We start from the raw sequence: 72,089 nt of genomic DNA, 5'->3' as shown, positions 1-72,089 counted from the left end.
AAAACACAAGATGCATGCAAGAACACTATGAATGTCAAGATGAACACCAAGAACACTTTGAAGATCATGATGAACATCAAGAACATATTTTTGAAAAATTTTTGATGCAAAGAAAACATGCAAGACACCAAACTTAGAATTCTTTAATGCATGGACTCTAACAAACAAAAAATGCATATGAAAAACAACAAACAACACAAAACAAGAAAACATCAAGATCAAACAAGAGGACTTATCAAGAACAACTTGAAGATCATGAAGAACACTATGAATGCATGGAATTTTTGAAAAATGCAAGAAAAATTTTTAAAGCATGCAATTGACACCAAACTTAAAAGTTGACTCAAGACTCAAATAAGAAACACAAAGTATTTTTTGATTTTTATGATTTTCTAATTTTTTTAGATTTTTATTAATTTTTTTTCAAAAATAAAGTTTAGAAAAACGAAAAATAAAAGAAAAATTTTGAAAAAGATTTTTGAAAGGAAAATTACCTAATCTGAGCAACAAGATGAGCCGTCAGTTGTCCATACTCGAACAATCCCCGGCAACGGCGCCAAAAACTTGGTGGACGAAATTGTCATTCCTTTGTTATTGTATTTTGTAAAATTCATTGCTTTTTCAACTATGTGTGGACACAACTCCGTTCAACTTAACCAGCAAGTGTACTGGGTCATCCAAGTAATACCTTCGTGAGTAAGGGTCGATCCCACAGAGATTGTTGGTATGAAGCAAGCTATGGTCACCTTGTAAAACTCAGTTAGGCAGATTAAATTTGGTTTATGGATTCTCGAATAATTAATAATAAATAGAAAATAAAAAGGGATAGAAATACTTATGTAAATCAATAGTGGGAATTTCAGATAGGCGTGTCGAGAAGCTGGAATCCTTTCGAATCTCTACTTTCTTATTGCTTTCATCCAATCCTTCTTACTCCTTTCCATGGCAAGCTGTATGTAGGGCATCACCATCATCAATGGCTACTTTTAATCCTCTCGGGAAAATGGTCCTATGCGCTGTCACTGCACGGCTAATCGTCTGGAGGCATCACCCTTGATGATGGCTACATCCCATCCTCTCAGTGAAAATGGTCCAAATGCTCTGTCACAGCACGACTAATCATCTGTCGGTTCTCAATCAGGTTGGAATAGAATCCATTGATCCTTTTGCGTCTGTCACTAACGCCCAGCCTTCAGGAGTTTGAAGCTCGTCACAGTCATTCAATACCGGAATCCTACTCGGAATACCACAGACAAGGTTAGACTTTCCGGATTCCCGGGATCCTACTCGGAATACCACAGACAAGGTTAGACTTTCCAGATCCCCATGAATGCCGCCATCTATCTAGCTTATACCACGAAGATTCTATTTGGGAATCTAAGAGATATGCGCCCGGCCTAAGGTAGAACGGAAGTGGTTGTCAGTCACGCACGTTCATAGGTGAGAATGATGATGAGTGTCACGGATCATCACATTCATCAAAGTGTTGTGCAACGTATATCTTGGAATAAGAATAAAAGAGAATTGAATAGAAAGTAATAATAATTGTATTGAAACTTGAGGTACAGCAGAGCTCCACACCCTTAATCTATGGTGTGCAGAAACTCCACCGTTGAAAACACATAAGTGAAGGGTTCAGGCATGGCCGAATGGCCAGCCCCCTAAAACGTGCTCAATGGCCTCCTAAGATGAAGAATAAAACAAAATTGAGATCAAAGATGAAACGTGGTCAAAAGACTACTAATACATTAGTAAAAAGTCTTATTTATACTAAACTAGCTACTAGGGTTTACATGAGTAAGTAATTGATGCATAAATCCACTTTCGGGGCCCGCTTGGTGTATGCTTGGGCTGAGCTTGATCTATCCACGAGCTGAGGCTTTTCTTGGAGTTGAACTCCAAGTTATAACATGTTTTGGGCGTTCAACTCCGGATCATGACGTGTTTCTGGCGTTTAACCCCAGACAACAGCATGTACTTGGCGTTCAGTGCCAATTTACGTCGTCAATTTCCAAATAAAGTATAGACTATTATATATTGCTGAAAGCTCTGGATGTCTAATTTCTAACGCCTTTGAGAGCGCGCCATTTGGAGTTCTTTAGCTCCAGAAAATCCATTTTGAGTGCAGGGAGGTCAAATTCCAACAACATCAGCAGTCCTTTTGTCAGCCTTTTTCAGAGTTTTGCTCAAGTCCCTCAATTTCAGCCAGAAATTACCTGAAATCACAGAAAAACACACAAACTCATAGTAAAGTCCAGAAATGTGAATTTAACATAAAAACTAATGAAAACATCCCTAAAAGTAGCTTGAACTTACTAAAAACTACCTAAAAACAATGCCAAAAAGCGTATAAATTATCCGCTCATCAACATACATCACATAATAAGGAAGGGAAAGTAAAACCATGCAATTAATGTGAATAAGTAGGTGAAGGATTGTATAAATCACTCAAATTAAGCACAAAAGAACTCATGAAATATGGGTTTATCAACCTCCTTCTGCACCACTTCCTTCATGGCTGGATTCAGCCGCCTTTGTGGTTGAACCACTGGCTTGGCGTCACCTTTCAATAGAATCTTGTGCATGCATCTGGCTGGGCTAATGCCTTTAAGATCACTGATGGACTACCCAAGAGCTTTCTTGTGTGTCCTTAGCACTTGAATTAGTGCTTCCTCTTCATGTGGCTCTAAGGTAGAGCTTATGATTACAGGAAAGGTATCACCTTCTCCCAGAAATGCATATTTCAGGGATGGTGGTAATTGTTTGAGCTCGGGTTTAGGAGGTTTTTCCTCTTCCTGAGGGATTTTCAGAGGTTCTATCATGCTCTCTGATTCCTCCAGATCAGGCTAAACATCTTTAAAGATATTCTCTAGCTCTGATTCGAGACTCTCAGTCATATTAACCTCTTTTACCAGAGAGTCAATAATATCAACACTCATGCAGTCATTTGGGGAATCTGGATGCTGCATAGCTTTGACAACATTCAACTTGAACTCCTCCTCATTGACTCTCAAGGTTACTTCCCCTTTTTGGACATCAATAAGAGTTTGGCCAGTTGCTAGGAAAGGTCTTCCTAGAATGAGAGTTGCACTCTTGTGCTCCTCCATTTCCAGTACCACAAAGTCAGTAGGAAAGGCAAATGGCCCAACCTTGACAATCGTGTCTTCAATCACGCCTGATGGGTATTTAATGGAGCCATCAGCAAGTTGGAGACATATCCGGGTTGGTTTGACTTCTTCAGTCAAACCAAGCTTTGTGATAATAGATGCAGGTATTAGGTTGATACTTGCCCCAAGATCACATAGAGCTTGCTTGGTACAAGTACCCTCTAATGTGCATGGTATCATAAAGCTTCCGGGATCTTTAAGCTTCTCAGGTAAGCTTTTCAGAATGACTGCACTGCATTCTTCAGTGAGGTAAACTTTTTCAGTTTCCCTCCAATCCTTCCTATGACTTAAGATCTCTTTCATGAACTTATCATAAGAGGGTATTTGCTCAAGTGCCTCTGCAAACAGAATCTTTATTTCAAGAGTCTTGAGATAGTCTGCAAAGCAGGCAAATTGCTTATCCTGTTCCGCTTGGCGGAGTTTCTGAGGATAAGGCATTTTGGCTTTGTATTCGTCAACCTTAGTTGCTACAGGTTTATTGCCTACAGATGTAGGTTGAGAAGCCTTTTTAGAAGGGTTATTATCAGCACTTGTATGTGTCTGATCCCCCACTGGCATTTGAATGTCAGGGGTGAAAGCTGGAGTGGCGTTAGACACCATCTCCTTGCCTGTTTCTGGCGTCTGAACGCCAGAACTATGCTTCCTTTGGGCGTTCAACGCTGATTCATTGCTTGTTTCTAGCGTTGAACGCCATCACTGAGCATGGTCTGGGTGTTCAGCGCCAGCTTTCCACCCCTTTTCTGGCGTTTGAGCGCCAGAGTTATTCCTCTCTGGGCTCTGACTGTCCTCAGATGGATTTTGGGTGGTTAGCTCATTTCTTGGCTTCCTGCTACCTTGAAGTGAGGTATTTAATGTTTTCCCACTTCTTAATTGAACTTCTTGGCATTCTTCTATTATTTGTTTTGATAACTGCTGTTCTATTTGCTTCAACTGTGCTTCCATATTCATATTAGCCATTCTTGTTTCTTGTAGTATCTCCTTGACTTCGGCTAACTATTTTGTTAGAAAATCTAATTGCTGATTGAATTCAGCAGCTTGATCTGCAGGACTGAGTTCAGCAGTTACTGTTTTAGCCTCTTCGTTGATGGAAGATTCACTACTTAGGTACAGATGCTGATTTCTGGCAACTGTATCGATAAGCTCTTGAGCTTCTTCTATTGTCTTTCTCATGTTTATAGATCCACCAGCTGAGTGGTCTAGAGAAATCTGAGCTCTTTCTGTAAGCCCATAGTAGAAGATGTCTAACTGCACCCACTCTGAAAACATTTCAGAGGGGCATTTTCTTAGCATCTCTCTGTATCTCTCCCAGGCATCATAAAGGGATTCATTATCTCCTTGTTTGAAGCCTTGGATGCTTAGCCTTAGCTGTGTCATCCATTTTGGAGGAAAATAGTGATTCAGGAATTTTTCTGACAGCTGTTTCCATGTCTTTATGCTGTCCTTAGGTTAGTTATTTAACCACCTCTTAGCTTGGTCTTTTACAGCAAATGAAAATAGTAATAATCTGTAGACATCCTGATCTACTTCCTTATTATGTACTGTGTCAGCAATTTGTAAAAATTGTGCTAGAAACTCTGTAGGTTCTTCCTGTGGAGGACCGGAATACTGGCAACTTTGCTGTACCATGATAATGAGCTGAGGATTCAACTCAAAACTACTAACTCCAATGGAGGGTATACATATACTACTCCCATATGAAGCAGTAGTGGGGTTAGCATATGGCCCCAGAGTCCTTCTGGACTGTTCATTTCCACTTAGTTCCATGATGGAGCAAGGGAGATGATATGGATGTTGATATTGTTTATTTTATTAAATATACAAATTTATTTTCGATATAGTAAAATAAAGTAAAATAAGATAAAATAAAAACAAAATAAAAATAAAAATAAAAATTTTAAAATATTTTGTGAAGATTTTCGAAAAAATTGAAGAGAGAGAGAAAATGGTTAGGATATTTTCGAAAATTTGAGAAAAGATAAGATAGATGATATGATTTGTAAAAGATAAATATGATAGGAAAAAGATATAATTAAAAATTGAAAAGATATAAAAGATATTTGAAAAAGATAAATTTGTTTTGAAAAAGATATTGTGAAGATTTGAAAAAAAATATTTATGAGTTGAAAAGATTTTAAGAAGGAAAAGATATGGATTTGTTTTGAAAAAGATATACATTTTTTTTTAAATCTTAAAAGGATAAGATTTGAAAAATTTTGAAATTGAAATCTGAATTTTTATAAAAAAATTCTAAAATATGGCTTAAAAATAGTTAGAAAAGATATTTTTTTGAATTTTGAATTTTATGATGAAAGAGAAAAACACACAAAAGACACAAGACTTAGAATTTTTTTAGATCTAATGCTCCTTGTTTTCGAAAATTTTGGAGGGAAAACACCAAGGAACACCAAACTTAAAAATTTTAAGATCAAAACACAAAGAAGACTCAAGAACACTTTGAAGACTCACAAGAACACCAAGAATAATAGAAAGAACACCAAACTTAAAATTTTTATAAAACCACAATGAAATTTTCGAAAATTAAAGAGAGATTAACAAGAAAACACCAAACTTAAAGTTTGGTACAAGATTTAATCAAAGAAAAATTATTTTTGAAAAAGGTTTTAAAAAGGAAGATACCCAATTGCCAAGAACATAAGCCAACGCTCTAGCCAACTGATTTACAAATGTATCGTGTTTTAATATTGTATATAAAAAGATTTATTTTTGAAAACTAATAATTTGAAATTGCACCATAAAAACACAAAAAATACACAAAACAAAACAAACCAAAGATCAAACAAGAAAAATTGACAAGAACAATTTGAAGATCAAGGAAGAACAAGAACATGCAATTCGAAAAATTAAGAGACAAAGAAAAACATGCAATTGACACCAAACTTAGAACAAGACACTAAACTCACGAAAAAAATTAAAAAGTGATAAAGAAAAATAATATTTTTGAAAAATTTTTGAAAAGGGAATAAATGCCTCAGAATTTAATGACTCTATAGCAACAAAAATAAATTATTCCTAATCTAAGGAACAAAATAAACCTTTAGTTGTTCAAACTCGAACAATCCCCGGCAACGGCGCCAAAAACTTGGTGCACAAAATCTTTATCCCAATATCAAAATCAAGATTTCTTATGATTTTGTACCACTAACCAGCAAGTGCACTGGGTCGTCCAAGTAATACCTTAGTGAGTAAAGGTCGATCCCTTGGAGATTGTTGGTTTGAAGCAAGCTATGTTTATTTTATTATTCTTAGTCAGGATATCAATTATAATTATTAGTTTGAATTATTAGAAAAATAAAAGAGCGTGAAATAATTACTTGTTGTGCAGTAATGGAAAATATGTTGGAGTTTTGGAGATGCTTTGTCTTTCTCATTTAAGCTTTCCTCTTGTATTCCTCTTCCCACACGCAAGGCTCCTTCCATGGCAAGCTATATGTAGGGTGTCACCGTTGTCAATGGCTACTTCCCATCCTCTCAGTGAAAATGGTCCAAATGCTCTGTCACAGCACGGCTAATCAGCTGTTGGTCCTCGATCATGTCGGAATAGAATCCATTGATTCTTTTGCGCTTGTCATCACGCCCAACACTCGCGAGTTTGAAGCTCGTCACAGTCATCCAATCCCAGAATCCTACTCGGAATACCACAGACAAGGTTTAGACTTTCCGGATTCTCATGAATGCCGCCATCAATTCCAGCTTATACCACGAAGATTCTGATTAAGGAATCTAAGAGGTACTCATTCAATATGATGTAGAATGGAGGTGGTTGTCAGGCACACGTTCATGGATTGAGGAAGGTGATGAGTGTCACGGATCATCACCTTCTTCATAGTTAAGCGCGAATGAACATCTTAGATAAGAACAAGCGTGTTTGAATGGAAAACAGAAGTAATTGCATTAATTCATCGAGACGCTGCAGAGCTCCTCACCCCCAACAATGGAGTTTAGAGACTCATGCCGTCAAAGAGTATAAAATTCAGATCTAAAAATGTCATGAGGTGCCAAATAAGTCTCCAAAAGTTGTTTAAATACTAAACTAGTAACCTAGGTTTACAGAAAATGAGTAAACTAATATAATTGGTGAAAAAATCCATTTCTGGGGCCCACTTGGTGTGTGCTGGGGCTGAGACTTAAGCCTCTCACGCTTGGGCTGTTTCTGGAGTTGAACGCCAGGTTGTAACGTGTTTTGGGCGTTGAACTCCAACTTGTAACCTGTTTCTGGCGCTGGACGCCAAACTGCAACATGGAACTGGCATTGAACGTCAGTTTACGTCATCTATCTTTGCGCAAAGTATTAACTATTATATATTGCTGGAAAGCCCTGGATGTCTACTTTCCAACCCAATTGAGATCGTGTCAATTGGATTCCTGTTGCTCCAAAAAATCTATTCTGAGTACAGGGAGGTCAGGATCCAACAACATCAGCAGTCCTTTTTCAGCCTAACTCAGATTTTTGCTCAGCTCCCTCAATTTCAGCCAGAAAATACCTGAAATCATAAAAAAACACACAAACTCATAGTAAAGTCCAGAAATATTATTTTTTCCTAAAAACTAATAATATTCTACTAAAAACTAATTAAAACATACTAAAATCTACATGAAATTACCCCCCAAAAAGCGTATAAAATATCCACTCATCAAGGTCGGTGTAGTTGACGCACATCCTACATTTGCCATTCTATTTTTTGACCAACACCACGTTTGCCAGCCAGGCCGGATACTTGACTTCTCTGATAAAGCCTGACTCTAGCAGGGCTTGCACTTGCTCTTTGAGCACTTGAGCATGTTCAGATCCTAGCTTTTGTCTTTTTTGTTGGACAGGTCGGGATCCTAGATGAACAACCAATTTATGTGACATGAGTTCGGGATCTATCCCAGACTTGTTGGAAGCTTTCCAGGCAAAGAGATCGGAATTTTCTTGTAGGAGCTGTGTCAGCTTCTGCTTCAGTTCTTCCGTTAAATTGGCCCGTATGTTGGAATTCTTTCTGACCTCTTGCCCAATCTGTACCTCTTCGGTTTTTCCTCCAGGCTGTGGTCGTAACTCTTCCTTAACTCAGACACCCACGAGCTCAATGGTATTGAGTTCCTTGCCTTTACCTCTTAGGTTCAGGCTTTCATTGTAACACATTCTCGCCAGCTTTTGGTCTCCTTCGATGGTGGCAATCCCTTCGATGTTGGGAACTTCATACAGAGGTGAGGTGTAGAAACCACTGCTCCCAGCCAATTTAGGGTTGTTTTTCCTATCAGGGCATTACAGGAAGAAGCTACATCGACAACAATAAGTTGATGCTTAATGTTTTGGATTTTATCCCCTTTCCAAAAGTTGTGTGTAGGGAAATGAAACCCAACGGCTTAATGGGAGTGTCCCCTAATCTGAAGAGGGTGTCGGGGTAGGCTCCTAGCTCTTTATCATCCAATCCTAACTTATCAAATGCTGGTTTAAACAAGAGGTCAGCCGAGCTTCCTTGATCCACCAGAGTTCTATATAGATGAGCGTTGGCAAGAATCATGGTGATTACTACTGGGTCGTCATGTCCAGGCACAATGTCTTGTCTATCCCCCTTGGTGAATGAGATAATTGGGAGGTCGGGCCCTTCATTCCCGACTAGGTAGACTTCCTTCAAATGTCTTTTTTGAGATGATTTGGTCAACCCTCCTCCAGAAAACCTTCCCGATATCATATGAATGTGTTGCTCGGGGGTCTGTGGGGGCGGACTTCTTCGTCCGTGACCTTCGTCATCTCTTTTTCTTTTCCCATGATTGTTTGACCTTTCCATGAGATATCTACCTAGCCGACCTTCCTTGGCCATCTTTTCTATCACATTTTTTAGGTCGTAACAATCGTTAGTAGAATGCCCACACAACTTGTGATACTCACAGTATTCATTACGACTTCCCCCTTTTTGTTCTTGATGGGTCGCAGGGGAGGATGCTTTTAGTGTGGCAAATTTTCCTCTATACGTCTTCAAGGGAAACTCGTAGAGGAGTGTAAGAGTGATATCTTCTACGCCTTTCAAATCCGACTTCTTCCTTTTTCTTGGGCTCCTTCTGTTTTTCTTTTGATTGGTGGGGGTGCCCTATCTGCCAACTCAGTTCTTGTAACCTGGCATTTTTCTCCATATTGATGTACTTCTCAGCTCATTCTTACACATCACTTAAAGATGTCGGGTGTCTTTTGGAGATGGACTGGGAGAAGGGTCCTTCTCGGAGTCCATTGACTAGGCCCATTATCACTGCTTCAGTGGGTAAGTCCTAGATTTTCAAGCACGCTTTATTGAACCTTTCCATGTAGTCTCTCAGGGGTTCTCCGACCTCCTGTTTTACTCCTAGTAGGCTAGGTGCATGCTTAACTTTGTCTTTCTGGATTGAGAAGCACATGAGAGGTCGTCAAAGCTGGTGATTGACCTGGGGGGAAGGCTATCAAACCACTTCATGGCTACCTTAGTCAAGGTCGTCAGAAAGGCCTTGCAGTGAGTAGCATCCGATGTATCGGCTAAGTACATCCGACATTTAAAGTTACTGAGGTGATGCTTCGGGCCAGTCGTTCTGTCGTACAGATCCATGTCAGGGCTTTTAAAGTTTCTGGAAACTTTAGCCCTCATGATATGCTCAATGAACAGGTCTCCTTCTTCCAATGGGGTATCTTCTCGATCTCTGCGGGAATCCTTATTTCAGAGATTGGATTCCAGTCTTGAGAGCTTTTCTTTGAACTCTCTTCATTGCTCGATCTCTCTCCTTAGGCTTCATTCTGCTTCACGCTATTGTTCCAACTCCTGTTCTAATTGCTCAAGTTGACCTTCGTGACCATGCAATAATCCCACTAGGTCAGCAGAGTGAGGCTATCCATCTTTTCCAGACTGATGAACTTCAAAGGAGATCCTTTTTAATACCTGGGTATTGGAGGGACCTTTGCCATGCTGTCCCTCCATTCCTTGTAGGGATATTATTGCTCTATCTTTGTTGACCGCGTCCTGGTGCTGTCCATCTTTATGCTGGTCGTCTGCCATCCTACCTTGATCTTTCAGGTTCCCCGAAAATGGCGCCAATGTTCCGGGACTGACCTAGAGCCGGATGGTGGTTGGGCTTGTTTTTGAGGCCCAAGTGCTAAAAGAAGGTGGTCTCCGACATCGTTTATGTCTGGGAGCCGCCGTCCAAGTTGTGTATGTGAAAGAATGGGGGGATTATCTGCAAAAACACTCCAATGACTAAGTTAGCGAGGGGGTAAGCAGGTTTAGAATATTGGAACTTAATTTTACATGAGTGCTTCAGTCTATTTATAGGTGATGGACCAATAACCACTGTTAAAGTAGTTCCACTTCTGATGGTGGATAACCGTCCCTTTATCTTAGGGATGTTGGGATCTCTCTTCTAGAAGTGGGTGAGAGATTTAAGGAGGCAGTTACTTATTTGAATAAGTGTCACTCGCCATCTCATGTGGAGTTTGACCTTTTTGAAGAGGTCGGATGGATCATATATTTTGTTTGAAATATCTCATTGTAATAAAAAACATTTAAAAGTTCTAATAGATTTTAAACTCAAAGTATCATAAAATTTAATTTAATTTCTTTTAGGAGAATAATTTTCCTTAAATAAAATAATAAATCATGAATAACTCATTATTTAATTTTTCAAAAACTCGGGGTGTTATTGAAGAACGGAAGATTGACGGTTTAGAAGTTATAGTAAACTCTCGTTGTAAGTATAGTTACTAAACCAAGCAATCAACCTTTCTTACAAACATTTTGGTTGTCACAAGTAACAAACCCCTAAATAAATTGATAACCGAAGTATTTAAACCTCGGGTTGTCTTCTCAAGGAGTTGCAGGGAGGTGTGTTCTTATTATTGGTTATGAGTTTTGTAAATTGGGGTTTTGAGAATGAGGAACAAGTATGATAAATGACAAATAAAATAAATAAATGACTATAAAATAAACTCTTGGCAAGGTATGAGAAATTGGAAGTCCTATCCTAGTTATCCTTATCAATGATGATGAAAATTGAATCTTAATCCCACTTAGTTAACCTCTACTGGTGCGAAGGAAGGTCAAGTGGCTAATTAGTTTGATCTTCAAATCCTAGTTAATTCCTAGAAAAAGATTGGGATTATAGAAGTTCAAGCTAATTAGCAAAGATAGCGATTATCGATCACGTTGAGTTTGATAACTCAAGAGTTACTGATTTCTTAACCAAAGCCAGGAATGTAGAAAGCTAAGTTTAAATCATAAATTCTGGAATACCTCAGATAACATTCATTTAAAACAGTAAAATCTAACATGGAAAAGTTCATAAGCCAATTGGGTAACATAAATCAAATACAAATAAAAGTATTAAAGTATCTCAAAGTAGAAGAGAAGTCAAAATAAAGGAATATTGAACCTGATTTGAAGATGAGATAAATCCTAATTTCTAAAAATCCTAATCCTAAATCCTAAGAGAGAGGAGGGAGCCTCTCTCTCTAAAACTACATCAAAAACCTAAAATTGTAAGTAATGAAAGCATGTTGAGTCTCTGCATGTTCCCTGACTTTAATCTGTGTTTCTGAGCCAAAAACTGGGTTGAAATGCAGCCCAGAATCTCTGCCAGTGACTTTTGTAATTCTGCAGATCGCGTATGTCACGCGTTCGCGTCGTCCACGCGATCGCGTCACTCAGCGTTTTTTGAATCACGCGTGCGCGTCGTCCACGCATTTGCATCGTTCGTGCAGCTTCCAATCCGCGCTGTCGCGTTAGGCACGCGATCGCGTCACTCCGATTTCTTCCATTTTGCGCGGTCGCGTGAGCCATGCGACCGCGTGACTTCTCGCTGGTCATCTCCTCAATTCCTTGTGTTCTTTCCATTTTTGCACGCTTCCTCTTTATTCTCTGAGCCATTCCTGCCCTATGAAGCCTGAAACACTTAACACACAAATCAAGGCATCGAATGGTAATAAAAGAGGATTAAGATTAGCTAAATTAAGACCAAAGAAGCATGTTTTCAATCATAGAACTAAACTAGGAAGGAATTGTAAAATCATGCAAATCCAATGAATAAATGGGTGAAAAGCTTGATAAAACCACTCAATTAAATACAATATAAACCATAAAATAGTGGTTTATCAACCTCCCCACACTTAAACATTAGCATGTCCTCATGCTAAACTCAAGGAGACCAAATAAATAAGTAGGGAAAAGCAGGACTCATGTAATGTAACCTATGAATGTGAATGCAACTACATGCTAAAATGACTCTACCTACTTGGTGAAAAAGTAAATAAATCCTTCAAGAATAGATATGAACTGGATTTCACTAATTAAAATCACAAAATACAATACAAATAACTTGCAAGAAGAAGATAGCTCATGAAAGCAGGGAACATAGAATTAAGCACTGAACCCTTACTGGTAGTGTACATCACTCTAGCTCTCAAGTGTCTAGGGTCAATTCTCTCAATTCTCTACTAATCTTGCTTTCTATAGCTTGCTCTTCATCTAACAATCAACAAAAATTTAATGCACCAATACACAAATCAAGAGGTCTTTTAAGGGTTGTAATGGGGTTAGGGTCAAGGTAGGATTGTATTTGGCCAAGTGGACTAAAATCTGAATCCTTAATTAACATAAACTTTTCCCACCTAACTTAAGACAATCCATATAATCACAATACAAGATCTAACTTCCCATTAACTGTGTTTTCCACATATTCATGCATCCTAAATTTGAATTCAGTACATATGCATTGATACCAACACTTACTTTGGGGCATTTTGTCCCCTTTTATTATTTGCTTTTTTTTCTTTTCTTTTTCACTTTTTCTTTCTTTTTATTTTTCTCTTCTTTTTTTATGATTTTTTTTATTTTTCTCAATGCATATGATTAAAGTATTGAATGCAATAATATGTGCTCAACTATTATTTTGCACATTTTCACTAAAATATACAACACACAATTACTCAAACCAAATATTTTCAAATCCAACTTCCCCACACTTAAATCATGAGCACGTTTACTAGTCTAAGCTAATCAAGGATTCAAATTAAGGACATTATTGTTTTCCGCTTAGAGTTTGTAATGAGCTAAAGTAAAGAATAAATGGGTAAAATAGGCTCAAATTGGTTTGCAAAGCATAATGGAAGGGTAAGGCCATATGGGTATGTAAGCTTAGTGAAACAAGGCCTCAATCATATAAGTGTATGCATACATCAAATAATGGAAATATAGAATTAAGCAAGACAAAGATTACAATTTTAGAGAGAATAACACACAAAAATAAAATATATTGGTTGATAAAATGCAACCAATCAAATAGGCTCAAAATCTCACTGGTTTTGTGTGTTCGAGCTCTAAACTATGTTCCAAAACATTATTTCTTCATACAAGTTTTTCAAAAAGTTTTGTTCAAATTAGTGAAATATTATAAAAGGAAAAAGAAAATATTACTTCAACCAAGTGGTAAAATATGCACAAAATCAAGAAAATATGCAATCAAATATGCAAATGCAACAGTGAAAAAATAAAAATTGGTGTTAAAAAGGGATTAACTTACCCGTGGAGATCGGTATCGACCTCCCCACACTTAAAGATTGCACCGTCCTTGGTGCCTGCAAAGATGTGCAGGTGGCGAAGGTTGTGGTTCCTCAGCCAGTGCTCGTTGTAGAGTCTTTCTCTTTACTCTTCCAGGCGGCCAACCTGAAAAAGGGAGAAGAGAAAGGGACATGAAGTCAAAGGTATAGAACAAGGGAGAGGGCAGTACGAGTAATAATCATGCCAAAATAAAGAAGAATGTCATTAGCACATGGTCGCGACTCCATGAAATTAGGACAACAATGGAAGCAGGGCATGATAAATTAAGGCAATTGAATGCAAGATATTTATTGGCATGCTGGCAAAGGCATGAGTAGCGTAAATCAAGCATTAAAAGCCTTAATGTATTATTAGTCATGAGAAACTAACAATAACGTTTGTATTGACAATTATATTTAATTAATAAAATAGTAAAGGGGATTTGTGAAAAGCAAGCATTGAATAGTAGAATAGAATAATGTAGAAAAGTGCATGATGCCATACGGGCTTTTTCACAAACACATAGCATGCATGGTAAATAAGGTATAGAAAGTATTCAGTTGAACATGCAAGCAACCTTTTAAAAAAAATTATATAATTGTCAAACAATTCTTTGAATAATCCACAAGTGAAATAAGTAAATTTCTAACACCAATGAAAATAATGCAATGAATGAAAATATGCAAATAAATTAAATGAAAGTGAAGAGGGATGAGAAGAAGAAAGTAAGAAAAGGGAGAAGAAAGAAGAAAAGAAATAAAAAGGGAAGAAAAGAATTAGATATAGGGAAGAAAAGATAAGATATTTGGCTACTCTGGATAAGTTGTGCAGCGCAAGGGACGCGGACGCGTGGGGGACGCGGTCTTGCGCTTAAATTAATCGACGCAGTCGCGTCGGTCACGCGGACGCGGGACGCATTTTGTGCTACTGGCGCGAGGGCAGCCTCGCATTTGCACAACTCTCTATTCAAAATTCATTATTGCCAAATTCCAGGGTGACGCGGTCGCGTGGTTGACGCGATCGCGTGGTTGACGCGATCGCGTGAGTGGTCATTATAGGGATCTGACGCGGATGCGTCAGCCTTGCATCCGCGTGGTAAGGCTTGTGCTTCTAGCATGAGTCCAGCCACGATCCAGCTCAACTTTCGGCCATACACCCTTTTTACGTCGATTTACAGGGCACGCGTTCACGTGGGTGACGCGGACGCGTGGGAGGCATTTTTCCCACATGACGCGGCCGCGTGGTTGACGCGGACGCGTGGTCCTGTTTGTGCCAAAGGCACGCCTCCAGCCACGCTCTTGCGTGACTCTTTGTTCAATTCTTTTTTCTTCAAAACGCACTAGTGACGCGGACGCGTCAGCGACGCTGTCGCGTCGCGTGCGTGCTATTTTATATATATATATATTTTATGCAGTATGTAGAATGCAAAATGCAATGAATGTCATGCAAAAATTGCAGGTTCAATAAAAATTCAAAAACAGACTAAAATCAAAACTAAAAAGAGAATGATCATACCATGGTGGGTTGTCTCCCACCTAGCACTTTTAGTTAAAGTCCTTAAGTTGGACATTTGATGAGCTTCCTGTCATGGTGGCTTATGCTTGTACTGATCCAGAAATCTCCACTAACGTTTGGAATTCCAACAGCCTCCGGGGTCTCAAACTAGGCGCAGAAAGCCTTCAAGCAAGCTAAAGCAAGTGACAAGGCCCCAAGAGTGTTGATTTCTAGATTGAATTCCGGGGTCCCAAACCTTGCTTTTGCACCCGTCTTCTTGTTGATCATTATGATTCCATCCGGGTAGCAAGCAATCTGAATTCTCACTAAAGCGGCCAAACAACTTGCTAAGCCCATTCAGTTGAGCTCTATACCAACCTTTGCGTTTAAACTTTGAGCTTCCAACCATAATGAACTTTGCAGGACAATTCTTACCACTGATCATCTTCCTCTTTCTCTTAATGCCACAAAGAGCTCTAAGTTGACCATCCATCTCCAGTAGCCCATATTCAAGTGGAATTAGAAAGCTAAGGGATATGAATTTTACCCACTTGAATGTTGTGAAGGATGATGGCAACTTAGGGGGAGGTGTTTAGAATGAACGTGGAAGCTCCACTCCCTTGTGCTCTCCTCTGACAACTTCCACCTCTTTGCAATCTTCTTCAATATCAACCTCTTTCTCTTGGTGGATTTCTTCCAATTCAATCTCTTCTTCATTGTTCACCAAGGGCATGGGAGGTTGTGCTTCTTCTTCTTTAATCTCCATGTCAAGTCCAATGGGAGAGGATTCAAATGTTGATAAGAATTCATTAATGATTGAATCCATCTCTTGATCATCCCCTTCAATGTCTTCAACCATGATATGCCTTGGAGGTTGTACACCCTCCTCAACTTCAACATCAAACACCTTGGAAGGAGGCTCTATGAATGGATTTTCCAATAGAGGTTCAGCATCTCCTAAATCTTCGACCACTTCTTCTTCTTCAATAATTCCAGCTTCCTCCACTTGTTCCAGTACAAAGTCATGATCCTTACTGTCCACTGGAGTTTCTAGTATCTCCTTCATGCTACGTTCTTCATTAGATTCTCCACATGAAGCCATGGGGGTTCCTTGAGTGTCCAAACGTCTGGAAGGTAATTGATTTATTGCTTGCTCCAATTGATGAAGGGTTGCAAGAAATTGATCTGCTGATTTCTTGAGGCGAGCCTGTGATTCTTGGGTCGATCCAAAAATTGGCAATAGTGGTTTTTGGGAGTAATTGGGGTGGAATTGGGGTTGTTCTACATATGGTTCATATGGTTCATAGGGTGGTTGGTATGGTGGATATGGGTTAGGGTCATATGGAGGTGAGTGGCAGAAAGGGGCTTGTGAGTGTGGTGGTTCAAAGCTATGTTGAGGAGGTGGTTCATTGGCATATGATGGGGCTTGTTGGTAACTACAAGGGGGTCCACCATATCTATCATTTTGGTATGTGGTGCACGAAATTGTGATCATCAATGGCGCCATCAACATGGTACGCTCAATTGAAATCTCAACTCTTTATCACAACTTCGCACAACTAACCAGCAAGTGCACTGGGTCGTCCAAGTAATAAACCTTACGCGAGTAAGGGTCAATCCCACGGAGATTGTTGGTATGAAGCAAGCTATGGTCATCTTGTAAATCTCAGTCAGGCAGATTCAAATGGTTATGGGTGATTTATGAATAAAGCATAAAACAAGGATAGAGATACTTATGTAATTCATTGGTGAGAACTTCAGATAAGCGTATGGAGATGCTTTGTCCCTTTCGTCTCTCTGCTTTCCTACTGTCTTCATCCAATCCTTCTTACTCCTTTCCATGGCAAGCTGTATGTTGGGCATCACCGTTGTCAGTGGCTACAATCCCGTCCTCTCAGTGAAAATGTTCAACGCACCCTGTCACGGCACGGCTAATCATCTGTCGGTTCTCAATCAGGTTGGAATAGAATCCAGTGATTCTTTTGCGTCTGTCACTAACGCCCAGCCTTCAGGAGTTTGAAGCTCGTCACAGTCATTCAATCATTGAATCCTACTCAGAATACCACAGACAAGGTTTAGATCTTCCGGATTCTCTTGAATGCCGCCATCAATTCTAGCTTATACCACGAAGATTCCGATTAAGGAATCCAAGAGATATCCACTCAAGCCTTGTTTGCTTGTAGAACGGGAGTGGTTGTCAGGCACGCGTTCATAAGTGAGAATACTGATGAACGTCACATAATCATCACATTCATCAAGTTCTTGAGTGCGAATGAATATCTTGGAATAAGAACAAGCTGAATTGAATAGAAGAACAATAGTAATTGCATTAATACTCGAGGTACAGCAGAGCTCCACACCTTAATCTATGGTGTGTAGAAACTCCACCGTTAAAAATACATAAGAACAAGGTCTAGGCATGGCCGAATGGCCAGCCTCCCAAAGAGTGTTCAATCATAAAAACATGATCAAAAGATGATCTAGAGATCTAAAGTGATCAAAAGATACCAAATACAATAGCAAAAGGTCCTATTTGTAGAGAACTAGTAGCCTAGGGTTTACAGAAATGAGTAAATGACATAAAAATCCACTTCCGGGCCCACTTGGTGTGTGCTTGGGCTGAGCATTGAAGCTTTCATGTGTAGAGACTTTTCTTGGAGTTAAACGCCAGCTTTTGTGCCAGTTTGGGCGTTTAACTCCCATTCTTGTGCCAGTTCCGGCGTTTAACGCGGGGCAGTTTTGAGCTGATTTGGAACGCCAATTTGGGCCATCAAATCTCGGGAAAAGTATGGACTATTATACATTGCTGGAAAGCCCAGGATATCTACTTTCCAACGCCGTTGAGAGAGCGCCAATTTGGCTTTTGTAGCTCAAGAAAATCCACTTCGAGTGCAGAGAGGTCAGAATCCAACAGCATCTGCAGTCCTTTTCAGCCTCTGAATCAGATTTTTGCTCAGGTCCCTCAATTTCAGCCAGAAAATACCTGAAATCATAGAAAAACACACAAACTCATAGTAAAGTCCAGAAAAGTGAATTTTAACTAAAAACTAATAAAAATATACTAAAAACTAACTAAAACATACTAAAAACATACTAAAAACAATGCCAAAAAGCGTATAAATTATCCGCTCATCACAACACCAAACTTAAATTGTTGCTTGTCTCCAAGCAACTGAAAATCAAATAAGATAAAGAGAAGAGAATATGCAATGAATTCCAAAAACATCTATGAAGATCAGTATTAATTAGATGAGCGGGGCTTTTAGCTTTTTGCCTCTGAATAGTTTTGGCATCTCACTCTATCCTTTGAAATTCAAAATGATTGGCTTCTATAGGAACTCAGAATCCAGATAGTGTTATTGATTCTCCTAGTTAAGTATGATGATTCTTGAACACAGCTACTTTATGAGTCTTGGCCGTGGCCCAAAGCACTTTGTCTTTCAGTATTACCACCGGATACATACATGCCACAGACACATAATTGGGTGAACCTTTTCAGATTGTGACTCAGCTTTGCTAGAGTCCCCAATTAGAGGTGTCCAGGGTTCTTAAGCACACTCTTTTTGTCTTGGATCACAACTTTATTATTTTTTTTCTTTTTATTTTCCTTTTTCTTTTTTTTTCGTTTTTCTCTCTTTTTTCTTTTTTTTTGTATTCACTGCTTTTTCTTGCTTCAAGAATCATTTTTATGATTTTTTAGATCCTCAGTAACATGTCTCCTTTTTCATCATTCTTTCAAGAGCCAACATTCATGAACCACAAATTCAAAAGACATATGCACTGTTCAAGCATACAGTCAGAAAACAAAAGTATTGCCACCACATCAAAATAATTAATCTGTTATAAAATTTAAAATTCATGCAATTCTTCTCTTTTTCAATTAAGAACATTTTTCATTTAAGAAAGGTGATGGATTCATATGACATTCATAACTTTAAGGCATAGACACTAAGACACTAATGATCATAAGACACAAACATAGATAAACATAAAGCATAATTTTTGAAAAACAGGAAAATAAAGAACAAGGAGATTAAAGAACGGGTCCACCTTAGTGATGGCGGCTTGTTCTTCCTCTTGAAGATCTTATGGAGTACTTGAGCTCCTCAATGTCTCTTCCTTGCCTTTGTTGCTCCTCTCTCATGATTCTTTGATCTTCTCTGATTTCATGGAGGAGGATGGAATGTTCTTGGTGCTCCACCCTTAGTTGTCCCATGTTGGAACTCAATTCTCCTAGGGAGGTGTTGATTTGCTCCCAATAATTTTGTGGAGGAAAGTGCATCCCTTGAGGTATCTCAGGGATTTCATGATGAGTGGGATCTCTTGTTTGCTCCATCCTTTTCTTAGTGATGGGCTTGTCCTCATCAATGGGGATGTCTCCCTCTATGTCAATTCCAACTGAATAATAGAGGTGACAAATGAGATGAGGAAAGGCTAACCTTGCCAAGGTAGAGGACTTGTCCGCCACCTTATAAAGTTCTTGGGCTATAACCTCATGAACTTCTAGTTCCTCTCTAATCATGATGCTATGAATCATGATGGCCCGGTCTATAGTAACTTCGGACTAGTTGCTAGTGGGAATGATTGAGCGTTGGATAAACTCCAACCATCCCCTAGCCACGGGCTTGAGGTCATGCCTTCTTAGTTGAACCGGCTTCCCTCTTGAATCTCTCTTCCATTGAGCGCCCTCTTCACAAATGTCTATGAGGACTTGGTCCAACCTTTAATCAAAGTTGACCCTTCTAGTGTAAGGGTATTCATCTCCTTGCATCATGGGCAAGTTGAATGCCAACCTTACATTTTCCGGACTAAAATCTAAGCATTTCCCCCGAACCATTGTAAGCCAATTCTTTGGGTTCGGGTTCACACTTTGATCATGGCTCTTGGTGATCCATGCATTGGCATAGAACTCTTGAACCATTAAAAGTCCGACTTGTTGAATGGGGTTGGTAAGAACTTCCCAACCTCTTCTTTGAATCTCATGTCGGATCTCCAGATATTCACTCTTTTTGAGTTTGAAAGGGACCTTGGGGATCACCTTCTTCAAGGCCACAACTTCATAGAAGTGGTCTTGATGCACCCTTGAGATGAATCTCTCCATCTCCCATGACTCGGAGGTGAAAGCTTTTGCCTTCCCTTTCCTCTTTCTAGAGGTTTCTCCGGCCTTGGATGCCATAAATGGTTATGGAAAAACAAAAAGCAATACTTTTACCACACCAAACTTAAAATGTTTGCTCGTCCTCGAGCAAAAGAAGAAAGAAGAGAGTAGAAGAAGAAGAAATAGAGGAGATGGAGGTGGCTTTATGGTTCGGCCAAAGGGGGAGAAGTAGTGTTTAGGGTGTGTGAAAATGAAGGAGTGAAGATGTGTTTATATAGGGGTGGAGAGAGGGGTAGGGTTCGGCTATAGGAGGGTGGGTTTGGGAGGGAAAGTGGTTTGAATTTGAATGGTGAGGTAGGTGGGGTTTTATGAAGGATAGATGTGAGTGGTGAAGAGAAAGATGGGATTTGATAGGTGAAGGGTTTTTAGGGAAGAGGTGTTGAGGTGATTGGTGAATGGGTGAAGAAGAGAGAGAGTGGTGGGGTTGGTGGGGATCCTGTGGGGTCCACAGATCCTGAGGTGTCAAGAAAAAGTCATCCCTGCACCAAGTGGCAAGCAAAAATGCTCTCTATGCCAATTCTGGGATTAAACGCCGGGCTGGTGCCCATTTCTGGCGTTTAACGCCAACTTCTTGCCCTTTCCTGGCGTTTAACGCCAGTCTGGTGCCCCTTTCTGGCGTTAAACGCCCAGAATGGTGCCAGACTGGGCGTTAAACGCCCATTTACTACCCTTACTGGCGTTTAAATGCCAACAAGGTCTTCCTCCAGGGTGTGCTGTTTTTCTTTCTGTTTTTCATTCTGTTTTTACTTTTTCAATTGATTTTGTGACTTCTCATGATCATCAACCTACAGAAAACATGAAATAACAAAGGAAAATAGATTAAATATAACATTGGGTTGCCTCCCAACAAGCGCTTCTTTAATGTCAGTAGCTTGACAGAGGGCTCTCATGGAGCCTCACAGATACTCAGAGCAATGTTGGAACCTCCCAACACCAAACTTAGAGTTTGAATGTGGGGGTTCAACACCAAACTTAGAATTTGGTTGTGGCCTCCCAACACCAAACTTAGAGTTTGACTGTGGGGGCTCTGTTTGGCTCTGTTTTGAGAGAAGCTCTTCATGCTTCCTCTCCATTGTGACAGAGGGATATCCTTGAGCCTTAAACATAAAGGATTCTTCATTCACTTGAATGATCAATTCTCCTCTGTCCACATCAATCACAGCCTTTGCTGTGGCTAAGAAGGGTCTGCCAAGGATGATGGATTCATCCATGCACGTCCCAGTCTCTAGGACTATGAAATCAGCAGGGATGTAATGGTCTTCAATCTTTACGAGAACATCCTCTACAAGTCCATAAGCTTGTTTTCTTGAATTATCTGCCATCTCTAGTGAGATTCTTGCAGCTTGTACCTCAAAGATCCCTAGCTTCTCCATTACAGAGAGAGGCATGAGGTTTATGCTTGACCCTAGGTCACACAGAGCCTTCTTAAAGGTCATGGTGCCTATGGTACAAGGTATTGAGAACTTCCCAGGGTCCTGTCTCTTTTGAGGTAATTTCTGCCCAGTCAAGTCATCCAGTTCTTTGGTGAGCAAAGGGGGTTCATCCTCCCAAGTCTCATTACCAAATAACTTGTCATTTAGCTTCATGATTGCTCCATGGTATTTATCAACTTGCTCTTCAGTGACATCTTCATCCTCTTCAGAGGAAGAAGACTCATCAGAGCTCATGAAAGGCAGAAGTAAATCCAATGGAATCTCTATGGTCTCATTATGAGCCTCAGATTCCCATGGTTCCTCATTAGGGAACTCATTGGAGGCCAGTGGACGTCTATTGAGGTCCTCCTCAGTGGCGATCACTGCCTCTTCCTCCTCTCCAAGTTCGGCCATGTGGGTCATGTTAATGGCCTTGCATTCTCCTTTTGGATTCTCTTCTGTATTGCTTGGAAGAGTACTAGGAGGGAGTTCAGTAATTTTCTTGCTCAGCTGTCCCACTTGTGCCTCCAAGTTTCTAATGGAGGACCTTGTTTCAGTCATGAAACTTTGAGTGGTTTTAATTAGATCAGAGACCATGGTTGCTAAGTCAGAGTGACTCTACTTAGAATTCTCTGTCTGTTGCTGAAAAGATGATGGAAAAGGCTTGCCATTGCTAAACCTGTTTCTTCCACCATTATTGTTGTTGAAACCTTGTTGAGGTCTCTGTTGATCCCTCCATGAGATATTTGGATGATTTCTCCATGAAGGATTATAGGTGTTTCCATAGGGTTCTCCCATGTAATTCACCTCTTCCATTGAAGGGTTCTCAGGATCATAAGCTTCTTCTTCAGATGAAGCGTCCTTAGTACTGCCTGGTGCAGCTTGCATTCCAGACAGACTTTAAGAAATCAAATTGACTTGCTGAGTCAATATTTTGTTTTGAGCCAATATGGAATTCAGAGTATCAATCTCAAGAACTCCTTTCTTCTGATTCGTCCCATTGTTCACAGGATTCCTTTCAGAAGTGTACATGAATTGGTTATTTGCAACCATTTCAATTAGTTCTTGAGCTTCTGCAGGCGTCTTCTTCAGATGAAGAGATCCTCCAGCAGAGCTATCCAATGACATCTTGGACAGTTCAGACAGACCATCATAGAAGATACCTATGATGCTCCATTCAGAAAGCATGTCAGAAGGACACTTTCTGATCAATTGTTTGTATCTTTCCCAAGCTTCATAGAGGGATTCACCTTCCTTCTGTCTGAAGGTTTGGACTTCCACTCTAAGCTTACTCAAATTTTGAGGTGGAAAGAACTTTGCCAAGAAGGCATTGACTAGCTTTTCCCAAGAGTTCAGACTTTCTTTAGGTTGTGAATCCAACCAAATCCTAGCTCTGTCTCTCACAGCAAAAGGGAATAGCATAAGTCTGTAGACCTCAGGGTCAACCCCATTAGTCTTGACAGTGTCACAGATTTGCAAAAATTCAGCTAAAAACTGATGAGGATCTTCCAATGGAAGTCCATGGAACTTGCAATTCTGTTGCATTAGAGAAACTAATTGAGGCTTAAGCTCAAAGTTGTTTGCTCCAATGGCAGGGATAGAGATGCTTCTCCCATAGAAGTTGGGAGTAGGTGCAGTAAATTCACCCAGCACCTTCCTTGTATTGTTGGCATTGTTGTTGTTTTCGGCTGCCATGGGTTCTTCTTCTTTGAAGATTTCTGTTAGGTCCTCTACAGAGAGTTGTGCCTTAGCTTCTTTTAGCTTTCGCTTCAAGGTCCTTTCAGGTTCACGGTCAGCCTCAACAAGAATGCTTTTGTCTTTGCTCCTGCTCATATGAAAGAGAAGAGAACAAGAAAATATGGAATCCTCTATGTCACAGTATAGAGATTCCTTGAGGTGTCAGAGGAAAAGAAAAATAGAAGGAAGAAGTAGAAGAATTCGAACTTATCAAGAGGGATGGAGTTCGAATTGTTCATTGAGGAATAGTGTTAGTCCATAAATAGAAGGATGTGAGAAGAGGGGAAGAAATTTTCGAAAATTAAGTAAAAGATTTTAAAAACATTTTGAAAACTACTAATTGATTTTCGAAAACTAAGAGTGGAAAAGAAATCAAGTGATTTTTGAAAAAGATTTTGAAATTAGAAATCAAAAAGGTATGATTGAAAACTATTTTGAAAAAGATATGATTAAGAAGATATGATTGAAAAGTTATGGTTTTAAAAAGATGTGATTGAGAAGATATGATTTGAAAAACAATTTAAAAAGAGTTGATTTTAAAAATTAATGACTTGGCTAACAAGAAAAGATATGATTCAAACATTAAACCTTTCTCAACAGAAAAGGCAACATACTTGAAATGTTGAATCAAATCATTAATTGATAGCAAGTATTTTTGAAAATGGAAAGAAATTGATTTTGAAAACATATGATTGAAAAGATATGATTTGAAAAAGATTTGATTTTGAAAATTTTTGAAAACTTGAAAAAAAAATTTTAATTAAAAACAGAATCTTCCCTCTTGTGCCATCCTGGCGTTAAACGCCCAGAATGGTATCCATTCTGGCGTTTAACGCCCAAAGCACTACCCTTTTGGGCGTTAAATGCCCAACCAGGCACCCTGGCTGGCGTTTAAACGCCAGTTTGCCTTCTTCACTGGGCATTTTGGATGCCCAGTTTTTTCTGTGTAATTCCTCTGCTGTATGTTCTGAATCTTCAATTCTCTGTATTATTGACTTGAAAAGACATAAAAAACAAAAAAAAAATTTGGATTTTTTAATAATCAAAATGTAACTAAAATCAAATAATGCATGCACGACACCAAACTTAGAAGTTTGTATACTATTGACACTAACAAATGAGAATGCATATGAGAAACAACAAAACACTCAAGTCAAGAGAATTCAAAGATCAGAGCAAGGAAATCATCAAGAACATCTTGAAGATCACTTAAGACACATGAATGAATGCAAGAAGAACAGAAACATGCAATTGACACAAAACTTAAAATGAGACACTAGACTCAACAAGAAACATGAAATATTTTTGGTTTTTATGATTTTGTAATTTTTTTTGGATTTTTTTTTCGAAAATTAAGTGGAAAAGAAAATAAGGATATCAAAATTCTTAATGAGAATTCCAGGAATGATGCAATGTTAGTCTAAAGCTTCAGTCTAAAGAAATTAGACATGGCTAGCCAAGCTTCAGTAGGACATTGCATTCAAGAGCTAAATTGAAGAGAATCAATCAGCTTTGGTGATGATAAGAACATCTCCTTGAAACACTAGAATTCATTCTTAAGAACTCTGAAGATAAATACCTAATCTAAGCAACAAGATGAACCGTTAGTTGTCCAAACTCAACAATCCCCGGCAACGGCGCCAAAAACTTGGTGCACGAAATTGTGATCATCAATGGTGCCATCAACATGGTACGCTCAATTGCAATCTTAACTCTTTATCACAACTTTGCACAACTAACCAGCAAGTGCACTGGGTTGTCCAAGTAATAAACCTGATGCGAGTAAGGGTCGATCCCACGGAGATTGTTGGTATGAAGCAAGCTATGGTCATCTTGTAAATCTCAGTCAGGCAGATTCAAATGGTTATGGGTGATTTATGAATAAAGCATAAAACAAGGATAGAGATACTTATGTAATTCATTGGTGAGAACTTCAGATAAGCGTATGGAGATGCTTTATCCCTTCCGTCTCTCTGCTTTCCTACTGTCTTCATCCAATCCTTCTTACTCCTTTCCATGGCAAGCTGTATGTTGGGCATCACTGTTGTCAGTGGCTGCAATCCCGTCCTCTCAGTGAAAATGTTCAACGCACCCTGTCACGGCACGACTAATCATCTGTCGGTTCTCAATCAGGTTGGAATAGAATCCAGTGATTCTTTTGCGTCTGTCACTAACGCCCAGCCTTCAGGAGTTTGAAGCTCGTCACAGTCATTCAATTATTGAATCCTACTCAGAATACCACAGCAAGGTTTAGATCTTCCAGATTCTCTTGAATGCCGCCATCAATTCTAGCTTATACCACGAGGATTCCGATTAAGGAATCCAAGAGATATCCACTCAAGCCTTGTTTGCTTGTAGAACGGGAGTGGTTGTCAGGCACGCGTTCATAAGTGAGAATACTGATGAACGTCACATAATCATCACATTCATCAAGTTCTTGAGTGCAATGAATATCTTGGAATAAAAACAAGCTGAATTGAATAGAAGAACAATAGTAATTGCATCAATACTCGAGGTACAGCAGAGCTCCACACCTTAATCTATGGTGTGTAGAAACTCCACCGTTAAAAATACATAAGAACAAGGTCTAGGCATGGCCGAATGGCCAACTTCCCAAAGAGGGTTCAATCATAAAAACATGATCAAAAGATGATCTAGAGATCTAAAGTGATCAAAAGATATCAAATACAATAGCAAAAGGTCCTATTTGTAGAGAACTAGTAGCCTAGGGTTTATAGAAATGAGTAAATGACATAAAAATCCACTTCCGGGCCCACTTGGTGTGTGCTTGGGCTGAGCATTGAAGCTTTCATGTGTAGAGACTTTTCTTGGAGTTAAACGCCAGCTTTTGTGCCAGTTTGGGCGTTTGACTCCCATTCTTGTGCCAGTTTTGGCGTTTAACGCCGGGCAGTTTTGAGCTGATTTGGAACGCCGGTTTAGGCCATCAAATCTCGGGAAAAGTATAGACTATTATACATTGCTGGAAAGCCAGGATGTCTACTTTCCAACGCCGTTCAAAATGCGCCAATTGGGCTTCTGTAACTCCAGAAAATCCACTTCGTGTGCAGGGAGGTCAGAATCCAACAGCATCTGCAGTCCTTTTCAGCCTCTGAATCAGATTTTTGCTCAGGTCCCTCAATTTCAGCCAGAAAATACCTGAAATCACAGAAAAACACACAAACTCATAGTAAAGTCCAGAAAAGTGAATTTTAACTAATAACTAATAAAAATATACTAAAAACTAACTAAAACATACTAAAAATATACTAAAAGCAATGCCAAAAAGCGTATAAATTATCCGCTCATCAGTATGCATTGTAGAATGGTCTTCGTCTATGATATCTTGGTGGGTGTTGTTGCCTAAAGGGTTAATCAGATCCTCTTGGCTCTATCCATCTTTACAATAACCAATAATAATGCACACGTTTGCAATTCCCCGACAACGGCGCCATTTTGAAGAACGGAAGATTGACGGTTTAGAAGTTATAGTAAACTCTCATTGTAAGTATAGTTACTAAACCAAGCAATCAACCTTTCTTACAAACATTTTGGTTGTAAAGGTTGGACCAAGTCCTCATGGACATATATGTGGAAGGAGCTCAATGGAAAAGAGACTCAAGAGGCAATCTGGTTCAACTGAGAAGACCAGACCTTAAGCCTGTGGCTAGAGGATGGTTGGAGTTCATCCAACGCTCCATCATTCCTACTAGCAACAATTTGAAGTGATTGTGGATCGGGCCATCATGATCCATAGTATCATGATTGGGGAGGAAGTGAAAGTTCATGAGATCATACCTCTAGAACTCTACAAGGTGGTTGACAAGTCATCCACCTTGGCAAGGTTAGCCTTTCCTCATCTCATTTGTCACTATATAATTTGGCTGGGATTGACATAGAATGAGACATTCTCATTGAAGAGGACAAGCCCATCACTAAGAAAAGGATGGAGCAAACAAGAGAGCCCACTCATGGACCTCAACAAGCACATGAGGAAATTTCTCATGAAATCCCTGAGATGCCTCAAGGGATATGATGAGCGGATAATTTATACGCTTTTTGGCATTGTTTTTAGGTAGTTTTTAGTAGGATCTAGCTACTTTTTGGGATGTTTTTATTAGTTTTTATGCAAAATTCATATTTCTAGACTTTACTATGAGTTTGTGTGTTTTTCTGTAATTTCAGGTATTTTCTGGCTGAAATTGAGGGACCTGAGCAAAAATCTGATTCAGAGACTGACAATGGAATGCTGATGCTGTTGGATTCTGACCTTCATGCACTCGAAGTCGATTTTCTGGAGCTACAGAACTCCAAATAGCGCGCTCTTAATTGCGTTAGAAATTAGACATCCATAGCTTTCCAGCAATATATAATAGTCCATAATTTTCTCGAGTTTCGACGACGCAAACTGGCGTTCAAACGCCCCTTCTCTGCCCTATTCTGAAGTCAAAACGCCAGAACTGGCATAAAAGCTAGAGTTAAACGCCCAAACTGGCACCAAAGCTGGTATTTAACTCTAAGAGAAGTCTCTACACGTGTAAAGCTCAATGCTCAGCCCAAGCACACACCAAGTGGGCCCGGAAGTGGATTTCTGCATCATTCACCTATTCATGTAAACCCTAGTAGCTAGTTTCATTATAAATAGAACCTCTTACTATTGTATTTTCATCTTTTGATCATCTTTTGATCTCTTGCTCATGTTTTGGGGAGGCTGGCCTCATGGCCATGTCTGGACCTTGTTCTTATGTATTTTCAACGGTGGAGTTTCTACACACCATAAATTAAGGGTGTGAAGCTCTGTTGTTCCTCGAGAATTAATGCAATTACTACTATTTTCTATTCAATTCAGCTTATTCTTGTTCTAATATATTCGTTACACTTCAACATGATGAATGTGATGATCCATGACACTCATCATTATTCTCACCTATGAACATGTGACTGATAACCACTTCCGTTCTACCTTAGATCGAGCGTGTATCTCTTAGCCTCCATTCCGAAAGATCAGAGTCTTCGTGGTATAAGCTAGAATTATTGGCGGCCATTCCTGAGATCCGGAAAGTCTAAACCTTGTTTGTGGTATTTCGAGTAGGATCTGGAAAGGAATGACTATGACAAGCTTCAAACCTGCGAGTGTTGGGCGTAGTGACAGAGGCAAAAGGATCACTAGATTCTATTCCAACATGATCGAGAACCGACAGATGATTAGCCGTGCAGTGACAGCGCATTTGGACCATTTTTACTGAGGACGGGAGGTAGCCATTGACGCCGGTGAAACCCGAACATACAGCTTGCCATGGAAAGGAGTATGAAGGATTGGATGAAGGCAGTAGGAAAACAGAGATTTAAAAGGAACAAAGCATCTCCATATACTTATCTGAAATTCTCACCAATGAATTACATATGTATCTCTATCTTTACTTTCTGTTTATTTATCTTTTAATTATGAAAACTCTATAAACCATTTGAATCCGCCTGACTGAGATTTACAAGGTGACCATAGCTTGCTTCAAGCCGACAATCTCCGTGGGATCGACCCTTACTCACGTAAGGTATTACTTGGACGACCCAGTGCACTTGCTGGTTAGTTGTGCGAAGTTGTGAAAAAAAGTGAGATTACAATTGTGCTACCAAGTTGTTGGCACCATCGTTGATGATCACAATTTCGTGCACCAAGTTTTTGACGCCGTTGCCGGGGGTTGTTCGATTTTGGACAACTGACGGTTCATCTTGTTGCTCAGATTAGGTAATTTTCTTCTTATTTTCTTTTCAAAAAAAGTTTTCAAAAATATTTCAAAATCTTTTCTTCTTTTTCGTTCTTTTCAAAATGATTTTCGAAAAATCCAAAAAATTTTCATAAAAGCATAAAAACTCAAAAATATTTCATGGTTCTTGTTTGAATCTAGTGCCAAATTTTATGTTTGGTGTTAATTGCATGATTTTAATTATCTTGCAATTTTTGAAACACATGCATTGTGTTCTTGATGATCTTCAAATAGTTATTGATGAATTACCTTGTTTGATCTTCATGATTTATTGATTTGCACTGCATGATGTTCTACATATGCATTCATGCATTCATATGGCCCAAACATGACAAAGTTCTAAGTTTGGTGTTGGTGCACGAAAATTACACTCAAACTATGTAATTCCGCACAACTAACCAGCAAGTGCACTGGGTCGTCCAAGTAATACCTTACGTGAGTAAGGGTCGATCCCACAGAGATTGCCGGCTTGAAGCAAGCTATGGTTATCTTATTATTCTTAGTCAGGATACCAATAGGGTTCTTTAGTTTCAATTTTAAAAAGTGAAAGAGCATGAAATGAATGTGTGTTACGCAGTAATGGAGAGTATGTTGGAGTTTTGGAGATGCTTTGTCTTCTGAATCTCTGCTTTCCTACTGTCAGCTTCTTCACGTGGATCACCATTGTCAATGGCTACCATCAGTCCTCTCAGTGAAAATGGTCCATGTGCGATGTCACCACACGGCTAATCATCTGTCGATTCTCACTCATGCTGGAATAGGATCCCTTGATCCTTATGAGTCTGTCACTATGCCCAACCTTTGTGAGTTTGAAGCTCGTCACAGTCATTCAATCCCTGAATCCTACTCGGAATACCACAGACAAGGTTTAGACTTTCTGGAATCTCGAGAATGCTGCCAATGGATTCTAGCTTATACCACGAAGATTCTGATTGAGGAAACCAAGAGATACTCATTCAATCTAATGTAGAACGGAGGTGGTTGTCAGGCACACGTTCATAGATTGCGAATGGTGATGAGTGTCACGGATCATCACATTCATCATATTGAAGTGTGAATGAATATCTTAGATGATAGAAACAAGCGTGTTTGAATAGAAAACATAAATAATTGCATTAATTCATCGAGACACTGCAGAGCTCCTCACCCCCAACAATGGAGTTTAGAGACTCATGCCGTCAAAAAGTACAAAGTTCAGATCTAAAATGTCATGAGGTACAAAATAAGTCTCTAAAAGTTGTTTAAATACTAAACTAGTAACCTAGGTTTACAGAAAATGAGTAAACTAAGATAGATAGTGCAGAAATCCACTTTTGGGGCCCACTTGGTATGTGCTAGGGCTGAGACTAGAGCATTTCACGTGCCTGGGCTGTTTCTGGAGTTAAACATCAGGTTGTGACCTATTTTGGGCGTTTAACTCCAACTGGTAACCTCTTTCTGGCGTTTAATGCTAGAATGGAACATAGAACTGGGGTTAAACGCTAGTTTACGTCATTTTTCTTCGAGCAAAGTATGGACTATTATATATTGCTGGAAAGCCCTAAATGTCTACTTTCCAACCCAATTGAGAGCGCGCCAATGGGACTCTTGTAGCTCCAAAAAATTCATTCCGAGTGCTGGGAGGTCAGAATCCAACAGCATCAGCAGTCCTTTTTCAACCTGAATCAGATTTATGCTCATCTCCCTCAATTTCAGCCAGAAAATACCTGAAATCACAGAAAAACACACAAAATCATATTAAAGTCCAGAAATATGAATTTTGCCAAAAAAATAATACAAATATACTAAAAACTAACTAAAATATACTAAAAACTATATGAAATTACCCCCAAAAAGCGTATAAAATATCCGCTTATCACAACACAAACTTAAACTGTTGCTTGTCCCCAAGCAAATAGATACATAAAATAGGATAAAAAGAAATCAAGAAGCAATAATATCTCAGAGTTTTAAGTGAAGCTCTGATTCTAATTAGATGAGCGGGACTAGTAGCTTTTTGCTTCTGAACAGTTTTGGCATCTCACTTTATCCTTTGAAATTCAGAATGATTGGCATCCATAGGAACTCAGAATTCAAATAGTATTATTGATTCTCCTAGTTTAGTATGTTAATTCTTGAACACAGCTATTTTATGAGTCTTGGCCGTGGCCCTAAGCACTTTGTTTTCCAGTATTTCCACCGGATACATAAATGCCACAGACATATAACTGGGTGAACCTTTTCAGATTGTGACTTAGCTTTGCTAAAGTCTCCAATTAGAGGTGTCCAGAGTTCTTAAGCACACTCTTTTACTTTGGATCACGACTTTAACCACTCAGTCTTAAGCTTTTAACTTGGACCTGCATGCCACAAGCACGTGGTTAGGGACAGCTTGATTTAGTCGCTTAGGCCTGGATTTATTTTCTTGGGCCCTTCTATCCATTGATGCTCAAAACCTTGGATCCTTTTTACCCTTGCCTTTTGGTTTAAAGGGCTATTGGCCTTTTCTACTACTCCTTCTCTTTTTTTTTCAGTGCTTTTTCTTGTTTCAAGAATCAATTTCATGATTTTTCAGATCATCAATAACATTTCTCTTGTTCATCATTCTTTCAAGAGCCAACAATTTTAACATTCATAAAATTCAATATAAAAAAATATGCACTGTTCAGGCATTCATTCAGAATACAAAAAGTATTGCCACCACATATAAATAATTAGAATTTTCCTTATTAAAAACTCGAAAAAATTATTACCTCCTTATTCTAAAAATCTGCTATTTTATTCATGTTTGATGATGATGAGAAAAATAAATTATAGCTTAATTGGAGATAAAATCAAAATAGAGATACTAATTACTACTACCCATATATAACTTCTAAAGTAAATTCCTAATAAGAACAATTATCACAGAGTTAAGGCTAAGATTTCGACTCAACAACCTTTATTTTGGGAGGTGGATGCTCTTTTAATCTGTGTGGTGCTTGGCCCTTCAAGAGATAGCTTCTGACGCTTCAGTTCCTTAAGCTCATGCCTTTGCTCTTCTTGTTCCCCAAGCATTTTGCAAAACATGCTACTTTGATTTTGCTGTTCTTCCTTTAGTTGGTCCATAGTTTCTTGCAACTTGGTGACAGATGCTTCAAGATGCTCCCAGTATTCAATTTGAGGGATTTCTGGGAGGAACTCCTGTGCTTTCCTCTTGATGGGGTCGTCTTGCACTTGTTGTCCTTCCATTGACTTTTTGGTGATTGGTTGCTCAACTGAGATATACTCATTTACTCCTATCTTCACCCCAGCATCTTTACACAGCATAGAGATTAGGCTTGGATAAGCCAATTTGGCATCTTTGAAGTTCTTATTTGCAATTGTGTAAAGTTCACAAGAGATCAGCTGATGAACTTCCACTTCTTTTCCCAGCATAATGCAATGGATCATTACTGCTCTTTTTATGGTGACTTCAGAGCGGTTGCTAGTGGGCAGTATAGAATGCCCAATGAAGTCCAGCCAGGCTCTGGCGACTGGTTTGAGATCTCCTATCTTGAGTTGATTTGGGACACCCTTTGTGTTGGTTGTCCACTTGGTTCGAGGAAGGCATATGTCCTCTAGAATTTCGTTCAAGCCCTTATTTGTTCTCATCATTCTCCTATTAAAAGAGTCTGGGTCATCTTTCAGCTGAGGTAGCTTGAAGATCTCCCTGATTTTATCAGGGTGGAGGTGAACAATCTTCCCTCTGACCAAAGTCCGATAGTCATAGAAGGTGGCTCCAGCTATTCTCTGCCTGTCTGTTTGCCACAGATTATAGTAGAATTCCTGAACCATGTTTCTTCCCACCTTTGTTTCAAGATTAGCTAGGATTTCCCAGCTCCTATTTCAAATTTTCTCTTGGATCTCCGGATATTCGTCTTCTTTTAGATCGAATTTAACTTTCGGGATCACTGACCTTAGACCCATTATTTTGTAGTAATGGTCTGAATGTTCTTTGGTTAAGAACTTCCCTTGATTCCAAAGTAGTTTTGGAATATTCTCTTTCCTGCCTCTTGGAGTGGTTTGTTTTCCCTTAGGAGCCATGATCTTAGTGGGTATTGGTTTAGTGATCAGGGATAAACATACCAAACTTAGAGGTTTTCTTGTCCTCAAGCAAAAGAAAGGAAAGGAGAGGGATGGATGGAGAGCCAAGTTCGAATTATGGAGGAAAGGAGGGAGCTGAACGTGGATTTAAAGAGAGGGGGTGGGTTTTCAAAAATTTTGAAGAAAATATGATAGAAGATATGATTTGTAAAAGATAAGTATGATAGGAGAAAGATGCAATTTAAAATTGAAAAGATATAAGAGATATTTGAAAAAGATAAATATGAATTTTGAAAAGAAGATATGATGAGTTTAAAAAGATTTGAGAAGAATTTAAAAAGATTTGAAAAGAATTCAAAAAGATAATTGAGTTTTGAAAAAGATTTGAAAAGAAGTTGAAGAGGATTTAAAAAAAAAGATTTGTGTTTAGAATTAAGATACATTTGATATATTTGAAAAAGGATTTGAAAAATTAGGATTTGTAATATGTTTATGCAAGAAATTATGGATGGAAACATGAAAATTTGAAAAAAATCAAGTTGGGAACAAAAACTTCCTCCCTTCCACAATCCTGGCATTAAATGCCCAACTGCTGCATGTTTTGGGCGTTTAACGCCCAGTTGGTGCTTGGTTTGGGCGTTTAACGCCCAGCTGTTGCTTCTAACTGGCGTTAAACGCCATAAGCTCCTTTATCACTGGGCGTTTTTCTGAACGCCCAGGACGCTGTAAATCTGGCGTTAAACACCCAGAAGCTGCTTCTTTCTGGCGTTTAACGCCCAGATGGCTATCTCTACTGGCGTTAAACGCCCAGTAGATGCTTCTTTTGGGCATTTAACGCCCAAAACAGCTCTTACTGGCGTTTTCGCACCAGTGAGCTTCTTTTTGCTGTTTTTATCCTCTGAATCCTTCTGTAAATCTGTGAACTCATGCAATTGATACTTTACCTTGAAGAAAATTAATATGAACCTATAAATTTATTAATTATTTAACAAATAAGTTTTTTAATGGCTGGGTTGCCTCCCAGCAAGCGCTTCTTTATTGTCTTTAGCTGGACTATTACTGAGCTTTAATCAAGTCTCAGTTTTGAGCATTCTTGCTCAAAATTGCTTTCAAGATAATGTCTGACTCTCTGTCCATTAACAATGATTTTTTTGTTAGAGTCATTATCCTGAAGCTCTACATATCCATATGGTGACACACCTGTAATCACATATGGACCTCTCCACCGGGATTTCAATTTCCCGGGGAATAATCTGAGCCTAGAATTAAACAGTAGAACTTTCTGCCCCGGCTTAAAGACTCTGGATGATAGCTTTTTGTCATGCCATCTTTTTGCTTTCTCTTTGTAAATTTTTGCATTTTCAAAAGCGTTGAGTCTGAATTCCTCTAGCTCATTTAACTGGAGCAATCATTTTTCTCCAGTTAACTTGGCATCAAGGTTTAGGAATCTGGTTACCCAATAGGCCTTATGTTCCAGTTCCACTGGCAAGTGACAGGCTTTTCCATACACAAGCTGGTATGGAGAGGTCCCTATAGGAGTCTTGAATGCTGTCCTGTATGCCCACAGAGCATCATCCACGCTTCTTGTCCAATCCCTTCTACGGTTAATCACAGTCCGTTCCAGGATTCTTTTAAGTTCTCTATTAGAGACTTCAGCTTGCCCATTTGTCTGTGGATGATATGGAGTTGCTACCCTGTGGCTAACTCCATATCGAACCATAGCAGAGTAAAGTTGTTTATTGCAGAAATGAGCGCCCCCATCAGTGATTAGTACTCTAGGGACACCAAATTTGCTGAAGATATATTTCTGGAAGAATTTCAGCACTGTCTTAGTATCATTAGTGGGTGTTACAATAGCTTCCACCCATTTGGATACATAATCCACTGCTACCAGAATATAAGTGTTTGAGTATGATGGTGGGAAAGGCCCAATGAAGTCAACACCTCAGACATCAAACAACTCAATCTCCAAGATCCCTTGTTGAGGCATGGCATAACTATGAGGCAGATTGCCAGATCTTTGGCAACTGTCACAATTAAGTACAAACTCTCGGGAGTCTTTATGGAGAGTAGGCCAGTAGAAGCCACATTTTAGGACTCTTGTGGCTGCTCGCTCACTTCCAAAATGTCTTCCATACTGTGATCCATGGCAATGCCAGAGGATCTTCTGTGCTTCATCTTTAGGCACACATCGACGGATTACTCTGTCTGCACATCTCTTGAAGAGATATGGTTCATCCCAAAGATAGTACTTTGCATCCGAAATTAATTTCTTTGATTGCTGCCTACTATATTCTTTGGGTATGAATCTTACAGCATTGTAGTTTGCAATGTCTTCAAACCATGGTACTTCCTGGATGACAAAGAGTTGCTCATCCAAAAAATTTTCAGAGATCTCAGTAAGAGGGAGGGACGCCCCTTCTACTGGTTCTATTCGGGACAGGTGATCTGCTACTGGATTCTCTGTCCTTTTTCTGTCTCTTATTTCTATATCAAACTCTTGCAGAAGCAACACCCATCTTATGAGTCGGGGTTTTGAATCCTGCTTTGTGAGTAGATATTTAAGAGCAGCATGGTCAGTGTACACAATCACTTTTGATCCTACTAAATCGGATCTGAACTCGTCAATGGCATAAACCACTACAAGCAATTCCTTTTCTGTGGTTGTGTAGTTCTTCTGCGCATCATTTAGAACACGGCTGGCATAATACTGAAAAGTCATCCATGAAGACTTCCAGAAATATTTCCACCATATCAGAGAAAATAGAGAGCATGCACCTTTGAAAGGTTTCAGGTGCATTGCACAGACCAAATGGCATCCTTCTGTATGCAAATACTCCGGATGGACATGTGAATGATATTTTCTCTTGATCCTGGGGATCTACTACAATTTGATTATAACCTGAATATCCATCCAGGAAGCAGTAGTATTCATGACCTGCTAGTCTTTCTAGCATCTGGTCTATAAATGGTAAAGGAAAATGATCCTTTCTGGTAGCTGTATTGAGCCTTCTGTAATCAATACACATACGCCACCCTGTAACTGTTCTTTTAGGAACCAGTTGATTTTTTTCATTATGAACCACTGTCATGCCACCCTTCTTAGGGACGACTTGGATAGGGCTTACCCAGGGGCTATCAAAAATAGGATAAATAATCCCAGCCTCTAGTAATTTAGTGACCTCCTTCTGCTCCACCTCCTTCATGGCTGGATTCAGCCGCCTTTGTGGTTGAACCACTGGCTTAGTGTCATCCTCCAATAGGATTTTGTGCATTCATCTGGCTGGGCTAATGCCCTTAACATCACTAATGGACCACGCAAGAGCTGTCTTGTGTATCCTCAGTACTTGAATTAGTGCTTCCTCTTCCTGTGGCTCTAAGGTAGGGCTTATGATTACAGGAAAGGTGTCACCTTCTCCCAGAAATGCATATTTCAGGGATGGTGGTAATAGTTTGAGCTCGGGTTTAGGAGGTTTCTCCTCTTCCTGAGGGATTTTCAGAGGTTCTATTATTCTCTCTGGTTCCTCCAGATCAGGCTGAACATCTTTAAAGATATCCTCTAGCTCTGATTTGAGACTCTCAGTCATATTGACCTCTTCAACCAGAGAGTCAATAATATCAATGCTCATGCAGTCGTTTAGGGTGTCTAGATGCTGCATAGCTTTGACAACATTCAACTTAAACTCGTCCTCATTGACTCTCAGGGTTAATTCCCCTTTTTGGATGTCAATAAGGGTTCGTCCAGTTGCTAGGAAAGGTCTTCCTAGAATGAGAGTTGCACTCTTGTGCTCCTCCATTTCCAGCACCGCAAAGTCAGTGGGAAAGGCAAATGGCCCAACCTTGACAATCATGTCTTCAATCACGCCTGGTGGGTATTTAATGGAGCCATCAGCAAGTTGGAGACATATCCGGGTTGGTTTGACTTCTTCAGTCAAACCAAGCTTTCTGATAGTAGATGCAGGTATTAGGTTGATACTTGCTGCAAGATCACAGAGAGCTTTCTTGGTACAAGTACCCTCTAATGTGCATGGTATCATGAAGCTTCCGGGATCTTTAAGCTTCTCTGGTAAGCTTTTCAGAATGACTGCACTGCATTCTTCAGTGAGGTAAACTTTTTCAGTTTCTCTCCAATCCTTCTTATGACTTAAGATCTCTTTCATGAACTTAGCATAAGAGGGTATTTGCTCAAGTGCCTCTGCAAATGGAATCTTTATTTCAAGAGTCCTGAGGTAGTCTACAAAGCGGGCAAATTGCTTATCCTATTCCGCTTGGCGGAGTTTCTGAGGATAAGGCATTTTGGCTTTGTATTCCTCAACCTTAGTTGCTGCAGGTTTATTTTCCACAGATGTGGTTGAAGAAGCCTTTTTAGAGGGATTGCTATCAGCACTTGTATGTGTCTGATCCCTTACTGGAGTTTGAATGCCAGGGTTGGAAGCTGGAGTGGCGTTAGACGCCAACTCCTTACTTGTTTCTAGCATCTGAACGCCAGAACTAAGCTTCCTTTGGGCGTTCAACACCAATTCCTTACTTGTTTCTGGCGTTTGAACGCCAGAACTGAGCATGGGTTGGGCGTTTAACGCCAGCTCTTCACCCTTTTCTGGCGTTTGAACGCAAGAATTATTCCTCTCTGGGCTCTTACTATCCTCAGAGGGATTTTGGGTAGCAGTTTGTTCATTTCTTGGCTTCCTGCTGCCTTGAAGTGAGGTATTTAATGTTTTCCCACTTCTTAATTGAACTGCTTGGCACTCTTCTGTTATTTGTTTTGACAACTACTGTTCTGTTTGCTTCAACTGCACTTCCATATTCATATTAGCCATTCTTGTGTCTTGTAGTATTTCCTTGAATTCGGCTAGCTGTTTTGTTAGAAAATCTAATTGCTGATTGAATTCAGTAACTTGTTCTGCAGGACTAAGATCAGCCGTTACTGTTTTAACCTCTTCTTTCATGGAAGACTCACTACTTAGGTACAGATGCTGATTTCTGGCAACTGTATCAATGAGCTCTTGAGCTTCTTCAATTGTCTTTCTCATGTGTATAGATCCACCAGCTGAGTGGTCCAAAGATATCTGAGCTTTCTCTGTAAGCCCATAATAGAAGATGTCTAACTGCACCCACTCTGAAAATATTTCAGAGGGGCATTTTCTTAACATCTCTCTGTATCTCTCCCAGGCATCATAAAGAGATTCATTATCTCCTTGTTTAAATCCTTGGATGTTCAGCCTTAGCTGTGTCATCCGTTTCGGAGGGAAATATTGATTCAGGAATTTTTCTGACAGCTGTTTCTATGTCCTTATGCTAGCCTTGGGTTGGTTATTTAACCACCTCTTAGCTTGGTCTTTTACAGCAAATGGAAACAGTAATAATCTGTAGATATCCTGATCTACTTCCTTATCATGTATTGTGTCAGCAATTTGTAAAAACTGTGCCAGAAACTCTGTAGGTTCTTCCTGTGGAAGACCGGAATATTGGCAACTTTGCTGCACCATGATAATGAGCTGAGGATTCAACTAAAAAAACTGACTCCGATGGAGGGTATACAGATACTACTCCCATATGAAGCAGTAATGGGGTTAGCATATGACCCCAAAGTCCTTCTGGACTGTTCATTTCCAGTTAGGTCCATGATGGAGAAAGGGAGATGACGTGGATTTATTTTATTTATTTTATTATATTTAAAAAAATATTTCGAAATAATAAAGTAAAATAAAATAAAAACTATAATAAAAAAGAGATTTGAAAATATTTTATGAGGATTTTTGAAAAAGTGAGGAGAGAGAAAGTGGTTAGGATATTTTTGAAAAAGATATCATTTTTAAAAATCTTAAAAGGATAAGATTTGAAAAATTTTGAAATTGAAATCTTAATTTTTTTAAAAAAAATTCGAAATAATTGCTTAAAAATAGTTAGAAAAGAAAATATATTTTTTTTAATTTTATGATGAAAGAGAAAAACACACAAAAGACACAGGACTTAAAATTTTTAGATCTAATGCTCCGTGTTTTCGAAAATTTTGGAGGGAAAACACCAAGGAACACCAAACTTAAAAATTTCAAGATCAAAACACAAGGAAGACTCAAGAACACTTTGAAGACTCACAAGAACAACAAGAACACCAAACTTAAAATTCTTAGAAAACCAAAATAAAATTTTCGAAAACTAAAGAAAAATTAACAAGAGAACACCAAACTTAAAGTTTGGCACAAGATTTAATCAAAGAGAAATTATTTTTTTGAAAAAGTTTTAAAAGGAAGATACCCAATTGCCTAGAACACAAGCCAACGCTCTGGCCAACTGAGCTATAAATTTAACGTGTTTTAATAAGGTATTTAACAAATAAAAAAAATTTGAAAACTAGAAATTGGAAAATGCACAAGAAAAACAAGAAAAGACACAAAACAAGACAAACCAAAGATCAAACAAGAAAAATTGACAAGAACAATTTGAAGATCAAGGAAGAACAAAGAACATGCAATTCAAAAATTGTAAGACAAAGATAAGCATGCAATTGACACCAAACTTAAAACATGACACTAAACTCACAGAAAACTAAAAATTAATAAAGAAAAATAATATTTTTGAAAAATTTTTGAAAAGAAAATAAAAGAATCTGACCCAAAAGACAAAATTTCCTAATCTAAGCAACAAGATTCACCGTCAGTTGTTCAAACTCAAACGATCCCCGGCAACGGCGACAAAAACTTGGTGCACAAAAATTACACTCACATTATGTAATTCTGCACAACTAACCAGCAAGTGCACTGGGTCATCCAAGTAATACCTTACGTGAGTAAAGGTCGATCCCACGGAGAATGCCGGCTTGAAGCAAGCTATGGTTCTCTTATTATTCTTAGTCAAGATACCAATAGGGGTTCTTTAGTTTCAATTGTAAAAGGTGAAAGAGCATGAAATGAGTATGTGTTACGCAGTAATGGAGAGTATGTTGGAGTTTTGGAGATGCTTTGTCTTCTTAATCTCTGCTTTCCTACTGTCAGCTTCTTCACGCACGCAAAGTTCCTTCTATGGCAAGCTGTGTATTGGTGGATCACTGTTGTCAATGGCTACCATCTGTCCTCTCAGTGAAAATGGTCCAGGTGCGCTGTCACCGCACGACTAATCATCTCTCAGTTCTCACTCATGCTCGAATAGGATCCTTGATCCTTTTGCGTCTGTCACTACGCCCGACCTTTGTGAGTTTGAAGCTCGTCACAGTCATTCAATCCTTGAATCCTACTCGGAATACCACAGACAAGGTTTAGACTTTTCGAATTCTCAAGAATGCTGCCAATGGATTCTAGCTTATACCACGAAGATTCTGATTGAGGAATCCAAGAGATACTCATTCAATCTAATATAGAACGGAGGTGGTTGTCAGTCACGCATTCATAGATTGAGAATGGTGATTAGTGTCACGGATCATCACATTCATCATATTGAAGTGCGAATGAATATCTTAATAGAAACAAGCATGTTTGAATAGAAAACAAAAATAGTTGCATTAATTCATCGAGACGCTGCAGAGCTCCTCACCCCCAACAATGGAGTTTAGAGACTCATGCCGTCAAAAAGTACAAAGTTCAGATCTAAAATGTCATGAGGTACAAAATAAGTCTCTAAAAGTTGTTTAAATACTAAATTAGTAACTTAGGTTTACAGAAGATGAGTAAACTGAGATAGATAGTGCATGAATTCACTTCTGGGGCCCACTTGGTATGTGCTGGGGCTGAGACTTGAGCTTTTCATGTGCTTGGGCTGTTTTGGGAGTTAAACGTCAGGTTGTGACTTGTTTTGGGCGTTTAACTCCAACTGGTAACCTGTTTCTAGCGTTTAACGCCAGAATGGAACATAGAACTGGCGTTAAACGCCAGTTTACATCGTTTATCTTCAAGCAAAGTATGAACTATTATATATTGCTGGAAAGCCCTGGATGTCTACTTTCCAACCCAATTAAGACCGCGCCAATTTGAGTCCTGCAGCTCCAAAAACTCCATTCCGACTGCAGGGAGATCAGAATCCAACAACATCAGCAGTCCTTTTTCAGCCTGAACCAGATTTATGCTCAGCTCCCTCAATTTCAGTCAGAAAATATTTGAAGTCACAGAAAAATATACAAACTCATAGTAAAGTCCAGAAATATGAATTTTGCCTAAAAACTAATACAAATATACTAAAAAGTAACTAAAACATACTAAAAACTATATGAAATTACCCCCAAAAAGCGTATAAAATATACGCTCATCAGGTGTCCTCCATGTTTTCTTTCATTAAGAAAACTGAGTTCTTGATGTTCATATTGATCTTCGAGATTGTTCCTGGTGTTCATCTTGACATTCATAATGTTCTTGCATATATCTTGTGTTTTGATCCAAGAATCATATGTTTTGACTCATTTTGTTGTTTTTCAAAATTGAAAATATATCTTCTTGAATAAAGGATATAGCAAAATGAAGATCCAAGAACATAAAGCAGAGGATTTACAGAGAAAAAGCTGGGCGTTCAAAACGCCTAGTGAAGAAGGAAAACTGGCGTCTAAACGCCAGCCAGGGTACCTGGTTGGGCGTTTAAACACCCAATAAGGAAGGAAAATTGGCGTTTAAACGCCAGCCAGGGTACCTGGCTAGGCGTTTAAACGCCCAAACCATGCAGCAATTGGGCGTACATGCAGCTCCTGGGCGTTTAACGCCAGGATGACACAAGGAGAGGAATTTTGTTTTCAAATCAAATCTTTTTCAAATCAAATATTTTCAATCATATCTTTTTTAAAATCATATCTTTTCAAACATATCTTTTTCAAAAAAAAAAAATCAAATCTTTTTAATTTCCTTTTCAAATATTTTTCAAAATAAATTTCAATCATATCTTTTTGAAATCATATCTTTTTCAAAATCAATTTCAAAATCTTTTCTAACTTCTTATCTTCTCAAAATTGATTTTCAAATCTTTTTCAACTAACTAATCGACTTTTGATTTGTTTTACTATTTCTTATCTTTTTCAAAACTACAACCAATTTTTCAAAAATTCATTTTAAATTTTATTCTTTTAATTTTCAAAAATTTCCCCCTCTTACCTTTTTCTATTTGAATACTAACATTCCTCATCCATTGTCAATTTGGACACCATATCTCTTGTATGTTCGAATTCTTACCTCCTTCTTCTATTCTTTTTTTTCCTTTGGCATCTCAAGGAATCTCTATACTGTGACATAGAGGATTCCATATTTTCTTTGTTTTCTTCTCTTTCATATGAGCAGGAACAAAGATAAAGGCATACTTGTTGAAGCTGATCCTGAACCTGAAAGGACTCTGAAGAGGAAGCTAAGAGCAGCTAAAGCACAAAACTCTGAAGAGGACCTCACTGAAATTTTTGAAAAGGAAGCAGCAAAAGAAACAATTATGGCTGAACCAAATAGCAATGCAAGGAAGATGCTTGGTGATTTTACTACACCAACTTCCAACTTATATGGAAGAAGCATCTCAATCCCTGCCATAAGAGTAAACAATTTTGAGCTAAAGCCTCAATTACTTTCTCTACTGCAACAGATCTACAAGTTTCATGGACTTCCATCAGAAGACCCTTATCAGTTCTTAACTGAGTTCCTGCAGATCTGTGACACTGTTAAGACCAATGGAGTTGATCTTGAGGTCTACAAGTTTATGCTTTTCCCTTTTGCTGTAGTGATAGAACTAGAACATGGTTAGACTCACAACCTAGAGATAGCCTGGACTCTTGGGATAAGCTGGTCACGGCTTTCTTAGCCAAGTTCTTTCCTCCTCAAAAGCTGAGCAAGCTTAGAGTGGATGTTCAGACCTTCAGACAAAAAGATGGTGAGTCCCTCTATGAAGCTTGGGAAAGATACAAGCAATTGACCAAAAAGTGTCCTTCCGACATGCTTTCAGAATGGACCATATTTGATATATTCTATGATGGTCTGTCTGAATTTTCCAAGATGTCATTGGACCATTCTGCAGGTGGATCCATTCACCTAAAGAAAATGCCTGCAGAAGCTCAGGAACTTATTGAAATGGTTACAAATAACCAGTTCATGTATACCTCTGATAGGAATCCTGTGAGTAATGGGACGCCTCAAAAGAGAGGAGTTCTTGAAATTGACGTTCTGAATGCCATACTGGCTCAGAATAAAATATTGACCCAACAAGTCAATATGATCTTTCAGAGTCTGAATGGATTGCAAAATTCATCCAACAGTGCCAAAGAAGCATCTTTTGAAGAAGAAGCTTATGATCCTGAGAACCCTGCAATGGTAGAGGTGAATTACATGGGTGAAGCCTTTGGCAACACCTATAATCCTTCATGGAAAAATCATCCAAATTTTTCATGGAAGGATCAACAGAAGCAAGGCTTCAACAATAACAATGGTGGACGAAACAGGTTTAGCAATAGCAAATCTTTCCCATCAGCATCTCAGCAACAGATAGAGCATTTTGAGCAGAATCCTTCTAGCTTAGCAAACATAGTCTCTGATCTATCTAAGGCCACTCTTAGTTTCATGACTGAAACAAGATCCTCCATTAGAAATTTGGAGGCACAAGTGGGACAGCTGAGTAAAAGGTTCATGAAACTCCTCCTAGCACTCTCCCAAGCAATACAGAAGAGAATCCCAAAGGAGAGTGCAAGGCCATTGATGTAATCAAAATGGCCAAACCTGGGAAGGAGGAGGAGGACGTGAATCCTAATGAGGAAGACCTCAGGGAACATCCAATGGTCAGTAAGGAATACCCTAATGAAGAATCAAAGGAATCTGAGGCTCATACAGAGACCATAGAGATTTCCTTGGACCTCCTTTTACCATTCATGAGCTTTGATGATTATTCATGTTCTGAAGAAGATGAAGACATTGTTGAAGGGCAAGTTGCCCGATATTTAGGAGCAATCATGAAGCTGAATGCCAAGCTGTTTGGTAATGAGACTTGGGAGGATGAATCTCCCTTGCTCACCAATGAACTGAATACATTGGTTCAGCAAAATTTATCTCAAAAGAAACAGGATCCTGGTAAATTCTTAACACCTTGTACCATAGGCACCATGACCATTGAGAAAGCTCTGTATGACCTGGGGTCAGGGATAAACATGATGCCACTCTCTGTAATGGAGAAACTAGGAATTTTTGAGGTACAAGCTGCTAAATTCTCAATAGAGATGGCAGATAAGTCTATGAAAAAGGCTTATGGACTAGTAGAGGACGTGCTAGTGAAGGTTGAAGGCCTTTACTTCCCTGCTGATTTCATATTCCTAGACACTAGGAGGGATGAGGATGAATCCATCATCCTTGGAAGACCATTCCTAGCCACAGCAAGAGCTATGATTGATGTTGACAGAGGAGAGTTGATCATTCATGTGAATGAAGAATGCCTTGTAGTAAAGACTCAAGGTTCTCCATCTGTAACCAAGGAGAGTAAGCATGAAGAGCTTCTCCCAATACAGAGTCAAATAGAGCCCCCACATTCAAACTTTAAGTTTGGTGTTGGGAGGCCACAGCCAAACTCTAAGTTTGGTGTTGAGAGATCTCAACCATACTCTGATCATCTGTGAGACTCGATGAGAGCTCACTGTCAAGCTATTGACATTAAAGAAGCGCTTATTGGGAGGCAACCCAATTGTATTTTAATTTTATCCATATTATTTTGTTTTCTTTTAGGTTGATGATCATGTGAAGTCACAAAGACAATTACAAAAATCAAGAAAAAAATCAAAAACAGCATTGAAAATAGCACACCCTGGATAAATGCCAGTAAGGGTAGCAAAATGGGCGTTTATACGCCCAATCTGGCACCTTTCTGGGCATTTAAATGCCAGAACAGGGGACCAGACTAGCGTTTAAATGCCAGAACAGGGCAACAAACTGGCGTCTAGACGTCAGAACAGGAAGGAAAGCTGGCGTTTAAAAGCCAGAACAGGGTAGCAGACTGGCGTTTAAACGCCAGAATTGCACTCTAAGGCATGTTGAACGCCCAATTGGAGCAGGGAAGAGAATTCCTTGACCCCTCAGGATCTGTGGACCCCATGGGATCCCCACCAACCTTAACTCACTCTCTCTCCTCTTCACACCTTTCTACAACACTCTTCCCCAAATACCCTTCACCAATCACTTCCTTAACTTTCCCCCCTCACTCCTTCATTTTCACACATCATACACCACCTTCTTCTACCCTTGGCCGAACCCTATACAACCTCCATCTCCTCCATTTTCTTCTTCTACATCTTTCTTTCTTCTTTTGCTCGGGGATGAGGAAATATTTTAAGTTTGGTGTGGTAAAAGCATTGCTTTTTGTTTTTCCATAACCATTTATGACACCTAAGGCCGGAGAAACCTCTAGAAAGAGAAAAGGGAAGGCAATTGTTTCAACCTCCGAGTCATGGGAGATGGAGAGATTCATCTCAAGGGTCCATAGCTCAGTAATAGAGCATTTGACTGCATAACAAGAGAGCCCACTCATGGACCTCAACAAAAGTATGAGGAATTCCCTCATCAAGAAATCCCTGAGATGCCTCAAGGGATACATTTTTCTCCACACAACTATTGGGAGAAACTAAGGATAGGAGCACCAAAAGCATTAATGATGGAGCAACAACGGCAAGAAAGAGACATAGAGGAGCTCAAGAGCACCATTGGTTCAAGAAGAGGAAGACATCACCCTCACTAAGGTGGACTCATTCCTTAATCTCCTTGTGTATTTATTTTTCTGTTTTCAATTTTTAGGCTGTATGTTCTATCTATGTTTGTGTCTTTACTACATGATCATTAGTGTCTAGTGTCTATGTCTTAAAGCTATGAATAACTCCATAAATCCTTCACCTCTCTTAAATGAAAAATGTGCTTAATTACAAAAGAACAAGAAGTACGTGGATTTCAAATTTTATCTTGAAACTAGTTTAATTATTTTGATGTGGTGGCAATACTTTTTGTTCTTTGAATGAATGCTTGAACAGTGCATATTTTTTATCTTGTTGTTTATGAATGTTAAAGTTGTTGGCTCTTGAAAGAATGATGAACAAAGAGAAATGTTATTGATAATCTGAAAAATCATGAAATTGATTCTTAAAGCAAGAAAAAGTAGTGAATAAGAAAGCTTACGGAAAAAAAAAGAAAAAAATTAACAAAAAAATGGCAAAAAAAAGCAAAGAGAAAAGAAAAAGAAAAAGAAAAGCAAGCAGAAAAAGCCAATAGCCCTTTAAACCAAAAAGCAAGGGTAAAAAGGATCCAAGACTTTGAGCATCAGTGGATAGGAGGGCCCAAGGAAATAAATTCCAGGCCTAAGCGGCTAAATCAAGCTGTCCCTAACCATGTGCTTGTGGCATGCAGGTCCAAGTGAAAAACTTGAGACTGAGTGGTTAAAGTCGTGATCCAAAGCAAAAGAGTGTGCTTAAGAACTCTGGACACCTCTAACTGGGGACTTTAGCAAAGCTGAGTCACAATCTGAAAAGGTTCACCCAGTTATGTGTCTATAGCATTTATGTATCCGGTGGTAATACTGGAAAACAAAGTGCTTAGGGCCACGGCCAAGACTCATAAAGTAGCTGTGTTCAAGAATCAACATACTAAACTAGGAGAATCAATAACACTATCTAAAATTATGAGTTCCTATAGATGCCAATCATTCTGAATTTCAAAGGATAAAGTGAGATGCCAAAACTGTTCAGAAGCAAAAAGCTACTAGCCCCGCTCATCAAATTGGGACTAAGTTTCATTGATATTGTGAGATTCATTGTATATTCTCTTCTTTTTATCCTATTTTGTTTTTAGTTGCTTGGGGACAAGCAACAATTTAAGATTGGTGTTGTGATGAGCGGATAATTTATACGCTTTTTGGCATTGTTTTTATATAGTTTTTAGTATGATTTAGTTGCCTTTTAGTATATTTTTATTAGCTTTTAAGCACAATTCACATTTCTGGACTTACTATGAGTTTGTGTATTTTTCTGTGATTTCGGGTATTTTCTGGCTGAAATTGAGGGACCTGAGCAAAAATCTGATTCAGAGGCTGAAAAAGGACTACTAATGCTGTTGGATTCTGACCTCCCTGCACTCGAAATGGATTTTTTGGAGCCACAGAAAATCAAATGGCGCGCTCTCAATTGCTTTAGAAAGTAGACATCCAGTGCTTTCCAGCAATATATAATAGTTCATACTTTGCACGAGTTTAGACGATGCAAACTGGCGTTCAACGCCAGCTTTCTGCCCTATTCTAGCGTTAAACGCCAGAAACAAGTTGCAAGTGATGCCAAGGCATCTTAGGCTAGTTTCACTAGCCTTTTTCTTTTATTTTTAGTTGTTTTATGCATTTTCTTGAGCCTTAAGTAATCATTTGGGCCAAATAGTCATGCTTGTCTTAAATCATTCAAACATGAAGATTTTGATGCAAATTCCATGAGTTTTTAGTTATATTCCTTGAATGCTATGAATGGATTATTTCTTATGAAATTTTGCAAGACTTTGATGCAATTGTTTGGGTGATTTCAGGGAAGAAGAGGCTAGGCAAGGAAGCAACAAAATCAATAAAAGAAGCTTGAAGATCACATGTGCCAAGCCATATAATGCAGTAACTGGCATTTAACCTCTAGTTTAACCTTAAACTGGAAGTTAAACGCCAGAAAAAGGAAGGGCATCAAAGCTGAAAGTGGCGTTTAACCTTCAGTTTAAGGTTAAACTGAAGGTTAAACGCCAGAATCATGAAAGCTGAGAAAAGAGGAAACTGGCGTTTAACCTCCAGTTTGACCTTAAACTGAAGGTTAAACGCCAGAATGAGAATGGCACCAAGGGAGTATTTCCACGTTTAACCTCCAGTTTGACCTCAAACTGGAGGTTAAACGTGTTCGAACCTCATTATGCACCAGGAAGCCATTTCCACGTTTAACCTCCAGTTTGACCTCAAACTGGAGCTTAAACGTGTTATATGGAACAGCTTGACCATGCCTTCTTCAAACATAAATAACTTGAGCTACAAAACTCCAAATGAGGTGATTCAAAATGCATTGGAAAGAAGACATCTAGAGCTTTCCAAGCATATATGGCATGCATGGTGGATACTAAAAATTGAGGGAGAAAACAGCCCCGTAATGTGCATAGAAGAGCATAGTACCAACATGCAATCAGGCCAGCTGACCTCTTCACCTTCCATGGAGTATAACTTGAGCTATAGAGATCCAATTGAGGTGCTTCCAGTTGCGTTAGAAAGCTGACATCCATAGCTTTCCAACGAGGTATAATAGTCTATATTTGGCATCAAATTGGCAAGGTTGACTAGAGAACAAAGTGACGACTCAAGAAAGGGGGGATGCAACGTTTGAGTGTAGTTTAATGGATCATTATCCTTTTTGGATCAATTATGTCACTCTACCCTTCAAGCAAGCAATGCCCATCAACAACACCAAATCAAGGCCACAAGAATCATCTAGAATAGTTTATTTCATTTGATTGTAATTTGCTTTTAATTTCATTTCATTTTGTAATTTAGGGAGCCTATTTAAAGGCCTTAGTTTCTGCATTTGAAGGAAGGGGGGATTGAAGGGGAATCTAGCCCCTGAGGGGGACTTTTTGACACTTCGGAACTTTTGATCATTTTGCTTGTAATTGAATTCAGAGCTATGATTCACTAAACCCCTTTCATTGGGTTAGGGAGCTCTATTGTAATTCAATGAATCAATAATAGTTTCATCTTCTTCTTCAATCTTTTCTCTTGAATTTTTGTTAGAAAGCTTCTCGATCTAATTCCATTGGGTAGTTGTCTTGGGAAAGAAACTACCCATAATTGGAATCCTTCGGAACCTTGGGAAAGGAATGAAGGATTCATGCTAGAGAAGCTTTCTCACAGTGAATTGGATTGGGGTTTGGATGGATATTGTGACATGTAATCCTACCAAATTGTGGTTCATGAAACTGTGTGGTATAATCAGTGATCGAGCATCATCTCTTCTTATGAACATTTAAACCAAGGGATTGGGAATTTGTTTGTTTTTAGAGAGAATTGGTGAGCCAAGGAATTGGGATCCAATCATATAAGATTGCCAAGCAAGATTCAATGAATGCATTGGTTGAGGAAGAGATGAAAATGTTTTGATTCGGAGATTTCAATATCTCCTGACCCCAGTGAACTCCCCATTTCTGATCTACACTTTCTATTTACATTCTGCAAATTTCAATTCATGCAATCACCCCAATTCCCTTTTACTTTCAGCAATTTACTTTCTCGCACCTTAATTCTCAAAATTTAAGTTTATGCAATTTCAATTCCTTGCAAATTACATTTCCTGCTACATTTACTTTATGCAATTCACATCCAAAAGTTGATTCCGCTCAACTAAACAAACTTCTAATTCGAATTGCTCATTCAACCAATCCTTGTGGGATTCGACCTCACTCTATTGTGAGTTTTTACTTGACGATAACCGGTGCACTTGCCGGAAGGAAATTTGCCGTTCGTGCAATTTCCTAAAATCGTAGCATAACAAGTTTATGCGCATCAAGTTTATGGCGCCGTTGCCGGGGATTGGTTTTCGATCGACAATTCTCCAATTGGAAGTTAACTAGATTGAGCAATTTTTCTTTTCTTTTGTTAATAGTTTTTGTTTCAGTTTATTACTGCTAATTTCTGCAAATTTTAATTTGTTTTCTTTGCTTATTCACTTGTTAGCATACTAACCACTAGCTGTTTGTGATATTGCCTCACTATGGGATTTCCACTATCTTTGGATGAGTATTGTTTGAGACTGAGCACATTGCAAAAAAGAAAGGAGTATCCATCATCTTTTGGTCAATCAAAATTCATGAGAAACTCTCCACCACCACAGAATGATTCATGTTATTATGCTCATGGTGGGTGGGAGTATCAGGAACAGGAAACGGGGTACTTCCCAGAGCCACAAAATGGTCCATGTTTTGGTGAATTTGATCACCACTCAAGTTGTGGCTGGGAAGATCAAAACCAAAGAGATTTCACTTATTCACACCCCATTCATCAAGAGCCATCACCTCTGAATTATCCAACCTCACCTCCTAGTTTTACATATCCAAATTCTTCATCACTTGAGCATTTCTCAGCACAAAATTCCTTCTCAAATTCATACAATTCATTTCACTATCCACAAGACTCATTCCACTACACACAAGAGTCATACCACTACCAACACTCCAACCAAAGACTCTATCAGCCCACACAAAACACATACTCCCAGCCACCATATCACAGCCAAGATAATCAACCTGCCCAACCTAATCCGAACCAACAATTTCAAGATCAATTAAATAGGATAGAAAGAATGATTGCAACTATGGGCAGAGATGTGGCCGATTTGAAAGGCTTTAAGGAAGAAGTGATATCCAACTTACAAAATCAAGGTGCTGCCATTCAAAAGCTAGAAGCACAAATTGGATATCTATCAAAGCAAATCCCTACCCACAATTCTTCTAGTGATACCATGGCAAACCCAATGGAGGAATCAGAAGAACAAGAAAGGGAGAAAGTCAATCAAGGGAGATCACACTCCAATGAAACAGAGAGTTGCAAAGAGGAAGGGTTCATTGAACCACAAATTCAGGAAGCTTTTGATGAACAGGATACTCCAACTGTCCAACAACAACCAAGTTCTGAGATCAAGGATGTGAAGGCAGTAGAAACAAGCACCAAAATGAAGATTGTGACCGAGAAACAAAGGACCATATCCATGAAGAAGAGAAGGTCGAAGAACAATCCAACTCCTGAGCCAACAAGCAAGTTTACTCAAGCCAATCACAAGGGAAAGCTTGCTGGAAAGAGGCATTCACAACAAGGGGCACTAACTAGCTCATTTATCCACTTGAAGTCATTCCTCTTAACAAACTGGAGGAAGAGGAAGAAAGTCAGGAACAGCATGTCAAGCTAATGACAGGAAACGAGCGCTTGTTGGGAGGCAACCCAACCAAAGGTAGTTTTTCTTTTCTAGTTATTTCAATAAAAGAGTTAAGTAGATTTATCTGTATTGCAAGGAGCTAAGTTTGGTGTTGCACACCAAAACAATTCAAGGGTGAATGTGAGATTCTAAGTTTGGTGTTCCACCAAAAACTTCATTAAAAGCACATTTCTACCTCAGCATGACTAGTCACTAGCTCCAACCAATCAGGGAAACTACTTAAACAATAGTTTAATAAATAGTTCATAGTTTCTTTTTCTAGTTCATAATTATTTTCTTAATAAAAGCACATGAGGTTTTCTGCATATGATCCAAATTGCTGCATATGGCAAGGAACTAAGTTCAGAGACCTACAAACATACATGCATGCTAACCAATTCTCAAAGTGCTTGGGGAACAAGCAACTTCTAATAGCTTTGCAGGAAGACAATCAATCTCATGGAAGGAATATACATCATCATCAAAGAGAACACCAAGGCTAGGAAGGATGATGAACAACAAAGAAGATGCTAAAAGGTTGTATTGTCACTTAATTGCTTGTACTTTGAATTGCTGATATTGGAATTTTGCATGCACCCCTGCTTTAAGTTTGAGTCATTGCAGTTTTTGTTTGTCTGTTTGTTTAATTTCCAAATAAGTGATAGTCTAAGTGTCTGGATAAACTTCACTTGCTTAAATGTATGCTTGCCCTGCTTGTTCTGTTTCCAAAAATAAAAGAAATGTTTGAACAAAAGTAACTCAATTCCATTTGGTAAGAAATCAAATAAGATTAAGTGGTGGTATGCATGTTTGATTGAATAGTCAGCTCACTAAGAAATAAAGTTAGAATTGTCACTTTTAGTGGAAATTAGGATGCTGTCTATGGATCTTGATGAATAAATGTCTTTGGCCATGAAAAAGAAAGAAAAAGAAGAAGAAAAAGCCACTGAAAAAGGGCAACCAAAAAGCAAAAAAATTGAGAAAATAAGCTAGGCACCAATGGTTTGAACTTCTGAGACAAATGCCTGTGGTGTTTATGTATTAAGGATATGCTTGGATGAATAGGTTCTGAGGAGTGTTTCAACACTTGGTAACTTGGGTTAACTAACCCGGGATTATCAACCAAAAGTCCATTATCAAGAGCAACCTAAATGCAAAACATTTAGTCACACAAAGAGGTGCTGGGCACCAATGTCTCAAGAAGAAATGTGAACTAAAATGCCTGTAGTGGATATGTGTAGTGCACTGATAAGAAAAAGAAAATGCCAAAGGCTTGTGCAACACATGACACTGAGCAACAAGGAGCAAATAAGCTCAAAGAAAAAGAAAAACAAAGAAAAGAAACTTGCCAAGGATATGTGAATAACAAGAGGCCATAGCAGTGTTTTAGTGGAAACATAAAAAGTGACATTCTTACCTAAGAAACAATAAAGTGATGCTGCAACAACTTTCTGCATGAACACCCCATTAATCAATGTCAATTACTTACTGATATGGCTAATGAATTTACTTTCTGTTTCATTCTTTCTTCTCAAATAATTCAGAACTTGCTTGGGGACAAGCAAGGATTAAGTTTGGTGTTGTGATGCCAAGGCATCTTAGGCTAGTTTCACTAGCCTTTTTCTTTTATTTTTAGTTGTTTTATGCATTTTCTTGAGCCTTAAGTAATCATTTGGGCCAAATAGTCATGCTTGTCTTAAATCATTCAAACATGAAGATTTTGATGCAAATTCCATGAGTTTTTAGTTATATTCCTTGAATGCTATGAATGGATTATTTCTCATGAAATTTTGCAAGACTTTGATGCAATTGTTTGGGTGATTTCAGGGAAGAAGAGGCTAGGCAAGGAAGCAACAAAATCAATAAAATAAGCTTGAAGATCACATGTGCCAAGCCATATAATGCAGTAACTGGCGTTTAACCTCCAGTTTAACCTTAAACTGGAAGTTAAACGCCAGAAAAAGGAAGGGCATCAAAGCTGAAAGTGGCGTTTAACCTTCAGTTTAAGGTTAAACTGAAGGTTAAACGCCAGAATCATGAAAGCTGAGAAAAGAGGAAACTGGCGTTTAACCTCCAGTTTGACCTTAAACTGAAGGTTAAACGCCAGAATGAGAATGGCACCAAGGGAGTATTTCCACGTTTAACCTCCAGTTTGACCTCAAACTGGAGGTTAAACGTGTTCGAACCTCATTATGCACCAGGAAGCCATTTCCACGTTTAACCTCCAGTTTGACCTCAAACTGGAGCTTAAACGTGTTATATGGAACAGCTTGACCATGCCTTCTTCAAACATAAATAACTTGAGCTACAAAACTCCAAATGAGGTGATTCAAAATGCATTGGAAAGAAGACATCTAGAGCTTTCCAAGCATATATGGCATGCATGGTGGATACTAAAAATTGAGGGAGAAAACAGCCCCGTAATGTGCATAGAAGAGCATAGTACCAACATGCAATCAGGCCAGCTGACCTCTTCACCTTCCATGGAGTATAACTTGAGCTATAGAGATCCAATTGAGGTGCTTCCAGTTGCGTTAGAAAGCTGACATCCATAGCTTTCCAACGAGGTATAATAGTCTATATTTGGCATCAAATTGGCAAGGTTGACTAGAGAACAAAGTGACGACTCAAGAAAGGGGGGATGCAACGTTTGAGTGTAGTTTAATGGATCATTATCCTTTTTGGATCAATTATGTCACTCTACCCTTCAAGCAAGCAAGGCCCATCAACAACACCAAATCAAGGCCACAAGAATCATCTAGAATAGTTTATTTCATTTGATTGTAATTTGCTTTTAATTTCATTTCATTTTGTAATTTAGGGAGCCTATTTAAAGGCCTTAGTTTCTGCATTTGAAGGAAGGGGGGATTGAAGGGGAATCTAGCCCCTGAGGGGGACTTTTTGACACTTCGGAACTTTTGATCATTTTGCTTGTAATTGAATTCAGAGCTATGATTCACTAAACCCCTTTCATTGGGTTAGGGAGCTCTATTGTAATTCAATGAATCAATAATAGTTTCATCTTCTTCTTCAATCTTTTCTCTTGAATTTTTGTTAGAAAGCTTCTCGATCTAATTCCATTGGGTAGTTGTCTTGGGAAAGAAACTACCCATAATTGGAATCCTTCGGAACCTTGGGAAAGGAATGAAGGATTCATGCTAGAGAAGCTTTCTCACAGTGAATTGGATTGGGGTTTGGATGGATATTGTGACATGTAATCCTACAAAATTGTGGTTCATGAAACTGTGTGGTATAATCAGTGATCGAGCATCATCTCTTCTTATGAACATTTAAACCAAGGGATTGGGAATTTGTTTGTTTTTAGAGAGAATTGGTGAGCCAAGGAATTGGGATCCAATCATATAAGATTGCCAAGCAAGATTCAATGAATGCATTGGTTGAGGAAGAGATGAAAATGTTTTGATTCGGAGATTTCAATATCTCCTGACCCCAATGAACTCCCCATTTCTGATCTACACTTTCTATTTACATTCTGCAAATTTCAATTCATGCAATCACCCCAATTCCCTTTTACTTTCAGCAATTTACTTTCTCGCACCTTAATTCTCGAAATTTAAGTTTATGCAATTTCAATTCCTTGCAATTTACATTTCCTGCTACATTTACTTTATGCAATTCACATCCAAAAGTTGATTCCGCTCAACTAAACAAACTTCTAATTCGAATTGCTCATTCAACCAATCCTTGTGGGATTCGACCTCACTCTATTGTGAGTTTTTACTTGACGATAACCGGTGCACTTGCCGGAAGGAATTTTGCCGTTCGTGCAATTTCCTAAAATCGTAGCATAACAAGTTTATGCGCATCAGCAAGCTAGAGTCAAATGCCAAAAACAAGTTACAAATTAGTGTTTAACTCCAAAGAAGGCCTCTACATGTAAAAGCTTCAATCCTCAGCCCAAGCACACACGAAGTGGGCCCCGGAAGTGGATTTCTGCATCATTTACTGATTTCTGTAACCCTAGTAACTAGTTTAATATAAATAGAACTTTTTACTATTGTACTCACATCTTTTGATCATCTTTTGATCTCTTGATCACGTTTTGGGGGCTGGCCATTCGGCCATGCCTGGACCTTCATCACTTATGTATTTTCAACAGTGGAGTTTCTACACACCATATATTAAGGTGTGGAGCTCTGCTGTTCCTCAAGTATTAATGCAAAGTACTATTGTTCTTTGGTGCACGAAATTGTGATCAATACTTTTCAAAACATAAACAATCCCTAGTAATGGCTCCAAAGACTTGGTGCTCAATACCATGGCATAAACACAACTTCGCACAACTAACCAGCAAGTGCACTGGGTCGTCCAAGTAATAAACCTTACGCGAGTAAGGATCGATCCCACGGAGATTGGTGGTATGAAGCAAGCTATGGTCATCTTGTAAATCTCAGTCAGGCAGACTCAATTGGGTATAGTGATGAACGAAAATAACATAAAAGATAAAGATAGGGATACTTATGTACATCATTGGTGTAAGAGCTTCAGACAAGTGTATGAAGATGCCTTCCCTTCCGTCTCTCTGCTTTCCTAATGTCTTCATCCAATCCTTCTTACTCCTTTCCATGGCAAGCTCGTGTAGGGTTTCACCGTTGTCAGTGGCTACCTCCCATCCTCTCAGTGAAAATACGTCCCTGATGCTCTGTCACAGCATAGGCTAATCATCTGTCGGTTCTCGGTCAGGCGCGGAATAGAATCCAGTGATTCTTTTGCGTCTGTCACTAACGCCCCGCCTTTCGGAGTTTGAAGCACGTCACAGTCATTCAATCATTGAATCCTACTCAGAATACCACAGACAAGGTTAGACCTTCCAGATTCTCTTGAATGCCGCCATCAGTTCTTGCCTATACCACGAAGACTCTGATATCACGGAATGGCTGGCTCGTTTGTCAGGCGAGCACTCGGTTGTCAGGCGATCAACCATGCATCATGCAATCAGAAATCCAAGAGATATTCACCAAGCCTCAGATGCTTGTAGAACAAGAATGGTTGTCAGTCACCTTGTTCATAGGTGAGAATGATGATGAGTGTCAATCATCACCTTCATCAGATTGAAGAACAAGTGATATCTTGGACAAAGAACAAGCGGAATTGAATAGAAGAACAATAGTAATTGCATTAATACTCGAGGTACAGCAGAGCTCCACACCTTAATCTATGGTGTGTAGAAACTCCACCGTTGAAAATACATAAGAACAAGGTCTAGGCATGGCCGAATGGCCAGCCTCCCAAAGTGAGTTCAATCATCAAAACATGATCAAAAGACTCTCTATATCTATTACAATAGTAAAAGGTCCTACTTATAGAAAACTAGTAGCCTAGGGTGTACAGAGATGAGTAAATGACATAAAAATCCACTTCCGGGCCCACTTGGTGTGTGCTTGGGCTGAGCAATGAAGCATTTTCGTGTAGAGACTTGTCTTGGAGTTAAACGCCAGCTTTTATGCCAGTTTGGGCGTTTAACTCCCAATCAGGTGCCAGTTCCGGCGTTTAACGCTGGAATTTCTTGAGGTGACTTTGAACGCCGGTTTGGGCCATCAAATCTTGGGCAAAGTATGGACTATCATATATTTCTGGAAAGCCCAGGATGTCTACTTTCCAACGCCGTTGAGAGCGCGCCAATTGGGTCTCTGTAGCTCCAGAAAATCCACTTCGAGTGCAGGGAGGTCAGAATCCAACAGCATCTGCAGTCCTTTTTAGTCTCTGGATCAGATTTTTGCTCAGGTCCCTCAATTTTAGCCAGAAAATACCTGAAATCACAGAAAAACACACAAACTCATAGTAAAGTCCAGAAAAGTGAATTTTAACTAAAAACTAATAAAAATATACTAAGAACTCAACTAAAACTACTAAAAACATACTAAAAACAATGCCAAAAAGCGTACAAATTATCCGCTCATCACAACACCAAACTTGAATTGTTGCTTGTCCCCAAGCAACTAAAGATCAAATAAGATAAAAAGAAGAGAACATGCAATGAACTCCAAAAACATCTATGAAGATCAGTATTAATTAGATGAGCGGGGCTTTTAGCTTTTTGCCTCTGAATAGTTTTGGCATCTCACTTTATCCTTTGGAACTCAGAATGATTGGCTTCTTTAGGAACTCAGAATCCAGATAGTGTTATTGATTCTCCTAGTTAAGTATGATGATTCTTGAACATAGCTACTTTATTGAGTCTTGGCTGTGGCCCAAAGCACTCTGTCTTCCAGTATTACCACCGGATACATACATGCCACAGACACATAATTGGGTGAACCTTTTCAGATTGTGACTCAGCTTTGCTAAAGTCCCCAATTAGAGGTGTCCAGGGTTCTTAAGCACACTCTTATTGCCTTGGATCACAACTTTATTTCTTTCTTTCTCTTTCTCTTTTTTTTTTCTTTCTCTTTTTTTTTTCGTTTGCTTTTTTTTTTGTATTCACTGCTTTTTCTTGCTTCAAGAATCATTTTTATGATTTTTCAGATCCTCAGTAACATGTCTCCTTTTTCATCATTCTTTCAAGAGCCAACATTCATGAACCACAAATTCAAAAGACATATGCACTGTTCAAGCATACATTCAGAGAACAAAAGTGTTGCCACCACATCAAAATAATTAAACTGTTATAAAATTCAAAATTCATGCAATTCTTTTCCTTTTCAATTAAGCACGTTTTTATTTAAGAAAGGTGATGGATTCATAGGACATTCATAACTTTAAGGCATAGACACTAAGACACTAATGATCATAAGACACAAACATGGATAAACATAAGCACTAAAATTCGAAAAACAGAAGAATAAAGAACAAGGAAATCAAGGAACAGGTCCACCTTAGTGATGGCGGCTCTTCCTTCCTCTTGAAGGTCCTATGGAGTGTTTGAGCTCCTCAATGTCTCTTCCTTGCCTTTGTTGCTCCTCTCTCATGATTCTTTGATCTTCTCTTATTTCATGGAGGAGAATGGAGTGTTCTTGGTGCTCCACCCTTAGTTGTCCCATGTTGGAACTTAATTCTCCTAGGGAGGTGTTTAGTTGCTCCCAATAGTCTTGTGGAGGAAAGTGCATCCCTTGAGGTATCTCAGGGATCTCATGATGAGAGGGATCTCTTGTGTGCTCCATCCTTGTCTTGGTAATGGGCTTATCCTCATCAATGGTGATGTCTCCCTCTATGTCAACTCCAACTGAATAATAGAGGTGACAAATGAGGTGAGGAAAGGCTAACCTTGCTAAGGTAGAGGACTTATCCGCCACCTTGTAGAGTTCTTGGGCTATGACCTCATGAACTTCCACTTCTTCTCCAATCATGATGCTATGGATCATGATGGCCCGGTCTAAAGTAACTTCTGACCGGTTGCTAGTGGGAATGATTGAGCGTTGGATAAACTCCAACCATTCTCTAGCCACGGGTTTGAGGTCATGCCTTCTCAATTGAACCGGCTTGCCTCTTGAATCTCTCTTCCATTGTGCGCCCTCTTCACATATGACTGTGAGGACTTGGTCCAACCTTTGATCAAAGTTGACCCTTCTTGTGTAAGGATGTTCATCTCCTTGCATCATAGGCAAGTTGAACGCCACCCTCACACTTTCCGGACTAAAATCCAAGTATTTCCCCCGAACCATAGTAAGATAATTCTTTGGATCCGGGTTCATACTTTGATCATGATTCTTGGTGATCCATGCATTGGCATAGAACTCTTGAACCATCAAGATTCCAACTTGTTGAATGGGGTTGGTGAGTACTTCCCAACCTCTTCTTTGGATCTCATGGCGGATCTCCGGATATTCACCCTTTTTGAGTGAAAAGGGGACCTCGGGGATCACCTTCTTCAAGGCCACAACTTCATAGAAGTGGTCTTGATGCACCCTTGAGATGAATCTATCCATCTCCCATGACTCGGAGGTGGAAGCTTTTGCCTTCCCTTTCCTCTTTCTAGAGGTTTCTCCGGCCTTGGATGCCATAATGGTTATGGAAAAACGAAAAAGCAACGCTTTTACCACACCAAACTTAAAATGTTTGCTCGTCCTCGAGCAAAAGAAGAAAGAATAGAGGAGAAGAAGAAGAAATGAGGAAGGGGGGAATGGCTTAGTGTATTCGGCCAAGGAGGGGGAGAAGTGGTGTTTTGGTTGTGTGAAAATGAAGGAGTGAAGAAGGGTATTTATAGGAGAGAGGGGAGATGGGGTTCGGCCATATTGGGTGGGTTTGGGAGGGAAAGTGGTTTGAATTTGAAGGGTGAGGTTGGTGGGGTTTTATGAAGGATGGATGTGAATGGTGAAGAGAAAGATGGGATTTGATAGGTGAAGGGTTTTTGGGGAAGAGGTGTTGAGGTGATTGGTGAATGGGGGAAGAAGAGAGAGAGTGGTGGTGGGGTTGGTGGGGATCCTGTGGGGTCCACAGATCCTGTGGTGTCAAGGAAAAGTCATCCCTGCACCAAATGTTGCTCAAAATCACGTTTTGAGCCATTTCTAGCGTTAAACGCCGGGCTGGTGCCCATTCCTGGCGTTTAACGCCAGGTTCTTGCCCTTTTCTGGCGTTTAACGCCAGTCTGGTGCCCCTTTCTGGCGTTAAACGCCCAGAAGGGTGCCAGACTGGGCGTTAAACGCCCAACTGCTAGGCTTACTGGCGTTTGAACGCCAGCAGCATCTTCCTCCAGGGTGTGCTGTTTTTCTTCCTGTTTTTCATTTTGTTTTTGCTTTTTCAATGGATTTTGTGACTTCTTATGATCATCAACCTACAAAAAACATAAAATAACAAAAGAAACTATATAAATTATAATCATTGGGTTGCCTCCCAACAAGCGCTTCTTTAATGTCAGTAGCTTGACAGAGGGCTCTCATGGAGCCTCACAGATACTCAGAGCAATGTTGGAACCTCCCAACACCAAACTTAGAGTTTGAATGTGGGGGTTCAACACCAAACTTAGAGTTTGGTTGTGGCCTCCCAACACCAAACTTAGAGTTTGACTGTGGGGGCTCTTCTTGACTCTGATTTGAGAGAAGCTCTTCATGCTTCATCTCTATGGTGACAGAGGGATATCCTTGAGCCTTAAACACAAAGGATTCTTCATTCACTTGAATGATCAGTTCACCTCTATCAACATCAATCACAGCTTTTGCTGTGGCTAGGAAGGGTCTGCCAAGGATGATGGTTTCATCCATGCACTTCCCAGTCTCTAGGACTATGAAATCAGCAGGAATGTAATGGTCTTCAACCTTTACCAAAACATTCTCTACAAGTCCATGAGCTTGTTTTCTTGAGTTGTCTGCCATCTCTAATGAGATTTTTGCAGCTTGTACCTCAAAGATCCCTAACTTCTCCATTACTGAGAGAGGCATGAGGTTTACACTTGACCCTAAGTCACACAGAGCCTTCTTGAAGGTCATGGTGCCTATGGTACAAGGTATGGAAAACTTCCCAGGGTCTTGTCTCTTTTGAGGTAATTTCTGCCTAGACAAGTCATCCAGTTCTTTGGTGAGCAAAGGAGGTTCATTCTCCCAAGTCTCATTTCCAAATAACTTGTCATTTAGCTTCATGATTGCTCCAAGGTATTTAGCAACTTGCTCTTCAGTGACATACTCATCCTCTTCAGAGGAAGAATACTCATCAGAGCTCATGAAAGGCAGAAGTAAGTCCAATGGAATCTTTATGGTCTCATTTTGAGTCCCAGATTCCCATGGTTCCTCATTGGGGAACTCATTGGAGGCTAGTGCACGCCCATTGAGGTCTTCCTCAGTGGCGTTCGCTTCCTCCCCTTCCTCTCCAAATTCGGCCATATTGATGGCTTTGCACTCTCCTTTTGGATTTTCTTCTGTGTTGCTTGGAAGAGTACTTGGAGGGAGTTCAGTAACTTTCTTGCTCAGCTGTCCCACTTGTGCCTCCAAATTTCTAATGGAGGACCTTGTTTCATTCATGAAACTTTGAGTGGTTTTAATTAGATCAGAGACCATGGTTGCTAAGTCAGAGGGATTCTGCTTAGGATTCTCTGTCTGTTGCTGAGAAGATGATGGAAAAGGTTTGCCATTGTTAAACCTGTTTCTTCCACCATTATTATTGAAACCTTGTTGAGGTCTCTCTTGATTCTTCCATGAGAGATTTGGGTGATTTCTCCATGAAGAATTATAGGTGTTACCATAGGGTTCTCCTAGGTAATTCACCTCTTCTATTGAAGGGTTCTCAGGATCATAAGCTTCTTCCTCAGATGAAGCATCCTTAGTACTGCTTGGTGCATTTTGCATTCCAGACAGACTTTGAGAAATCAAATTGACTTGTTGAGTCAATATCTTGTTCTGAGCCAAAATGGCATTCAGAGCATCAATCTCAAGAACTCCTTTCTTCTGACTTGTCCCATTGTTCACAGGATTCCTTTCAGAAGTGTACATGAATTGGTTATTTGCAACCATTTCAATGAGCTCTTGAGCCTTTGTAGGCGTCTTCTTCAGATGAAGAGATCCTCCAGCAGAGCTATCCAAAGACATCTTGGATAGTTCAGAGAGACCATCATAGAAAATACCTATGATGCTCCATTCAGAAAGCATGTCAGAAGGACATTTTCTGATCAATTGTTTGTATCTTTCCCAAGCTTCATAGAGGGATTCACCATCCTTCTGTCTGAAGGTTTGGACTTCCACTCTAAGCTTACTCCATCTTTGGGGTGGAAAGAACTTTGCCAAGAAGGCATTGACTAGCTTTTCCCAAGAGTCCAGGCTTTCTTTAGGTTGAGAGTCCAACCATATTCTAGCTCTGTCTCTTACAGCAAAAGGGAATAGCATCAGTCTATAGACCTCAGGGTCAACCCCATTAGTCTTGACTGTGTCACAGATTTGCAAGAATTCAGCTAAGAACTGATGAGGATCTTCCATTGGAAGTCCATGGAACTTGCAATTCTGTTGCATTAGAGAAACTAATTGAGGCTTAAGCTCAAAGTTGTTTGCTCCAATGGCAGGGATAGAGATGCTTCTCCCATAGAAGTCGGGAGTAGGTGCAGTAAAGTCACCCAGCACCTTCCTTGCATTGTTGGCATTGTTGTTGTTTTCGGCTGCCATGGGTTCTTCTTCTTTGAAGAATTCGGTCAGGTCCTCAACAGAGAGTTGTGCCTTAGCTTCTCTTAGCTTCCGCTTCAAGGTCCTTTCGGGTTCAGGGTCAGCTTCAACAAGAATGCCTTTGTCTCTGCTCCTGCTCATATGAAAGAGAAGAGAACAAGAAAGTGTGGAATCCTCTATGTCACAGTATAGAGATTCCTTAAGGTGTCAGAGGAAAAGAGAAATAGAAAGTAGAAGGAGAAGAAGAATTCGAACTTTATTAGATAGAGTTCGAATTGTGCATTAAGAAGGAGTAGTACTCTATAAATAGATGGATGTGGGAGGAAGGAAGAAGATTTTCGAAAGTTCAACTAAAAAGATTTTGAAAACATTTTGAAAAACACTTAATTGATTTTCGAAAATAAAAGTAAGAAAGAAATCAAGTGATTTTTGAAAAAGATTTTTAAATAAGAAGTTAAAAAGATTTGATTGAAAACTTATTTTGAAAAAGATGTGATTAAAAAGATATGATTGAAAAGATATGATTTGGAAATAATTTTTAAAAGGATCTGATTTGAAAACAATTTTAAAAGATATGATTTTAAAATTAATGACTTGCCTAACAAGAAAAAGATATGATTCAAACATTAAACCTTTCTCAACAGAAAAGGTAACAAATTTGAGATGTTCAATCAAATCATTAATTGTTAGTAAGTATCTTTGAAAAAGGAAAGAAATTAATTTTGAAAACATTTGATTGAAAAGATATGATTTGAAAAAGATTTGATTTTGAAAAACTTTGAAAACTTGAAAAAAAATTGATTTGAAAACAAAATCTTCCCCCTAGCACCATCCTGGCGTTAAACGCCCAGAATGGTATCCATTCTGGCGTTTAACGCCCAAAATGCACCCTTTTTGGGCGTTAAACGCCCAACCAGGTACCCTGGCTGGCGTTTAAACGCCAGTCTGCCTTCTTCACTGGGCATTTTCGAATGCCCAGCTTTTTCTGTATAATTCCTCTGCAGTATGTTCTGAATCTTCAATTCTCTGTATTATTGACTTGAGAAGACACAAAGTAAAAAATATTTTTGGATTTTTAATAATCAAAATGCAACAAGAATCAAATAACAATGCATGCAAGACACCAAACTTAGCAGTTTGTATACTATTGACACTATATGAGACACATAAACACTCAAGTCAAAAGAATTCAAAGATCAGAGTAAAAAATCATCAAGAATTACTTGAAGATCCTTAAGACACATGAATGCATGCAATTGACACCAAACTTAAGATGAGACACTAGACTCAAGCAAGAAACATCAAATATTTTTGGTTTTTTTTGGTTTTTGTGAATTTTTTTGTGATTTTCGAAAATCAAGTGAAAACATCAAAATTCTTAATAAGAATTCCAGGAATCAGTGCAATGCTAGTCTAAGACTCCGGTCCAGGAATTAGACATGGCTTCACAGCCAGCCAAGCTTTCAAAGAAAGCTTCGGTCCAAAACACTAGACATGGCCAAAGGCCAGCCAAGCCTTAGCAGATCACTGCTCCAAAAGCAAGATCAACAAGCTCTTGTGATGATAAGTTGAAACCTCGGTCCAATGAAATTAGACATGGCTTTACAGCCAGCCAGATTTCAGCAAATCATCATGAAACTCTAGAATTCATCTTCAAGAATTTCGAAAAAAATAAATGCCTAATCTAAGCAACAAGATGAACCGTCAGTTGTCCATACACAAGAACAATCCCCGGCAACGGCGCCAAAAACTTGGTGCACGAAATTGTGATCAATACTTTTCAAAACATAAACAATCCCTAGTAATGGCTCCAAAGACTTGGTGCTCAATACCATGGCATAAACACAACTTCGCACAACTAACCAGTAAGTGCACTGGGTCGTCCAAGTAATAAACCTTACGCGAGTAAGGGTCGATCCCACGGAGATTGGTGGTATGAAGCAAGCTATGGTCATCTTGTAAATCTCAGTCAGGCAGACTCAATTGGGTATAGTGATGAACGAAAATAACATAAAAGATAAAGATAGGGATACTTATGTACATCATTGGTGTAAGAGCTTCAGACAAGTGTATGAAGATGCCTTCCCTTCCGTCTCTCTGCTTTCCTAATGTCTTCATCCAATCCTTCTTACTCCTTTCCATGGCAAGCTCGTGTAGGGTTTCACCGTTGTCAGTGGCTACCTCCCATCCTCTCAGTGAAAATACGTCCCTGATGCTCTGTCACAGCATAGGCTAATCATCTGTCGGTTCTCGGTCAGGCGCGGAATAGAATCCAGTGATTCTTTTGCGTCTGTCACTAACGCCCCGCCTTTCGGAGTTTGAAGCACGTCACAGTCATTCAATCATTGAATCCTACTCAGAATACCACAGACAAGGTTAGACCTTCCAGATTCACTTGAATGCCGCCATCAGTTCTTGCCTATACCACGAAGACTCTGATCTCACGGAATGGCTGGCTCGTTTGTCAGGCGAGCACTCGGTTGTCAGGCGATCAACCATGCATCATGCAATCAGAAATCCAAGAGATATTCACCAAGCCTCAGATGCTTGTAGAACAAGAATGGTTGTCAGTCACCTTGTTCATAGGTGAGAATGATGATGAGTGTCAATCATCACCTTCATCAGATTGAAGAACAAGTGATATCTTGGACAAAGAACAAGCGGAATTGAATAGAAGAACAATAGTAATTGCATTAATACTCGAGGTACAGCAGAGCTCCACACCTTAATCGATGGTGTGTAGAAACTCCACCGTTGAAAATACATAAGAACAAGGTCTAGGCATGGCCGAATGGCCAGCCTCCCAAAGTGAGTTCAATCATCAAAACATGATCAAAAGACTCTCTATATCTATTACAATAGTAAAAGGTCCTACTTATAGAAAACTAGTAGCCTAGGGTGTACAGAGATGAGTAAATGACATAAAAATCCACTTCCGGGCCCACTTGGTGTGTGCTTGGGCTGAGCAATGAAGCATTTTCGTGTAGAGACTTGTCTTGGAGTTAAACGCCAGATTTTATGCCAGTTTGGGCGTTTAACTCCCAATCAGGTGCCAGTTCCGGCGTTTAACGCTGGAATTTCTTGAGGTGAATTTGAACGCCGGTTTGGGCCATCAAATCTTGGGAAAAGTATGGACTATCATATATGGCTGGAAAGCCCAGGATGTCTACTTTCCAACGCCGTTAAGAGCGCGCCAATTGGGCTTCTGTAGCTCCAGAAAATCCACTTCGAGTGCAGGGAGGTCAGAATCCAACAGCATCTGCAGTCCTTTTTAGTCTCTGGATCAGATTTTTGCTCAGGTCCCTCAATTTCAGCCAGAAAATACCTGAAATCACAGAAAAACACACAAACTCATAGTAAAGTCCAGAAAAGTGAATTTTAACTAAAAACTAATAAAAATATACTAAGAACTCAACTAAAACTACTAAAAACATACTAAAAACAATGCCAAAAAGCGTACAAATTATCCGCTCATCATTCTTCTATTCAATTCATGCTTATTCTTATTCTAAGATATTCATTCGCACACAAGAACATGATGAATGTGATGATTATGTGACACTCATCACCATTCTCACTTACGAACGCGTGATTGACAACCACTTCCGTTCTACATGAAAACAAGCTTGAATGTATATCTCTTGGGTTTCTAATAAATGATTCACATCGAATCCCCTCTAACAATGGGGCATCTGAATCCAAGATTAGAATCATTGTGGTATAGGCTAGAATCCATTGGCAGCATTCCTGAGATCCGGAAAGTCTAAACCTTGTCTGTGGTATTCTGAGTAAGATCTGGGATGGGATGACTGTGACGAGTTTCAAACTCGCGATTGTAGGGCGTGGTGACAGACGCAAAAGGATAGTAAATCCTATTCCTACACGATCAAGAACCAACAGCTGATTAGCCATATGATCTCTGTGCATGGTATTTTTCATCCGAGATGAGAAATTCGACAGTTGATTAGCCGTACAGAAACCGTAGTGGACCATTTTCACTGAGAGGACGGGAAGTAGCCATTGACAACGGTGACACCCAACATACAGCTTGCCATAGAAAAGAGTATGAAGGATTGGATGAAGGCAATAGGAAAGCAGAGATTCAGAAGGAACAACGCATCTCCATACGCTTATCTGAAATTCCCACCAATGAATTACATAAGTATCTCTATCTTTATTTTATGCTTATTTATCTTTTAATTTATCAAAACTCCATAACTATTTGAATCCGCCTGATGAGATTTACAAGATGACCATAGCTTGCTTCAAGCCAACAATCTCCGTGGGATCGACCCTTACTAACGTAAGGTTTATTACTTGGACGACCCAGTGCACTTGCTGGTTAGTTGTGCGAAGTTGTTAAAAAGAGTTGAGATTACAATTGTGCGTACCAAGTTGTTGGTGCCATTGAGATCACAATTTCGTGCACCAAGTTTTTGCCGCCGTTGCCAGGGATTGTTCGAGTTTGGACAACTGACGGTTCATCTTGTTGCTCAGATTAGGTAATTTTCTTTTTGTTTCAACCTTTATTCTATTTTCAAAAAGTTTTCAAAAATCTTTCAATATTTTTTCTTCTTTTTCGTTTTTCTAAAAATAATTTTCGAAAAATCCAAAAAATTAAAAAAATCATAAAAACCAAAAAAATTATTTTGTGTTTCTTGTTTGAGTCTAGAGTCAATTTTTAAGTTTGGTGTCAATTGCATCTTCTTAATTTTCTAAAAAAATTTTCGAAAACTCATGCATCGTGTTCTTCATGATCTTCAAGTTGTTCTTGGTAATTCTTCTTGTTTGATCTTCATATTTTCTTGTTTTGTGTCTTTTGTTGTTTTTCATATGCATTTTTGCATTCATAGTGTCTAAACATGAAAATTTTCTAAGTTTGTTGTCTTGCATGTTTTTCTTTTCTTAAAAATTTTTCAAAAAATAAGTTCTTGATGTTCATCATGATCTTCAAAGTGTTCTTGGTGTTCATCTTGACATTCATAGTGCTCTTGCATGCATCATTTGTTTTAATCCAAAATTTTTATATGTTGAGTCATTTTGTGGTTTTTCTCTTTCCTCAAAAAATTCAAAAAAAAAATATCTTTTCCTTATTTTACTCATAAATTTCGAAATCTTTGGGTTGACTTAGTCAAAAATTTTTAAAATAAGTTGTTTCTTGTTAGTCAAGTCAAGATTTCAATTTCAAAAATTTATCTTTTCAAAAATAAAATATTTTTCATTTTTTTTATTATTTTCGAAAATTTTAAAAAAGTGATTTCAAAATCTTTTTCTTAATTTTATTTCATAATTTTCGAAAACTTTACTAACAATTAATGAGATTGATTCAAAAATTTGAACTTTGTTACTTTCTTGTTAAGAAATGTTCAATCTTTAAATTCTAGAATCATATATTTTAGTTTCTTGTTAGTCAAGTAATCAATTTTAATTTTAAAAATCAAATCTTTTTCAACCATACCTTTTCAAACATATCTCTTTTAATTTGATTTCAAAATCTTTTTCTAACTTCTTATCTTTTCAAAATTGATTTTCAAATCTTTTTTCAATTAACCACTTATACTTTTTTTTTATTTTTAAAATTTTTATCTTTTTCAAAACTACCTAACTAATTCTCTCTCTAATTTTTCGAAAATTACCTTTCTCTTTTTCAAAATTCTTTTTATTTAACTAATTCTTTTAACTTTTAATTTCATTCCCTTTCTTAATTTTTGAATTCTAACTAATAATAAAAATAAAAACAAAAATATTTTTCTTCTCTTTTCTTTTAATTTTCGAATTTTCCTCTCTCTCTTTCTATTTATTTTATTTATTTACTGACACTTCTCTTCTCAAAATTCGAACCCCTCCCTTCTTTGTATTCGAATTTCTCTTCTTCTTCCTTCATTCTTATTCTTTTACTCACATAAAGGAATCTCTATACTGTGACATAGAGGATTCCTCTTCTTTTCTGTTATCTTCTTTTTCACATGAGCAGGAGCAAGGATAAGAATATTCTTGTTGAAGCTGATCCAGAACCTGAAAGGACTCTGAAGAGGAAGCTAAGAGAAACTAAAACACAACACTCTGAAGAGAACTTTACTGAAATTTTCGAAAAAGAAGTAGAGATGACCGAACCCAATAACAATGGTGGAGGTGTAAGGAAGATGCTTGGTGACTGGTGCACGAATTTGTAATCCGCACAACTAACCAGCAAGTGCACTGGGTCGTCCAAGTAATACCTTACGTGAGTAAGGGTCGATCCCACAGAGATTATTGGTTTGAAGCAAGCTATGTTTATTTTATTATTCTTAGTCAGGATATTAATTAAAATTATAAGTTGGAATTATTAGATTTGATTGGAAAAATGAAAGAGAATAACAGCGTTACTTGTTGTGCAGTAATGAGAAATATGTTGGAGTTTTGGAGATGCTTTGTCCTCTGAACTTCAACTCTTCCTTGAAATCCTTCAACACACGAAAAGTCCCTTCCATGGCAAGCTCTATGTAGGGTATCACCATTGTCAATGGCTACCTCCCATCCTCTCAGTGAAAACGTTCCTATGCTCTGTCACAGCACGGCTAATCATCTGTCGGTTCTCAATCAGGTTGGAATAGAATCCATTGATTCTTTTGCGTCTGTCACTAACGCCCAGCCTTCAGGAGTTTGAAGCTCGTCACAGTCATTCAATCCCAGAATCCTACTCGGAATACCACAGACAAGGTTTAGACCTTCCGGATTCTCATGAATGCCGCCATCAATCCGGCTTATACCACGAAGATTCTGCGTAATGAATCTAAGAGATACTCATTCAGTCTGATGTAGAACGGAGGTGGTTGTCAGGCACACGTTCATGGTTTGGGGAAGGTGATGAGTGTCACGGATCATCACCTTCTCCATAATTAAGCGCGAATGAACATCTTAGATAAGAACAAGCGTGTTTGAATGGAAAGCAAAGGAATTGTATTAATTCATCGAGACGCTGCAGAGCTCCTCACCCCCAACAATGGAGTTTAGAGACTCATGCTATCAAAAAGTATGTAATTCAGATCTGAAAATGTCATGAGGTACAGAATAATTCTCTAAAAGTTGTTTAAATAGTAAACTAGTAACCTAGGTTTACAGAATATGAGTAAACTAAGATAATTGGTGCAGAAATCCACTTCTGGGGCCCACTTGGTGTGTGCTGGGGCTGAGACTAAAGCTATCCACGAGTAGAGGCTTTTCTTGGAGTTGAACTCCAAGTTATGACGTGTTTTGGGCGTTCAACTCCGGATCATGACGTTTTTCTGGCGTTTAACTCCAGACAGCAGCATGTACTTGGCGTTCAACGCCAAGTTACGTCGTCTATCTTCGTGCAAAGTATGGACTATTATATATTGCTGGAAAGCCCTGGATGTCTAATTTCCAACGCCGTTGAGAGCGTGCCAATTGGACTTCTGTAGCTCTAGAAAATCCATTTCGAGTGCAGGGAGGTCAGGATCCAACAGCATCAGCAGTCCTTTTTCAGCCTAAGTCAGATTTCTGCTCAGCTTCCTCAATTTCAGCCAGAAAATACCTGAAATCACAGAAAAATACACACTCTCATAGTAGAGTCCAGAAATATGATTTTTGCTTAAAAACTAATAAAATTCTATTAAAAACTAATTAAAACATACTAAAATCTACATGAAATTACCCCCAAAAAGCGTATAAAATATCCGCTCATCAGTGACTTTACTGCACCAAATTCCAACTTCCACGGAAGAAGCATCTCAATCCCTGCCATTGGAGCAAACAACTTTGAGCTAAAGCCTCAATTAGTTTCTCTAATGCAACAGAATTGCAAGTTTCATGGACTTCCATCAGAAGATTCTTTTCAGTTCTTAACTGAATTCTTGCAGATCTGTGATACTGTTAAGACCAATGGAGTTGATCCCGATGTCTACAAGCTTATGCTTTTCCCTTTTGCTGTAAGAGACACAGCTAGAATATGGTTGGACTCTCAACTTAAAGATAGCCTGAACTCTTGGCATAAGCTGGTCACGGCTTTCTTAGCCAAGTTCTTTCCTCCTTAAATGCTGAGCAAGCTTAAAATGGATGTTCAAACCTTCAGACAGAAAGAAGTTGAATCCCTCTATGAAGCTTGGGAAAGATACAAGAAACTGACCAAAAAGTGTCCTTCTGACATGCTCTCAGAATGGACCATCATGGATATATTCTATGATGATCTGTCTGAATTGTCTAAGATGTCATTAGACCATTCTGCAGGTGGATCTATTCACCTGAAGAAAATGCCTGCAGAAGCTCAGGAACTCATTGACATGGTTGCAAATAACCAGTTCATGTACACTTCTGAAAGGAATCTTGTGAGTAATGGGACGACTCAGAGGAAGGGAGTTCTTGAAATTGATGCTCTGAATGCCATATTGGCTCAGAACAAAATATTGACTCAACAAGTCAATATAATTTCTCAGAGTCTGAATGGTTTGCAAAATGCATCCAACAGTACTAAAGAAGCATCTTCTGAAGAAGAAGCTTATGATCCTGAGAACCCTGCAATGGCAGAGGTGAATTACATGGGTGAAGCCTACGGAAACATCTATAATCCTTCATGGTGAAATCATCCAAATCTCTCATGGAAGGATCAACAAAATCCTCAACAAGGCTTTAATAATGGTGGTAGAAGTAGGTTTAGCAATAGCAAGCCTTTTCCATCATCCTCTAAGCAATAGACAGAGAATTCTGAGCAGAGCCCCTCTAGCTTAGCAAACATAGTCTCTGATCTATCTAAGGCCACTCTAAGTTTTATGAATGAAACAAGGTCATCCATTAGAAATTTGGAGGCACAAGTGGGCCAGCTGAGTTAAAGAGTCACTGAAACTCCTCCTAGTACTCTCCCAAGCAATACAGAAGAGAATCCAAAAAGAGAGTGCTAGGCCATAACCTTACTTGGTGTGGCCGAACCTAGAGAGGAGGAGGAGGACATGAATCCCAGTGAGGAAGACCTCATGGGACGTCCTCTGGACAAAAAGGAGTTCCCAGTTAAGGAACCTAAGGAATGTGAGGCTCATCTAGAGACCATAGAGATTCCATTGAACCTACTTCTACCATTAATGAGCTCTGATGACTATTCCTCCTCTGAAGAGGATGAAGATATTACTGAAGAGCAAGTTGCTAAGTACCTTGGAGCAATCAAGAAGATGAATGCCAAGTTATTTGGTAATGAAACTTGGGTGGATGAACCCCCTTGTTCACTAATGAACTAAATGACTTGGCTAGGCAGACATTACCTCAAAAGAAATAGGATCCTGGTAAATTCTTAATTTCCTGTACCATAGGCACCATGACCTTTGAGAAGGCTATGTGTGACCTGGGGTCAGGAATAAACTTAATGCCACTCTCTGTAATGGAGAAACTGGGAATCTTTGAGGTACAGGCTGCCAAATTCTCATTAGAGATGGCAGACAAATCCATGAAAACGGCTTATGGACAGGTAGAGGACATGCTAGTAAAGGTCAAAGGCCTTTACATCCCTGCTGATTTCATAATCCTAGACATTGGGAAGGATGAGGATGAATCCATCATCCTTGGAAGACCCTTCCTAGCCACAGCAAAAGCTGTAATTGATATGGACAGAGGAGAGTTGATCCTTCAATTGAATGAGGACTACCTTGTGTTTAAAACTCAAGGATCTCCCTCTGTAACCATGGAGAGAAAGTAAGAAAAGCTTCTCTCAATGTAGAGTCAAACGAAGCCCCCACAGTCAAACTCTAAGTTTGGTGTTGAACCCCCACATTCAAACTCTAAGTTTGGTGTTGGGAGGCCCCAACAATGCTTTGAACATCTGTGAAGCTCCATGAGAGCTCACTGTCAAGCTATTGACA

The 72,089-nt window shown here is 39.0% G+C and overlaps 4 non-coding genes across 4 annotated transcripts; 2 read left to right on the top strand and 2 right to left on the bottom strand.

Moving 5' to 3' along the window:
• The first annotated feature begins 22,966 nt into the window (after positions 1-22,966).
• Positions 22,967-23,074, top strand: LOC130958729 (small nucleolar RNA R71). The gene has a single exon (XR_009077836.1). It is a non-coding gene; the product is annotated as a small nucleolar RNA R71 (small nucleolar RNA).
• A 20,035-nt stretch (positions 23,075-43,109) lies between these two features.
• On the bottom strand, positions 43,110-43,217 carry LOC130958553 (small nucleolar RNA R71). The gene has a single exon (XR_009077667.1). It is a non-coding gene; the product is annotated as a small nucleolar RNA R71 (small nucleolar RNA).
• Positions 43,218-61,737: 18,520 nt separating this feature from the next.
• LOC130959072 (small nucleolar RNA R71) lies at positions 61,738-61,845 on the top strand. Its single transcript, XR_009078167.1, has one exon. It is a non-coding gene; the product is annotated as a small nucleolar RNA R71 (small nucleolar RNA).
• Positions 61,846-70,289: 8,444 nt separating this feature from the next.
• Positions 70,290-70,393, bottom strand: LOC130959290 (small nucleolar RNA R71). The gene has a single exon (XR_009078382.1). It is a non-coding gene; the product is annotated as a small nucleolar RNA R71 (small nucleolar RNA).
• Positions 70,394-72,089: the final 1,696 nt, after the last annotated feature.

Source organism: Arachis stenosperma, chromosome 10 (genome assembly GCF_014773155.1).
Source record: "Arachis stenosperma cultivar V10309 chromosome 10, arast.V10309.gnm1.PFL2, whole genome shotgun sequence".
Taxonomy (NCBI): Eukaryota; Viridiplantae; Streptophyta; class Magnoliopsida; order Fabales; family Fabaceae; genus Arachis; species Arachis stenosperma.
This window is presented reverse-complemented; position numbering and strand designations above follow the sequence as displayed.